Source organism: the organism of the source record quoted next, unplaced genomic scaffold (assembly GCF_019419815.1).
Source record: "Pyrus x bretschneideri cultivar Hongxiangsu unplaced genomic scaffold, Pyrus_bretschneideri_v1 Contig24, whole genome shotgun sequence".
In the NCBI taxonomy this organism is placed as follows: Eukaryota; Viridiplantae; Streptophyta; class Magnoliopsida; order Rosales; family Rosaceae; genus Pyrus; species Pyrus x bretschneideri.
The window spans coordinates 3135067-3196014 of NW_025999546.1; the positions used below are offsets into that span (position 1 = coordinate 3135067).

At 37.3% G+C, this 60948-nt stretch overlaps 4 protein-coding genes across 21 annotated transcripts; 2 read left to right on the top strand and 2 right to left on the bottom strand.

Moving 5' to 3' along the window:
• Positions 1 to 3156: 3156 nt before the first annotated feature.
• Positions 3157 to 13069, bottom strand: LOC103946172 (SUPPRESSOR OF ABI3-5). Of its 3 annotated transcripts, none has more exons than XM_048585965.1 (16): positions 12919 to 13069; positions 12112 to 12231; positions 11861 to 11901; positions 10850 to 11621; positions 10688 to 10759; positions 10503 to 10595; positions 10341 to 10420; positions 9212 to 9365; positions 8695 to 8782; positions 8523 to 8614; positions 8340 to 8408; positions 7724 to 7888; positions 5997 to 6183; positions 4426 to 5385; positions 3886 to 4070; positions 3157 to 3553 (listed from the first exon to the last, which is right to left on the bottom strand). In XM_048585965.1, the coding sequence occupies exons 2-16, from the start codon at positions 12157 to 12159 to the stop codon at positions 3374 to 3376; spliced, it is 3186 nt and encodes a 1061-aa protein (XP_048441922.1). In that variant the 5' UTR covers positions 12160 to 12231; positions 12919 to 13069; the 3' UTR covers positions 3157 to 3373. The 3 variants fall into 3 exon arrangements, with proteins under 3 accessions (XP_048441922.1, XP_048441921.1, XP_048441920.1); XM_048585964.1 differs by having other exon boundaries at positions 9212 to 9362; positions 10850 to 11627; XM_048585963.1 differs by having other exon boundaries at positions 10850 to 11627.
• A 7310-nt stretch (positions 13070 to 20379) lies between these two features.
• Positions 20380 to 22119, top strand: LOC103946180 (protein ELC-like). Its single transcript, XM_009356835.3, has one exon. It carries the CDS (start codon positions 20650 to 20652, stop codon positions 21907 to 21909), a length of 1260 nt encoding a protein of 419 aa, XP_009355110.2. The 5' UTR covers positions 20380 to 20649; the 3' UTR covers positions 21910 to 22119.
• A 7665-nt stretch (positions 22120 to 29784) lies between these two features.
• On the top strand, positions 29785 to 51510 carry LOC125478215 (putative disease resistance RPP13-like protein 1). Of its 15 annotated transcripts, none has more exons than XM_048586095.1 (20): positions 33212 to 34078; positions 34676 to 34792; positions 35420 to 35556; positions 35694 to 36279; positions 36364 to 36680; positions 36776 to 36883; positions 37122 to 37199; positions 40589 to 44300; positions 44914 to 45030; positions 45138 to 45277; positions 45659 to 45795; positions 45933 to 46488; positions 46580 to 46725; positions 46878 to 47396; positions 47976 to 48053; positions 48289 to 48972; positions 49100 to 49290; positions 49631 to 49757; positions 50047 to 50170; positions 50528 to 51510. In XM_048586095.1, the coding sequence occupies exon 8, from the start codon at positions 40636 to 40638 to the stop codon at positions 44278 to 44280; it is 3645 nt and encodes a 1214-aa protein (XP_048442052.1). In that variant the 5' UTR covers positions 33212 to 34078; positions 34676 to 34792; positions 35420 to 35556; positions 35694 to 36279; positions 36364 to 36680; positions 36776 to 36883; positions 37122 to 37199; positions 40589 to 40635; the 3' UTR covers positions 44281 to 44300; positions 44914 to 45030; positions 45138 to 45277; positions 45659 to 45795; positions 45933 to 46488; positions 46580 to 46725; positions 46878 to 47396; positions 47976 to 48053; positions 48289 to 48972; positions 49100 to 49290; positions 49631 to 49757; positions 50047 to 50170; positions 50528 to 51510. The 15 variants fall into 15 exon arrangements, 14 of the variants coding, with proteins under 14 accessions (XP_048442044.1, XP_048442052.1, XP_048442054.1 ...); XM_048586097.1 differs by having other exon boundaries at positions 35694 to 36264; XM_048586098.1 differs by lacking the exon at positions 35694 to 36279.
• An 887-nt stretch (positions 51511 to 52397) lies between these two features.
• LOC125478189 (phosphatidylinositol 4-phosphate 5-kinase 6-like) lies at positions 52398 to 57595 on the bottom strand. 2 transcript variants are annotated; one of them, XM_048586006.1, is made up of 9 exons: positions 57121 to 57595; positions 55829 to 57088; positions 54991 to 55158; positions 54588 to 54753; positions 54244 to 54360; positions 53972 to 54165; positions 53346 to 53488; positions 53178 to 53253; positions 52398 to 53081 (listed from the first exon to the last, which is right to left on the bottom strand). In XM_048586006.1, the coding sequence occupies exons 2-9, from the start codon at positions 56974 to 56976 to the stop codon at positions 52793 to 52795; spliced, it is 2301 nt and encodes a 766-aa protein (XP_048441963.1). In that variant the 5' UTR covers positions 56977 to 57088; positions 57121 to 57595; the 3' UTR covers positions 52398 to 52792. The 2 variants fall into 2 exon arrangements, with proteins under 2 accessions (XP_048441963.1, XP_048441961.1); XM_048586004.1 differs by having other exon boundaries at positions 55829 to 57595.
• Between the last annotated feature and the right edge of the window lie 3353 nt (positions 57596 to 60948).

Genomic DNA, 60948 nt, shown 5'->3' on the forward strand with positions numbered 1-60948 from the left:
GAGTTCCCAAAAACAAAACCGTGAGGGAATGGTAAGCCCAAAGCGGACAATATCGTGCTACGGTGGTGGATCGGGCCCGGGAAGTCGTCCCACCCGGGCCGGGATGTGACAATTTGGTATCAGAGCCTATCCCTGGCCGGAAATGTGCCGACGAGGACGTCGGGCCCCTAAGGGGGGTGGATTGTGACATCCCACATCGCCCAGGGGATTGATCCTTAAATGTATATTCCCATCCCTACCTAGCACGAGGCCTTTTGAGAGCTCACTGGCTTCGGGTTCCGTAGGAACTCCGAAGTTAAGCGAGTAGCGCGCGAGAGCACTCCCAGGATGGGTGACCCATCGGGAAGTTCTCGTGTGAGTTTCCAGAAACAAAACCGTGAGGGAATGGTAAGCCCAAAGCGGACAATATCGTGCTACGGTGGTGGAGCGGGCCCGGGAAGTGGTCCCACCCGGGCCGGGATGTGACATGTTCTTTAAGCTGTCTTTGGTGATGAATCATCATGCCTACAAGGTTTTCCCATAAGACGAACTAAACATAACGTTATAACTTTATTTAATGGAGTAACCCAATTTAATTGTAAATCACGTTTTGTGATTGCACGACCAACTTTACGGATTTGCAGTCTAAAAAGTCATTCCCTATATAATGGAAATGTTTTTTTTAGTAGGTCTTTGCAATATTTTGATGATCGACATTGAAATTCTTAAATGAGCTCTTAAGCTAAAATTTGAAGAGAAAATTTGAAGAGAAGTAAAAAAAACTACTATAATCATGCGTCTTATCCTTTACAGTAGACCAAGAGTGCCACAATAAAGTCACGTCAGTGCAACAGATTAGTCTTTACGCAACTGGACTCTTGTCGATTCTTAATATTAAATATTATTGTTTTAACATTGCCTAAAAAGATTTCATTCTAATGGACAGGTGGGGGTTTCTGGATGTAGTGGTCCTCACCCCTTTTAGGGCACTTATGCATGTGATCATTGGTGAATAACTAATCTCGCCTAATCTTTCTTAAAAAAAAAAAAAATATATATATATATATATGGCACATAAAGTGACGGATCTAGGATTTGAACTTTTGGAGGTCCAATGTTAAATACAATTTTTTTAAATAGGAATAGAATGCAAAGCAAGCAAAAAAAAAAAAAAAAAAAAAAAAACCTTGAAGCAATCTGATGAGTGATATACAGAGAACTTGTCAAGTGTTGTTGACGCAGCATGTCAAGATATGTCTAGCATACATCATATCAAACATGTAGTCGCACAAAAGAAACTCATACCAAACATTTGAATAATCCTCAAAAAACATTCATATGTATATTTTTCAAACTCAAGTGATCCTAGGACCACCTTGGTCCCTATTCTCATCCGTCCCTGGGCTGGGCAAATAGTGAGGCTTTTCTAACTAGAAAGTACGATTGGAGTAGAGAATAACTTTTGTAATTTTTTTTAGTTAAATTTAACTTAAAATTCATCGTTCATCTAAAAATCATATAATTATTTATGTACACGTGTCACATTCTAATATTACCAAATATTATATCTCGTCCACTATGACCAAATGCTTGTTAATTCTCATTAGTCCATTCATGGGAAGGCGATCGAGTAGATGGAGACAGAGAGATTAGTCTTAATCTTGTCCTGGTTCAATTGGGAAATGTATAGTGATGGGATTTTGTATCAAATTACTGTCGCTAATGGCGTAAAAGTTCCACATTTTTCAGTCGATGAAGTCAATGGGAAATTTAATGTTGATTGGTTGACGAACTTTTATGTATCAAATTGAATTAAGCCAGTGTAATGGATCTTATGAATGAGTCCATAATCCCGCCGGTGGGGGAATATAGCTCAGTTGGTAGAGCTCCGATCTTGCAATTGGGTAATTGCAATTACAGGTTGGATGTCTAATTGTCCAGGCGGTAATGATAGTATCTTGTACTTGAACCGATGGCTCACTTTTTCTAAGTAATGGAGAAGAGGACCGAAAAATGCCACTGAAAGACTTTACAAAGACAAAGATGGGCTATCAAGAACATAGAGGAGGTAGGATGGGCAAAGTTGTAGAACAATGCATATTAAGAATGAGTCCATAAAACACATTATAAAGATTATCTCTACAAAAAAAATTGCTTAGTCAATCAACTGTAACAAATATATAAACGGTTCTTAATACTATTAACATTCCGACCATCTGTTTTTATACATTTCTATGACTAAATAATCTCATATGTTATTAATTGTTTACAAAAATGATCTTTAGAGAATAAATTGTAATATGAATGGTTTTGATCATTTCAAGGGATAGATAAGGATTTTTCATTTTTCAATTGGGAGCTTTGGTTTTGGGTCAATCAAAAGTTACAACAATAGGAATAAATCAATTATATTTATCCTAATTAACAGGAGATCAATGTAAATTTCAACCAAGACCAGAAACTACATTGCATTTCTGTTTACACTTCCGCATATTTATACTTTGACTTGGCGTTTATGCTTCTTTTTATTTTTTGAGATGTAGTATGATATTCATCAACGAAAAATTAAAAACGTACAAAGGTAAGAATATGGTGCTAACATAGACCTCGATAAAAACCTTGTCATTTATGTTTTATTACAGTCAAATGAATCAAATCCAATATTCCAATTTAGCATAGTTATTGGTTTTAGAATCCTTGTTACTTTTTTTTTTCTTCTCATTTTCGAGTTGAAAATAATTTGCATCAAGTTAGAAAGCGCAATGAGCCGTTCCATTTGCACTTGCTTTGCTTCTTCTTACGTGCTTTTCAATTCATGTATTAACTAAAATCATCGGCCGAACTTACCCAAAATACACAAAGTATCCGTCCACTGTTAGAAAATGTATTACACGAGAACACCTCGACCTCCTTAGCTCGTTAACTCCTCTAAACCCATGAAACCCCCACCATGGACGCGAATGATGATGGAGATCGCACCAGCGTATTACAGATCCCTCTTACATGCCTTTGTAAAGCGTTGCAGTTGCAGCGTATCCATGGGGGGCAAAGCTGTCTCCGTATTTGGAGACGATTGGATTCTAGATCAGTTGCAACTAAGCCAAAACTAGAAGCTAGCTTTTCTTCTATAAAACGAACCGGAATGGGTGAATATTGTATGTATGTCGCAAATCTCGGTAGTCCACTTTAAAACTGAACATTTTAACGAGTGCTAGAAAGCAAGTTTTTACAAAGAGCGAAGCACGCACAATAACACATCATTACGACAATCGACCACTTGCTCTACGACCGCTTCCATCACCTTGTTCGAATCATCTTCCTTAAGGAGACAAATATCGACTATATCTACTTCCTAAACCCTAAAAAGACAATCAAAATAAAGATTAACAGTGGCTTAAGACATCTCCCGGAACCTGGCCAGTGCCTTCTTGTGAATGAGAGTTTTGTAACTATCTCCAGCCTGCACCTCGAGGGTTGGATCTAACTTCTTCTGCTGACTCCCAAGTCCTGCTCTCCGTTCCACAGACTGAGCCTGGACTGGTTCTACCATTCCGCTTCCATCTCTTCCTAACCCCTGTGATCCGATCAACAGCAAAAGAAGAACAAACAATACCCAAAATATTTAGTTAGAAACCTTGCACACATGCACCGTCTAGCCAGGGCCATACGACAGGTAAAGTATGGGCGTCAGATTATTGGCGTCAGATTATTGGCATGATAAGCTGCTGTATTTATAAGAATAGCACTACCAAATTCACTTTTGACCTATACAAAAAATAGAGCTCTGCCTGAATCATGTAATTCGAGTTCAATAAGGGGTATTTTTTGGGGGTGCTATCTGGTTCAACCGAGTAACTAATAAAAAGTTTAGAACAAATTATGAAGTGCAAAAGAAGGATATGCTACCAAGCCTTCGTGCCAGCCCATGTTGCGAAGCATCTTGTTGCCCACATTGCTCTCATCAATTGCTTTTTCAGCTGTAATCACCTCATAACTGTCAATGTTGGCATCTCCAACCCCACGTCCTCCACCAACACCAGGGGGAAAAGGCATTGAATCATAAGAACCCTTTCTTGATGCAGAATCTCGATCTTGACAGTAACAATAGTAATCACACAAGATTTTTATAAGTCAATTCACAATTGTGAAGTACAAAAATGACTCATCCAACTTGGATAATCCTATTGGGGCATCGAATATCAAAATTGAACTGACATCTTCATATCAATTATGCAGACCAGTATGAAAGGTTGCAAAAGTGATGGTTCTAATAAATGAAATTTGAAACTAATACTAGATTTGATTGAGCTTGCACGACAGAAAGAAGGGCCGTTCCAATCGAAAACCATATTCGAGAAAACTGACTGATGTGCATTTATGTATTGACCATGTAGTAAAGAAATAGAGGGGCAAGTCAATCAAAAACAAATTCTTATGAAAGCTTACTTGACTCCGCAAAACCAAGGTCAGATGCATCGTCACCAAAAGACGCCGACGAACCATACAAGTTCCTTCTCTCAGCCGCACGATCCCTGTATGCAGTGTGAGGTTCTTTAGGAGCAGAAGCAGGAGTTAGTGGCATTTCAGAAAATCTTCTCTTTCCACTCCCAGCAGCAACAGGTGGCGTATAAGAACCCAATGCAGATGCATCTGTTCTAAAGGGTGTCAATGCTGTGGGGGTGACTGCATTTGTTGATGCAGATGAACCTGCCTTGCCTGGAGCAGAAGTTGAAGGTGTGGAAAGTCCAACACTTGATCCTGAAAACGAGGCATCTGATTTCAGCACACCTCTTCCAGATCCCCTTATGACTCCCATCACTGTCCCTCCTATACTGTTACTCACAGGCCTTGGCATAACTGGACACTCCAAACCAACAGTCTCTGCAGCAGAAACAGTTGCAGTAACCCCTGAATTGGATGTAGTAGTCTCCTTTGTCACATCAGTTTTAAACTTGCTCTTTGCAGACTGCACAGAGGAAACTGGTCTATCATCAACCGAACCACTTGGCTGGTTGTCATCCAGAGCTACACGGGTTGCTTGCCCTTCATGATTCCTTTGCTTCCACATTGTCAACACATTACTCATTTTTTTCTTGTTTGCCAAAATACTGCTCTTTGAAGCCAGTTTGATCTCTTTTGCCTTTTCCTTTTCCTTTTTCTCTGCAGCTATTGCTGCTGCTGCAGCAGCCTGGACTGCATCTGGTAACGACGCAGCCTTCTCAGATGTTGATGTTGTAGCTGGTGCAGAAATTACTGCTTTTCTATTACTTGAACCATCCGATGCCTTGGAAAGCTCAGATTGATCAGCAGATGTTTTGTTATCATTTTGATCAGTACAAGGGATGTACTGCTGAGTTTGTTGGTCATATGTATACCAAACGCCACTGTTACCATCGTAGTAAAGGCCTGCGTTGAAAAACGTACATAAGATACAATAAACCACGAATTAAGACAGGCGCAATCTTCATCTGTGTGTGTGAAAGAGGGGTAAGGGGAAGGGGACAACTTAGGCAGAAAAACTAGTCCAGACAATTGATAATCACTAACTTACTGTCTTAGTCAACAGAACCTAATGATCTAAAACAAAATGATCCACTACCTCAAAGAACCAGCCAACTACTCCAGATCAAAAACAGGGAAATACAACAAACATATTTAAGTCAGGACTCTTTGACAGAAACCACCTATGGAATCCTAACAATCATTCATATTTATTTTAGACAGAAAACCTATGGAATCCTAACAATCATTCATAATTATTTTAGACAGAAAAATGTACTCAATTGAGAAAAAGAGTCCTTAGTTTTACAACTTCAAACTGCATTTCCAAGATGTGAAATAAATTAGTCAGAGCCATTTGCTTTCAAAAGCAAACAAATAATAAAATAAACAGTTTTGTTCAATAACTCAAATGCACAACAAAAAAAAAAAAAAAAAACAAGTACAGAACTATTAGTTTGCAACGAGTTTGACAACATGAACTAAACGAGGCAAAATGAAAAATAAATAAAAATAACCTGTATTTTGGTCATAGTAGAACCCAGAAGCAGCATCATAGTAATAACCAGATGCCTCATCCCACACAAAACCAGATTGTGGAACCAAACCATCTTGTTGTACTGCCATCTCCCCACCATTTTGCTCGTTAGTGGATTGTTTATCATCTGCATTATATTCCTTTGGAGCCCATCCAACAGCGTCATACTAAAACAAAAACAAAAACCAAAAAATTGCATAAGGTTTAATAAAATATACAGTAACAGTAACACATACATAAGAAAGCAAACAGCATACCATCAGCACCATGCACCATAGACATATTCAATGACTAAGGGTGATTATCAGCAATTTGAGTTACTTTCTCTTTGCACACTTACATTGGAGCCCTCTCGTGCTCACTTTACTTGCTTAAGGATCCTTTCTTATCTTAGGTTTTCCTTTTTTAAGATTTTGTAAAACAACCCTTCAGGTTTTGCATGCTCCCAGCTTAAAACTATGGACTATCTTTAAACAAATGAGAGAAATTTAAGGTTAATCATAAGTTCATAACCCAAAAAGTTCCAAATACACCAAAATTCAGAAAAATAAAATATACTCCCAGTAGGTGATAGAGGTGTAGTGTTCGTTGGTGGCTCAAAGATCAAAACTAAAACAATGAAATTCAGGCTGCAACTGGCAAGTATGATACAGTACCAAAATCTCAATGGTGATTTAGACTATGGTCGTTGTTTTACCGAATCAAGTTATCAAATGGGTTGGGTGTTAACACTGTTACCTATGGTCGTCGAGTTGTGATTTGGCTCGCCAAAATACCAAGGCCCAACAGGTTTAGGTTTCCAATTGGTGTTGGGAAAGGAGAAAAGGAATGTGCACAGGTTATTTCCCATAAGAATTGGGAAATGGGTTTTTCTTTGTAATCCCAATCAGTTTAGGATTAGGAAATAGTTTTCCATTTTCTAAAAAGATTTAGGAATCCTATACTTGTAAGACATGTAACCATCGGCCTATGTACTATAAATAGGCTTGTTGGGGACTGTTTATTCTCACAAACAGCAGAGAAAATACAAGGGTAGAGAGCCAAGAGTGATAGAGAGATCTAAAGCAAGATTTTGGTGTTTAGCATAAGGTTTTTCAATAAGTTCTTGTAACCAAGTTTTATTCTCCATGATGGAGATGATTTCATCACACGAGGAGTAGGCAAAATTCGCCGAACGTCGCTAAATTCTGTGTTTGTGTGTGGCGTGTTTACTGTTCATATATTCGCATAGCATCATCTTATAAGTTTGTATAACGCTGGAGCCTATCGAATATCGATAAACATGATGGAGGTGATTTCTCAAGAGAGATCACAGGACGCTTTTGAAATTTCAAGATAGTGAACAAAGGATTAACCTAATGGGTAAAGGTGACACAACCAAACTTGATAGGCAGCATTCTTGAGAGGTGCTTAAGCTCAGAAGTGCTTTTATTAGCTTTCCTTAGAAGAGGCGCTTTTACATATTCACTTAAAAGAGCTACACAAAAAGCAACTAAAAGGTCCTTCTCCGGCAAATAATTTTGTCTATAGAAAACCAAACTATAAAACTTGCATTTAGTTTATGAACCGCTTTTGGCACTATCTAAAGCAGTCCTAAACTGACCCATAGTAGTAAGAGTCAAAGAATGCAGTAGCTCATGTTGCCTATAAGGAAGTTTAATCACAAACAATACTAGTGCAAGCTTGATACTTTAAATCTCAAATCACCTGTTGAGCAAATGTGGCTGCCTCAATTGCAGCAGCTGCTAGGCTGCTTGACTGTGAAGATCCTGGACCAAGAACGCTCTTTGCATATGCTACTCTCAAAATTTGCCCATTCCTCTCAAGGGTAGTTCCGTTTGTTGCTTCAAGAGCTTTTGTAGCATCTCCTATCTGAAAATCATACGTCGTAGTTTAAACCAAAATAATTTTGACTAGAACTATGTTAATATCTATGTATAATAAAAGTTATAAAACATCATATTATGGAGCTTATTTACTAGTAGTAATACAATAAACCTACAACTATAAAAGTTTAGCATATAATGACTATATAAAAGTTCTGAAGAATTAAATTCGTAAGTTCTGACATGTACATTTGGAAAGTAAATTTTGTACAAGTTCTGTAAATATAAGTTGGTAGCATTTTTTGTTATATTTCTAAGTTCTGTACTTTTAATTGCTGGCATCAATTTCCCATCCCCACATAAGTTAACTTCAGTGTCTCTGAATTCTAGTACCATAACGTTAAACCATGATTGATAAATAGATACCAAAAGATGGAGGAAGACAATCCAATTCCAATAATTAACCAACTCAATCGCCGAAGACAAAAGGGACATACCGAATGGAAATGTACAAAAGCAAATCCTCTTGAAACATGAGTAAATTTGTCTCTCACAAGACGAAGATCCTGCAAATATTACATCAATAAACCTTCCAACATAGAAAATAGATTCTGTCTTTTAAATTTAAGATGAAAGTAAACGAGTATCTACAGATCCACTGATTTGTTCAGCATTTGCACCTTAATTGCAGCATGTTTGGAAAACTCATAGCGCAACATTTCCTCATCAGCATTTTCATCCAGTCCACGAACAACCAAGACATGAGTAGGACCTAATTACATATATACTCAGTGAAGTTCATAACAAATAATACTCAGCTACTGCCAACTAAAAGCAACAAAGTAGACCAACCAGCTTCAGAACCCTTCTTAGCTGAAGTCGTTTGATTGGAAAAAGAAATATCTGCTGCGGGAGCATCCTCAGTTCGTGCCTTATTGCACTGCAACAGAGGGCAAAAATGACATATACTAACATGAACTTCTTTTCGAGAAAAAACTTACATGAACTATTATTAAATTAACATAAGAAAAGTCATACGCTACACATTTCTGCATGTTAAAAAATTTTTTTGCTGAAATAATAAACAGAAAAAAAAAAAAAGTTTCCACTATACTGTAATTTTATATTTTCTTGGACACAATAAGATTTCATTCTCAAAGCACAGTACCCAAGCCTAGAATAACTGAAAATCTAACTCCAACACCAGGTAAATTGCTTGATGGCACGCATTTAGCATTACCACAATCATTGTCAGAATGCCATTATAAATTATTTATAACACGATGAAGAGTTTGAAAGGTTTAAGAATTCAATCAAAACATATCATAACCATGGGAATGCATGTGTTCTAATAATAAAAAAGGCATACCTGAAAACAGGAAGTGCGCCGTGCAAAATTAACATATTCACAACTTATGCACATCCAATCAGACGGCACCGTGATGTTTTTATGGCTATTATGGCCTAATTTAACGGCATTCTCCTGACCAAAAGATCCACCTGCACCCCCAGTTGGCTTACTACTGCAACAACACAATTGAAAGTCCAAATAAGTATACTTGAGGAAAAATAAATGGGTTCCTAGGATACAAATAAATTCAGCCTTTAGATGTTCTTCTATCATCTGACAGCTGAGGATACATCTGACACAAGAATAAACCCTTCATTTTTTTAGACATTAAGCATCTGCACATCGTATGAGATGTCTGTTTTCCTCTACATTAATTAAGCAATCCTCTTCACCTTTACTATATTTCCCTCTTACTACTATCAATACCTCCTCTCACTGCTTTTTCCTCGCTATGATCAAAGTTTGTGTAAAACGGTTTAACTTTGAAGAACTAGTAAGAACCCAACTACTGCCCTGGTGATCCCTACCCTATTTATTGAAGATCTTTTGGATTCAAATTCTATTTTCTTATTGTCTCTATCCTGTCCTCTGTTAAATTATATTTTCATTTTCATCCGAAATGAACTGCAGAGGAACACCCAAACAGCCAAAAAAGAACAAGAACAAAAGAAGACACCCTAAATTACAGTATGTGTCACGTAAAGAATAAGACATGTAGCATTTCATAAACTGCTATAACTGCAACATGAATTTCAAGTAGCCGGTTGGTGAGTATATCAAGAGATGAGGCTGTTTAAAATTGTTACGCATTTTCTGGTGGATTCCTACTTCTGACCAAAAAGAGGAAGAAAGAGAACTTAAGGAACAGGGAGAAGATATTAAAAACAAAGCATACATGAGGATATACTATATACATAACATTGGCAGGAGGTAGAGATATTAACACAGCACAGGCTAAAATGTGGGTTTTATTTGTTGAAGGTTATATTAAAATTTATCCACATCTGACCATTTTTCTGCTCCATGTTACTTCCTCAATGTTCAGAAGGTAAAGATATTAACACAGCACTGTCCACCATTACTATAATACTTATTACAAAAAAGTATATCAACAAGATATGAATCAGGAGCATGGGAGAAAAAACACCTATACTCGAAAAAAAGCTTCCTGTCATCAACCACAAGCCCTTCATCCCCAATCTTGTCCATCATAGTGCGAGCTGCTCCCTATTTAACAAACATAAACTCCATTGTGAATAATTCTTTTAAATCAAACGTAACATATTTAAAGATAAAGAATGATACATACCACAGAAGGAAAATCAATAAATGCAAAACCACGAGAAGTGCCAGAATTACGTTCTTTGATCACACGGACATGTCGAAGAGGTCCCCATTCAGACTGGTAGATATCGAATTGCTCATCAAAAAAAAGGAGATAAAAGTAAAAGAATAGCATTCACAAAAAACAAAAAACAACAAAATGAATATTACAAGTATCTGGTATAAATCTTCCTCATTCGTCTTCTGGGAAAGACCCTTCACAACAATAGTTGCAGATGGGGCCTACAAAAGAATATCATACTTATGAAATTATCAGGCATGTAAACCCAAAGGAAATCAGATTGAACACAAAAGATGGATGTAAAAATATACCACAGAATAATATTCTCTATGGCGTTTCTCATCACGGTCCCTTCGCTTATCAGTTCTCTCATACCGTTCATCATCATAGCTGTCCTCTCGATGACTTCGCCCATGGCTTCGACCTCTAGGGGACCTTGATCTAGGGCGATCATCATGCCCACGAGAAATGGACCGAGAACGGGAACGCTCATGCCTTCTATGAGGACTCTGTTCTCTCTCCCTACTCAAACATTTCTTATCACGGTCACGGTCACGGGATTCACGAGATCCCCGACGCCTCCAATTGCCATCTCTCCTACTACTTCTGTCGTAATCAGAATCATAACTGTATCGACCATAGTCATAATCCCTTCCACGACTATCCTCCCTGTTCTGATGGGTTGCACGAGGCCTAGGGTCAAAATCATCATATGCATAATCATCACGATCACGTCCACCAAAACGAGCAATCCTGTCAAACCCAGGATCACGATAGTTGTCAACACTACGATAGCTATCCCGAAATTTATCAAAATCCTGAAATGAATCAATCTCATGATCAAGAAAGTTATCCATCTCGTGATACGAATCCATGTATTGTTTCTCATGTCGCCTAGGTTCCCTCTCGATTGGAACATCTTCCTCATAACTTCTTCTTGAGTGTGGCCAGACACCAACAGCATGAGGAGGTGGTGGTGGATAGTTATCCCTATCCAGAATATCACGGTGAAAAGCGTTTCTTGGATAGACATTGTCCCTTGAGTATCTTTCATCTATAAACCTCCTCTCATCATATGAACCACTGACCCTGCCAAAAAAAGCAAATATAATGGGACGAAAGGAAAAGAAAAAATGTAATACAATACAAAAGATATATGACAAAATTAAAGAATATATTCCAACAGTGCCAATGATAGATATAGTTCCACAATCATCCAGGAAGTTTAAAGTAAAACACTAAATTAAGCCTCAATCTGCAACAGACACAAACTTAAGTAGCCACCAAAGTGATGATGAAAAGCAACATTTAGTAGCACTCACCGAAAGTTTGGCTCGTGGACTGCACCATACCCCTCCAGAGCCTGTGGATTCAAGAGAATAAGGTAATGTCAGCAAGAGATCAATGATGACATGAGGTAAGGCAAATCCAGTCAGTCCATATCCACATTGCCCCACGACTCTCTCATTTTTCTCCCAAAAAAATGGACATTCAGATTGGGCCCTAATAAATTCTTGTATTTATCATCATTCATCCCATATAGGTGATTTATTAAGGAGGAAACCACAATTACGCTGTTATTATCCCATCCTTGCTGATGACCATAGCGACCGGGATCCATTTCTTTCTTGCATGCAAGTGAAACCCGAGAAAGCTCTTGATGAAGATATCGTGCAGAATTTGAATATCTTTCCTGTATATAATGCACAAACAGACACACAGTTATACCTATGATGAACCAATAACCTACAATTCCCATGACTTTGACCTTGTTGGCCTCCCTTTCACAAGTCACAACCGGAATAACCAAAATCCTTTCCAGAAAGTCCCAACTTCTCTTAACACACAACACCCTCGACAGAAAACACCATCAGCTTATGTACATACAAAATACCATTCAACCAAATCTTGAGCAATCAAAACGTTAGAGACCGAAGCACGACTTACCCTTTTAAACAGGCTTCATAAAAATCATAATTGAAAATACAAATTACTTAAACCTAATCCAAATTCTAATTGAACCCACTAAACCCTCAAAAAGCACTTCAAAATAACACAATGCGGACCTGAACAAAATCAAACCCGAAAATTTTAATACCGAATTAACGAAAATAGTCACATAATCCTAAATTTCCCATAGTCAATCACACATACGGAGAAATAATAAGCATCAGGGCATAAACTCAATGGATTGGATTTCAATTCCATGGAAACTGGATTGAAAGTTGAGAAAAAGGGTAGCATAAGTTCGAATTTTCGTTTTAAATTTTATATAAAAAGGAGTTTCACAAAATTGGGAATTCCAGCATTTAGGAATTCCCATCAGGCACCATAAAAATCCAAAAGGAAGAAGAAGAAGAAGAAGAAGAAAAAGGCTTACCCCTGCAGATCCTAAGCTTCAGATCACAGGCCACCTTCCGCTCTCTCTCTCTCTCTCTCTCTCTCTCTCTCTCTCTCTCTCTCTCTCTCCAGTCTCCTCTCCTGCCTTCCGGTTGTTGCTCGTTTCGACCAAAAGAATTTACTCGTGCATTATTAAACGTTTCGCTACTACGACTCTTGTGCTACTCGCGCACATGGATTGGGCTATTTGAATCAAAAACACCCTTTAGGCCCAAATCCAAATATTGGATTTCCTTCAACCATTTCTATTTCGATTAGGCCCAAATCTAGAAATCGGAGGCCCAACAGACCATGTGTATTCTTCCACGCATTCTAAGGCTACGCACACAGTTATTAATCACAATACCAAAAATAAAAACATTATTATGTTTTACCACGTGGAAAATCTCTATTAATTAATAAAATTTTATTTGCCAATTAAAATAATGTGAAAAGACTATTTAGTCTTCTATCACACAAAAAAAATAATGGGCAATAATGTAAGTTCACAGGTTCAAATTTTACTGTTTTTTATTGAAACTTCACTTACATGTAATGTGATGTTAAAATATTTCCAATATTTAAAATTTAAAAAAAAAAAAAACCAAAAACAAAAACCTCACACTCCCCCCTCTCCACGTTCTCTCTCTCCTCTCTCTCCGTCTCTCCTTCTCAGTTTTCTAAAAAAATGTGTTCATACACATAAAGTGTGTAAGCAAAAACTAGTATAATATTAAAAAATGTAAAGTAGAATCAAATGTCTTATTTTAGATTTTTTTTTTTATATTAAACATTTGTTACTTTCTTAATTTCGATTAAACTGCTTTCACTTTTGATTAAACCCTATATTACAGGTATACTATTAATTTAACTGTTTTTCAAATTCATTTTTATGTCAAAAATGCATTGGATAATATTAATTAATGTATTGTTGATTTTATGGATTCTCATCCCTTCCTCAATTTAAGGATTCAATTATATATTCAAAGTATTTAAGAAATTTCAATATATCTAAATTATTTGTGACTTTGTTTTATACAAAAAATTGTTTGCACCATCGTTCTTTAAAAATAAATATTGACATGCACCAAAACAATTTATTCTCAAATTGAAACATACTTATGCTAAATTAAAATGTATTCATACTGAATTAAAGTGTATACTTACTAAATTGAAATGTACACATGCCGATTTGTAATGTACCCTTATGGCTTGCAACATACCAATAGGTTTTACGGTACACATAACTTACCGTTAGCATTTTACATACTAAAATTATGATAATATAAACATACCAGTAGCTTGGTAGTTTGGTAGCCTTTGAAGCTACAACGGTATAAAATCGAGTGATTGGCGGCGAAGTGCACCGCCGCGGCTTGGTATTTCTCAGGTCCAACTGTGTGTTTCAAATATCATGTCTTAAGCCAAGAAACTGTCCCTGTTAACCCCTGTGTTTTAAGTGAAAAAAAAAAAAAAAAAGTATTATTTTGTAGGTGATTAGACATATATTAGAAAAATACTTATATGTGACTATACATGTTGCAAGTTAAGAAATATCGCATGTCAATTTTTGTTTATATTAACTCACGTGTCTAATGGGTGGAGAATGACATGTGTTTTTATCAACTTTCATCTTACAAAAACAATTCATTATCTTCAAAAACAGAAGACTCGTATTGTTTTTCTCCACAAGTTTTCAAAATTCATAAGTTGATTGTCTAATTTGTAACAAAATTACAAGATCAATTTTCCATGTGTTAATCAAAATCATAATAACACCATAAGTACCAAACTCTTCTTTTGAAATTTTCGCCCAAGCTGATATCCAATAGAAAAAGTTGTTCAAATGAACTAGACTTCATGCTTTGTATAGTGTATAGGATGTATAGGAAATGTCACATTGCTTAAATTTCACATGACATGTTAAAAAATAAAAATTAAAAGATCATTATTTTTGCAAATCAAAGAGACCACAATTCAACCATTAAACTCAAGAAACACCATTTAAAGTAGGGGTGGGTTCAAAAAACCAAAAACCGAAAAAAAAAGGGAAAACCAAACCAAACCAAAACCGAAAAACCGAACTGAACAAAAAAACAAAACCAAATTAAAAAAACCAAATCGAACCGAATCTGGTTGGTTCAGTTCGGTTTCTCAGGTTCGAAAACTCAACCAAACCGAAGTTTTGTTAAAGCAACATCGTTTATATTTATTACTAGAAACGACATATAATTCAGTCTGAATGTTTATATTCGCATTGGTCGACGTCGTTCAGTCTGAAACCCTCAACATCCCAAAAAGTCTCTCCCATTTTCCCAGTTCGTGCAACGGCCTAGCCTCTGAGCCTTCTCTCTCTCTCTCTCTCGGTCTTCAATCACACTTTCAAACTCTCTGTCTCTCATTCCCAGAGGCGACCTTAGTTCTCACTCTCAATCTCTCACACCTCTTCGTCAGTCTATCATCCAGTTCAACTGTAATTGTTATTTGTTACTGCAAAATCCAGTTCAGTTCGATTAACCATCGCTCTCTGCTGCACCATTACCCCGATCGGCTGTGGCAGCAGTTTCAGCACCTAGAGTCGCTGAACATGAAAAGGAAGCTGAGGGTGGTGATGTTCAATCTAAAGACTTGGGAAGGTCTGTGGCCATGGGTGAGGATATTGCCGACCGCTTCCACTGCTTGACGTGTCTGCACTTTTGTCATATGATTCTTAGGGATTTGAACTAGGAGCTGCTAGCCAAAACGCACGGGTGTGTGCTTCAGGTGCTTAAGCTCGACAAGTGCTCAGGGTTTTCCACCGATGGGCTTTTCCACATTGGCCACTCCTACAAGTAGTAAAGTTCACAACTTTATGTGAAATTGTTTTACTTGCGGTGAATTTTGTTATGGGTTCAATCAGAAACGTTTGATGCATTCATTGTTTTGGTAAAAATTGAAGCACAAAGTTATATTGTTTCACTACATAGTTTCATTACTTTTTTAAGTTTTCTTTCGAGTATCGGTTAAATAATTCTATGTTTGGTGGAGAGGCTTTTATAGCCTTGACTGCATAAAAAATTTAGTTGCAGGGATTTTTTTGCTATTGAAGAAAAAGAAGAATGGAAAAAAAAAAAAACCGAATTGAAAAAAAACCGAAAAAAATGAACCGAACTGAAATTTCAGTTCGATTTCGGTTTTGACAAAAAAACCAAACCGTTTCAAACCGAACCCAGCCGTAACTTAAAAGTATCATATGATTTCTGATGAAGTAGTATATCCAATTCAATGTGTGCATTTAGGGGTTGACAATGGGCCAGGTTGGGCTAGCCCGACCCATTTTTTGTGCTTGGACCAAGCAAGGCAAAAGAATAGGCAAGCTTGGAATGGGCTTTCATGAAGAAATTATAAACATGGACTGGGCTTACCCTTGTTGTGCTTCATTAATAAAACTAATTAATGTAACTGATGTGGTGTAATTCACTACAGGTAGGTTAATAAAGGGAAAGGGACATCTTTGATGCACTTAAATATTTGATGTAGTTTAAGTTCTAACTAGTACTAATAGTTAGTGATATGAAAAGTTTGTATTTGAATTATTCATTATTTATTAGTTGTAACAAAAAAAACATATATTTATTATAAAGATAGTTAGGCATACACACATAACGTGTCTTGGTAGCCCTTGAACCTACAACGGTAAAAAAACCGAGTGGTTGGCACCAAAGCGCATCGTAGTGGCTTGGTGTTTCTCAGGTTCAGCTGTGTTTTAAAATATCATGCCATGGACCTTAACCCTTATGTTTTAAGTTAACGAAAAAGTATTTATTTTGTAAGTGATTAGAAATATATTAGGAAAACAAAACTTGTATGAGACTATACAATTTTACATGTTGTAAGTTAAGAGGGTTCACACATCAATTTTTGTTTACATTAACTCACATCTCTAATGGGTGCAGAGCAGAGGGACATGTGTTTTAATCAATTTGCACCTTACAAAAACAATTCATTATTCTAAAAAACAGTGAACTCTTAATATTTTTCTCCATAAATTTTTAAAATTTATAATTTGATTGTCTAATTTGTAACAAAATTATATAATCTGTTTTCCATGTGTTAATCAAAATTTAGGTTGCACTCTTGGCGACGGCTATGAGGGATTAGGGGTGGGTTCGGTTCCTTTCAGTTCGATTTTTGGCCGAAATTGAAAATCAAACCGAAGTTATTGTTCGGTTCAGTTTGGTTCGAATTTTCTGCGGTTTTTTCGGTTCGATTTTGGTCCCGTTCGATTTTTTCCATGAATTTTTTTTTTTAAATCTAGATATTGGTACCTGCATAGCCAGTTCATCAGCAAAAGACATCAAATTCCGACTCACGGGTTGGTTCTTACGATCTCAACCTCTTCAGACTGGTTTAGAGGACATCTTTTGTGATTGTCACCACTACGATCTCCATGATCCTGCCATTTTTCAATGATGTTGTTGGACTTCTAAGGGCTTTGGGATTTTAGCCGCTCACAATTTACTTCCCTGTGGAGATGTATATTGCTCAAAAGAGGATACCAAAGCGGAGCACAAGATGGCTGTGCCTCCAAACCTTGAGTGGTGCTTGCCTTATAATCACCATAGCTGCTGCTGCTGGATCAATTGCTGGTGTGACTAGCGATCTCAAGATCTACAAGCCTTTCAAGACCAATTACTGATGAGTTTAGCAAATATGTCGTAACACTATATATATATTTTCATCGTCACTTAAGAGTCAAATTTTCAAAAAGTAAAAGAGAATTGGCACTTCGATTTCAAATCTTGTTCATGTTCACAACTATTAATTTAATTAATTAAATAAATAATACCCAAAAAACCGAACCAAAAGAATTCAGTTCGGTTCGATTTTTTTGGTTTTGGTTCGGTGTTCGGTTTGATTTTTATCGATTTTCGGTTTTTTAAACCCACACCTATGAGGGATCGCTAGACCAGCAACCAGACCAATAATGAATGTTTAATGATGGTAATTCCACCCCAGGCTAAATAATTGATTAAAAAGGAGTCCATGACCCGCGTACAAGGAGAAGACGAATTTCAAACTTATCTCTCGAGTATACCCATTACCAAAAATGGACGTCATTTTGTGACACATGTATATTAGCTGCCTCTTTAATAACACTATAAGTATCAAATTCTTCTTTTGAAAATTTCGCCCATGTATTATCCAACAGAAAGAGTTGTTCAAATAAATTTGACTACTTAAATTTTGTTTGCTTTGTATAGTGCATAGGAAATGTCCCCTTGCTTAAATTTCACATGACATGTTAAAAAAAAAAATTTCAGTTTTGCAAACCAAAGATACGACAATTCAACCATTAAAATTAAAAGCCACTAATTAAAGTATCACATGACTTATGATGAAGAAGCAAGTACAATTAAGGGTCGACAATGAGTCAGGCTGGGTTAGGAAATACAGTTGTACTACATTTGTCTCAGATATAACCTCAACTTCAAGCCTTATATCACTGTCAATCAACAAAACATATGATCAATAGATGTATGATAATTTGGTATAAAAGTTCCAAGCAAGGAAGATCTAACCTTTTAAAAGTCCTCCTGTGCGGAAATCAGGCGATGATGCAAACAATAACGTGTATTCGGCTACATTCCTTGCTTCGCTTACAATATTATTGTTGATGTCCTTGTTAAGTTGCTTATATTTTCTTTTCATTGTATTTTTAGCAATAATTTTTCCTCAGCCTAATGTGTCATATTTATGTACCTCCAACTGCATGTGGGTAATATACAAACCAAACGTCTTAGTAGGTCTTGGAAGAGTGCGCATATATGTGAATGCCAAATTTGCTACATAAGAATTATGTTCGGGACCTTCCAATTTTTCAGTTGATGATACTTCATGGATTTGCAAGCTTCTTTACATTTTACCATATTCTTCATCATCATTCCAATTGATGGGTGAAGACTGAAGTTTCAATCAATTTTTAGGAAATTGTTATCAGCACTTCAAAAATTTCATTCTACACTCTAAACTTTCTATATTAGTAAAGAAAAATACACTTGTGAGGAGTATAGAATCAGATTTTTGAAGTGCGAATAACACTTCCCATTTTTTATATTTGGTCTTTGCTTCTGAAACTGAAATAAAAAGATTATTATTGAATAAATAAGAAGAATTGACATAAATCTAACAACAACATTGAATATATTAATAAAATAAGGAAATCAAAACAGAATGCAACTGTAGATTACGGACAATGTATTTTAGAGGAACATGATTTTTTTACCATTTAGCAACCTTCTAGAATTTGGTGAAGAATCTTGTACAACATTCAAAAAGGAATTATAGGATTTTGGTGAAGAATCTTGTACAACGTTCAAAGACTTTATCGTTTCCATTTAATTTAAGTTCTTCTAAAACACAAAATCGATATTTTATAAGCTCTGAATAGTATAAAAACATTCATCATGATGCATTAACCTCATTCTTGCTTTATATTTTATTATGTTATTTAATATTGCCATGATGAATTGTGTGAGTACAAAGAAAAACAAAAAAATAGAAGCAAAACTAGGTTTTTATTTTTTATTTTTTAAAACCCTAATCGCAAACCACAACTGAACTTCATTCTTACTTTATATTTTATTATGGGGTAAATTACATTTTGCACCCTTAGGTTTGAGTACAATTGCAATTTCATACAACATCTTCATAACATTTCACTCTTATACATTTACTATTCTTTTATTTCAAAGGGCATTTTTGTAAAAACACACATTTAAAATTATAAAAACATTAAAATTAGGAATGGGCTGTTACAATAAACTTTGAAAATATTACATCAACCATAACTAACAACATTTTTCTTCAATTACATTTCAAATAACCTAAAATTTAGTTGAAGTAGCAAGCTATGATAGATGGATAATTATGTATAATCGCGTATCTTGTATCTGATACTTGATCGAATATGATACTTGAATATTTCTAACATTGGTTGGCCACGTATCATGGTCAATGAATATAACTTTGACTTGATGGATACACACATCCCACATTTTGAATACACCTATCCAACTTTTGAGATACATTTACGCTTTCGAATTTATGCTTTTGAAAACGTTAGGTAGTTATTTGGAATGTTTTAAAATGTTAGGACCAATACGTAATCACCCCTAAAAGTTGGGTAAATGTCCTGACTTAACTCTAAATATTATTTATGCAAAAGATCAATCAAAACTAGGATTGTTTTGTCAGTCAACTATAATAAATATATAGACAGTTCGTAATACATTTTACCGTTAGTAACAATTTATTTTTATACTATTCAATGACTATATGACTTTATTTTTATTTTACTTAAAAATAATTATATAATAATTTATAATATGAATAATTTCGATCAGTTTCTTGACGTTTTTCCTTAAGTTTTTTAGCCCATATGAAATTCAATTTTCTTTTACGATAATGGCTATGTACAGACATGGCCGTTGGCAAGATTTTTCCTTGATGTTGTTGAAAACGAGTGAAGACACAGAAGTCACCCCACGACACAGTCGCCTGTCCCAAACACGCTCACGGTCCATCGTTTCTCCCGTAAGCAAACATAACAAACAAACAAAATCCCCCAATTTCCATCCAAAATCTTGATCGATCAAAAACTCGCTCCGATTAAAATCCTCCCTCGCCCCTCTCTTCTTCTCGGAATCTCAAATCTCAACCTTCCGAACCCGATCCGATCCAAATTGCTGCGATGGTTCCACCGGCCGGTCCGAGCCCACCGAACCCCGAACTGATCCAGCAGTTCCTGAGCTCCGTCCTCTCCCAACGTGGCCCCTCCGCCCTCCCTTACTCCGAGGACACCAAGTGGCTCATCCGCACCCACCTCGTCTCTCTCACCTCCGCCTACCCTTCCCTCGAGCCCAAAACCGCGACGTTCACCCACAACGACGGTCGCTCCGTCAACCTCCTTCAGGCTTACGGCACCATCCCCATGACGTTTCAGGGCGTCACCTACAACATCCCTGTCATCATCTGGCTCATGGAGTCCTACCCTCGCCACCCGCCTTGCGTCTACGTCAACCCCACGCGCGACATGGTTATCAAGCGCCCTCACGCCCACGTCAACCCTTCTGGTTCCGTCTCCATCCCCTACTTGCAGAACTGGGTCTACCCTAGCTCCAACCTCGTCGAGCTCGTTAAGAATCTCAGCGCCGTTTTCGGTCTGGACCCGCCGCTCTTCTCCCAGCGCAGGCCCAATCCCAATCCAAACCCTAACCCTAATCCTAACCTTGGTCATTCCTCGTCCGCTGTGTCGAATTCAGGATATTCGAGCTACCCGGCATATTCGGGCTCATCGGGATCGGCTAGTCCTGCCCGTCCTGCAATTCCTCCGAGGACGTACCCGCCGTCACCCTATGGAAGTAGTGGATCATTTTCTCGTGTTCAGACTGATGATCCGAATGAGGTTTTCAAGAGGAATGCGATCAATAAGCTTGTGGAGATGGTGCACGGCGACATGGCAGGGTTGAGGAAGACGAGGGAGGCGGAAATTGAAGGCTTGTTCAATGCACAGGCGGTGCTGCGGCAGCGATCGGAGCAGCTCAACAAAGGGTTGAAAGAGATGGTGGATGAGAAGGAGGGTTTGGAGCAGCAGTTGCAGATGGTGCTGATGAATTTGGATGTTTTGGAGGCCTGGTTGAGAGAGAATGAGGGGAAGACCAGAGGGAGGCTGGACGGTGATGTGGACGATGCTTTCGAATGCATTGACCCGCTTTCGAAGCAGATGTTGGATTGTACAGCCTCTGATTTGGCGATTGAAGATGTTGTGTATTCTTTGGATAAGGCATTGCAGGATGGGTCAATAGCCTTTGATGAGTACTTGAAGAATGTGAGGTCATTGTCCCGCAAGCAGTTCTATCATCGTGCTACAGCTGCTAAAGTCAGGGCAGTACAAATGCAATCGCAGGTTGCGAATATGGCTTCCCGACTTTCACATTATGTTTCATCTTAGTAGAAATGGTATAGTCTCATGTTGTATTCTTGTGGAAATATGTCAATGCTTTCTTGTTCTTCTTCTTTCTTTTCCAAATTTTTTTTTTCCCAATGTTTCTTTAGGGCTGGTTTCTGTGGGAAATATGTTGTTGTTCAATAACTAATATATTGAAACTCAGTTTTGGTCTAGATTTGTATATGAATATCAGATATAATCATTTCTCTTGAATTCTTACTTTTTAATGATATGCCTTTTGGTTTAATTTGTGAAAGTTTTATTTTTCTTGTGCTGTAAGTCCTATGATGTGGATTTCAGTCACCAAAATTTATAGCGGAAAGATGGTTGTTGCATGGGAACGCCTGAAAACAGTCAAGTGCAACTATGTTTATTTGAAGTACCTATTAGCCTTTATTTATTTTTTTAAAAAGGGTAGCCTTTGGTGAGTATTTGAAGAATGTGAGGTCGTTCTCCTGCAAGCAGTTCTACCATTGTGTTACTGCTGCTAAAGTCAGGATAGTCCAATTGCAATCACAGAATTTGGATTATGTTTCCGCTTGAAGCATTAATTTGTTCCCACATTCCATTAAGCAGAGAAGTTGTTGTTTGACGTAGACGATTAATTATTGCTTACTGGTATACAATGATGCGTGGCATACTCAGAAAATCTGACTTGAATGGTGCTTTGGAGAAAATTAAATGCTTTTGTTAATGTGCTTTGCATCTGGTCTGTGGATTTGATCAGTAACCATATGACTCGTTCCGACCAAGCAATGGGAATTGGTGTTGGTTTTGAAGTATTCATGCTCATAGTTTCCTTTGGAACATTGTAGCTTGTCCTGTTAGGCTGTCTTAATTAGGTTACCATGGTCATAGATAGTGGAACCAATAAGCAGTTGCAGAAGGCACATTGGTACATGCAGTGGGGTTCTAAGGCCGACAAGAGGAAGCATGACACTTCCCCAAAATGGAAAGAAGCAAAACCCTAAAGCATTTTCTTTTAGCTCAATTGTGAAAGCCAAGTGTCTTCAGTCTCACTCAATCGAGCAAGAGCGGCGCAGGGTTCATGTCCCAACCTTTGATCGTTCCTATGGCGAACAAGCTCCATTGTCGTGGTGCATAGACCTCCCAAGGTATGCATAACATTGTCTATTCCTTGCCTGCATTGTATAATTGTCAATCAATCTGCTGTGAAATTATTCAAATAAATAAATATATATACATATGTTTAATCCTTATTGTTTATTCTAGGTTCGCAAGCCTTTGTTAATTATGGCTTGTAAAGCATATACCAATCATAATTTATCAGAGGTTCGAGGTCCGGCTACCATTATTTCAGGTGCCATGTTTCGCCATTTTCTTCTGATGTTGCGATAACTTTATTTGATGTGATATTAGATTGAACATTGTTCATTAAATGCTTGATTTATTACTTCTGTTACGGAAACAATGCTATGATTGACGCTGCAAAGGAAATCCTCACTCCATTTAATCTTATTATTTTTCTTCTACTGTCTCTACATGGATGGTTTAAACTTGAAAGGAAATCCTCACGCCACCAAAAATTGTACCCTATTTTTTTAGGACGTTTGTGAGTGCAACTCTTGTCATGCATATCAAACACACACAGTCGTCTGCACACACGTGAACACACACACATTTATAGATGTCAGTATTATGCATTGGGAGACCACTCTGCTTGAATATTTATTCAGTGGATGTTGTGGGTATCTTGATACGTTATTTGTTACATAAACACTACCTTTTTTGAGGATTTATTCAGCTGACCACATTGTCCATTAATATGATAGACATTTTCTTCACAGGAAACATTCAAATTCCAAATGCAGGGTTGGAACCAGGTCATTTATGTTTATATTGAGGCCTATTAATTCTTTTTTAAAAGAATTTTGTCAGAAATATCTTTCAGATCTTCATTTGGAATTATCATTTGTCTAATTATGACTATTGAATTGTTTAAAGCCGTTTAAAATTTCGGTGTTTCATAAGTATAGGAACATTGCTATTTTTTGGCATTCCATTTTTTTCATTCATCATAATATTTATATTGCTCAAAATTAATAGAGATTGGAGTCATCATCTTGCGGGGAAGGCATAAACTCTGAAAATATGATTCATAGAATCTTGCTGTTTATTTTTAACAATATATTTGTTGTCTGATGTACATTCGGCATCAGGTTCATATTGCAGGTGTTGGGGATTACAGTTTGGATTTGATCTGGTTATAAGAACGTATTTCGTAGAAGTATCGATTTTGTGGAATGCTGTCTACCAGCCCCCCAACGGCTCAAATAGAAAATAAATAAAGAAGAAAAACGAAAATCTAGTCCATCATATGGAGCATGTTATTTATCTTCTTTTGATTCCTTTTCATTTAAATTTTTCGAATTTTAAGTTTATACCCTTTGTTCCAAAGCTAGTTTATTTGTTTTGGCAGGCACAGTTTAGGATCACAGCAACTGCTGTTGTGATTGAGTTCAACCACATGCATCACGAGTAGTGAAGAACTGAAACTAGGTCACCCATGCAAGATCTTCAAGAACACTGCACATGTGAAAGATGTGTTTACCCCAGACCTTGAAATAGCTCGATTTGATCCCGGAGCAGGTGAAAAAGGTATGCTTGTTTGATGTTGAGGCATATCACTGATAACATCCCAAAATAGCTTGATTTAATCCCAGAGCAGGTGAAAACGTTATGCTTGTTTAATGTCGAAGCATATTACTGATAACACCCTTCATTGCAATCATCGTTCTGAGCGTGGACAGGCATGTGTCTTCGTAGGACGCATTAAACTAATTTAATTCACTTTTATTCATTATAATCTCGACAGGCTGCAAAAGAAGAAATTGGTAACCAACCAAAAAGATGGGTGGATAACCAGAAGAAGGGATTGCTAGGTGCACTTCGAGGACAAAATTTTGATGACAGACATTATTTTCTTGCCTGCCTGGACTCGAGTTGAAGTTCCTCTATTTTACAACCCATTGACGACATCCCTAGAACCCTGTGATATGACCTGGGCAAGGGATGAAAACTACCACTGAATTAAGCAGAGATCATGATATTCCCATTCCTGTTAAACAGAGGTTCACTTTACAGGGTAATCTATAACGCTGAGCTGTTTATTGCAGCTGCATGTGGTTTCGCACTCTCAATTCTGCCCTGGAAGTACTGCATGTTTTTCAAGGTACTTGAACATTTTTTTGTTTCATTTGCTTGTGTTGACAGCCAATTGAAAGGAAGCCGAAGAAGTCTACAGGCCGGTGGTTCCAAAATCATTGCAAGAAGTTCTGCCATTTGAATCAAAATCGAAGGATACAACCCGTACAAGAAAAAATCAAACAGCTGTTGGATGAATCGTCGTGAACTGGAAGATAATGCTTTCATCCAAGATCTTTGATTAATTACAAACGACAAGGTATGCTCTTAACACCTTGATGAACTTCTTATGAATCTATTTGGCAATCAGTTACTGGCTTCGAAGTTTTTGTCTGAACACGAAACTTACATTCGGAGAGGATGACTTTTGAGTTTTGACATGTGAAGTGTGACACCAATTTAAGATATCCCTTTGTCTGAACTTGCTTTAGCGCTTTAGTATGACTTCTAACAAGGAGCTGTTATTTGCGCTCCCAAAAATAATAAAGTAGGAGTGCATGATGATGACTTTTGAGTTCCATATGTTCTCCCTTGAGCTTAGTCATTAGAGCAACTCCACCGTTGCTTGTTGCCTTGGGGATAGGCAACCCAATCCACTCCCCCCTCCCAAAACACTCCAGCCCACTCGGGCAATTGGGCTTTAAGGCGAGCCTAATGGAGAAATTAGGCAATAATCGTCTGGCCCAACGCCCTGCCTATATGACGCAAGGCGTTAGTTACAATTTAAATTATTAAACAATTTAAAAAAATTAATTAAAAAATTATAAATATCTAAAATAATCTTTTTTTTTCTATAAGTATGTAACCATGTTCTTCCACACATTTCAATATTTTCAAATAGTTTCAACCAGTCTTTTATTAGTATCCGAAATTAATAATGAAGATTATAAATAAAATATTAATAATGTAATATGAATTACTTGGACTATTCAATTTAGGGATGGAGATGCACTTAGGCAGTTAGTGTTCACTGCAGGCAGTTATTGTTCATTTAAAAGGATTGAGTTGCCTATTGCCTGGGGGGCTTACTATACTGGAGGTGCACTAGTGCGGCCCTCTTTATACTCCAAAATTTCCAAGATTAAAACTTGCACAAATAATTACATTTTGGTTAAGCTCCTCTTGATACCCCTTAAATTTCCATATGCAAGTAATTAAACCTACTCATATCATATATTAAGGCGTATCGATTATATAATCAAAACATAATCAACATAAGATTCCAATCTTAATCGTAACGTGTTGTATCTGCCCTTCTAAGAGCAAAATCCCAACGCGACTTCTAGTATCAACAAATAGCAGTGATGTTTTAGTTAATTACCATCCAAAGGCACATAAACTAATACATAAACTAAATGACATGGAAGTTGATGATTGAATTATTATTTATTTATTTGATCAAAGTGCTTATTTTTTATTGGTGACACATCATTTAGTTAGCAAATTAACCTACAAATTTAGTCTACTTAACATTATTCATTCAGACTTTGGTGATGTTCTCTTTCTTCTCGCACATTTGGCCAACAATAATTGTTTCATTTGGCGACTTACAATGGTCTCTCTCTTTGTTCCGAATCTTTTACTCATATCATATATAAAGGCCTGTTCATTATATAACCCAATCTACGCTTAAATGTCAAAATGGTTCCTCTATTATAGCCATATGGCTAATTTAATCTCCGTGTTTTCAATTTGGTTAATTTAGTCATTGTACTTGTCTCTATTAGCCAATTAAAGATATTTCATTCAACATCTTTTAAAAAAATTCATAAGAAAAAATCATATAGGAAATAATTACCCTTTCTACTTATAGAAAAAATTGCAAGTCAGTGAGAACACATATAAGAAACAAAACTTTTAATCTAAAAAATGATTAAGGTTGTGACATAGAAAAGAAAGGGAGTAATGCTAGGAAGGAGGTCGAAGAGTCGAGAGGAGAATAATTTTTCTTTTAATTTTTATTGTTATTTCATTTTAAATATTTTAAATCAAATAAATTATAATTTTATAAATAAGTTTATTAAAATTTATAATTTTTTTTAACTAAAATTAGATGGAAATGTCCTTAATTGGTTACTGGAGATAAACACAAGGACTAAATCGGTCAAATTGAAAACACAGAAAACTAAATTGACCCAATGATTAAAACACAGTGACTATTTTAACATTTAAGCCATCTATTAATTAATACGCATGATGACATGATAAATAAAAAAACAAAAGATTCCAATCTTAATCTTAATTAATTAGGTGATCAATTTAACTAATCATGTGTTGTATCTGCCCGTCTAAGAGCAAACTCCCAAGGCGACATTTATTATCAACAAGACAATAGTGAAGTTCTGGTTTATTACCATCCAAAGGCATACAAATTAACCATAAATTTTAAGCTCGATCGAGCAATTATTTAGAGGAATAATGAATCGAGTATACGATTAGGAACTGAGTTGTTAGTTTAAGTTTACCATGACACCGGACATGATTAACTGTTTCATGCATACACTCTTAATTATTGACCACCAAGTACGAAGAAATTGTCCGTTAAATTACAGGCAATAAAACTAAGAAATTGTCAGTTAACTTACAGGGAATAAGACTCTATGCTTAACCTGTGGGGTTTACTAAATTATTGACTAACAGGGCACTGTTATTTACGCTCTAAAAAATAATAAAGTAGAAGCGCATAATAACAACTTTTGAGTTGCATATGTTCTCCCTTGAGCTTGGGGGGATGGAAGTATACAAAGAATGTACAACTCACTGCCAACTCAGCAAGCCAGCTCACAGTCCAACTCATCGGAAAAGCATGAAAAAGAACAAAAATTAAACCTACTCATATCTTATGTAATGGCTTATTGGTTATATAATCAAAACATAATCAACAAAAGATTCCAATCTTAATCGTAACGTGCCGTATCTGCCCTTCTAAGAGCAAAATCCCAACGCAACTTCTAGTACCAACAGACAACAGTGATGTTTTGGTTAATTACCATTCAAAGGCACATAAATTGACAATAAAATTTTGAGCTCGATCGAGTGGTTATAAGGCATGATGAGTCTTCTTATTTATATAATTAGGTCAATCATACAACTTTTTCTTCGTTATCATGGAGCATTGTTTTTATTTGGAGTTTAATAAATTCGAACTAGGAATCTTTTCAGAGTATTGGAAGAGAATAATGCTAAACCAAAATCACTCTTTTAATAATGGGAAGATGGTCCATTTTTTGATGGATTACATCAAATTTCAAATACCCAAATCACTCTTTTACTAGTGAGAAAATTGTAGCAATGGTCCTCCAACTAAATATCCATTACCATTGGTTCCTTAACTCATCAAAATGTGCAATTATGGTCCATTTTGTTAACTCTGTCAGAATTATGTCAAAATGAGTTATGTTGGAAGGATCATTGCTGCAATTGGGTTAAAGTTGAGGAACCATTTCTCCAATTATGTTAAAGCTGAGGGATCATTGCTCTAATTGGGTTGAAGTTGATGGATCATTTCTCCAGTTGAGTTAAAGTTAAAGGACTATTGCTAAAAAATTTCTCATTTGGTTTTCTATATTTGCTCCTTGATTCAGCCTCATATGCACATGCCTCATTTTTATGAAAGTTCTAATGAAGTTGAAGAAAATGACCACAACTGCATGTTTTGAGGAGTTAAGGAACCAATGATCATGAATTTTTGAGGGACCATTACTCTAATTGAGTTAGGGGGACCATTGCTACAATTTACTCTTTAACAGAAGACCCTACTTTAATCCACCAATTGATGGGAGGTCCTTGTTATGTTGTGGATTTTATTTTAGAAAACTTTATGCCGTCTCTCCAACATTATTTTTTTTCTTCCATTGTTTAATTCTTTTGATTAAGTGGGAAAGGAGAGACTCTAGGTTGGCTGTGGACTTGGTCAATAATAGGCGATTTCCACACAGGCTATTTTATTAACGATATTATAATCTTTAAGGTAATGCTAGATAAATTAAATTTGTACATATAATTTTGTAAATTAAATAACATGAAGGTTGATGATTAGATTATTACTTACATGTTTAGTTGATCAACGTGTTTATTTTTTATTGGTGACACATCATTTAATTTACAAATTTAATCTACCTAGTATTACTTATTCGAACTCTGGTGATGGTCTCTTTCCTCTGCACTTATAGTTATGGCCAACAATAATTGTTGCATTGGTGACTTAAAAATGGTCTCTTTCTCTCTGTTCCGAATCTTTTACTCATATCATATGTAATTTGCAAAGGCTTATTCATTATATTACTCCAATCTATTAATTAAAATGCATGACATGATAACATAAAAAGCAAAAGATTCCAATCTTAATCTTAATTAATTAGGTGATAAATTTGACTAATCATGTGTTGTATCTGCCCGTCTAAGAGCGAATTCCCAACGTGAATTTTTATTATCAAAAAGACAATAGTGATGTTTTGGTTAATTACCATCCAAAGGCACACAAATTAACTATAAATTTTAGAGAGTTTTAATGAAAAACTCGCAGTACTGTTCATTTTACCAAAAAACCACATTTTTACATTAAAAAGTCAAACCTGGTACTACTTACTTTACCCTTTATTTCATCTTTATCGTTAAAACTCAAAGTTTTTAAGTTTTTTTCATTAGTTTTCCTTAAATTTTAAGCTTAATCGAACTGTTAATTAGAGGAACAATGAATCGAATATATGATTAGGAACTGAGTTGTTTGTTTAAGTTCACCAAGACACCAGACATGATTAACTGTTTCATGCATACATCAATCACAAAGAAGAAGATGATTCAAAGTTTCATATACTATTGTCCGGGAAGGAAGCCTACAACCTGTCACTCTCACACGAACCAACTACTAGGAAATTGTCACTTAAATTATAGGGAATAAACACTCTATGATTAAATCGTGTGGTCCGCTCGATTATTAACCACCAACTACTAGGAAATTGTCAGTTAAATTATCTGGAATTAATTCTCTATGATTAACGTGTGAGGTCCACTGAACTATTGACTAAAAATTATATCAAGTCGTCTCTTTCCGAAACGAAATTAATCACTCTTCCTCACCTCAACACTTCTTTGAAGACCAAAAAAAAAGAAAAGAAAAAACAGAGAGAGAGAGAGAGAGAGAGTGAAATGGCAGGAGCTTTGATCGGAGAGGCTTTTCTCTCTGCTTCCATCCGGACGCTGTGCGACAAGGTTTCTTCTGGCGAGCTCGTGGACTTCTTCCGGCGGAAAAAACTTGACCATTCACTATTGGAAAAACTGAAGCTGACGTTGTTGACCCTTCATGCAGTGCTCAATGATGCAGAGGAGAAGCAGATTGTCAACCCTGCTGTGGGGATGTGGCTCAACGAGCTCAAACACGCTGTTTTTGAGGCGGAGGATCTACTGGACGAGATCGATGCTGAAGTTTTGCGCTCCAAGGTGGAAGCTGAATACCAAACTAAGAAAACCCAGGTGTGGAACTTCCTATCTACCTCTCTTAATCCTTTTTATCAAGGCATGAATGGTAGGGTAGAAGTGATATTTGAGAGACTAGAACACCTTGCTAAACAAAAAGATCTCCTTGGTCTTATAGGAGGTGTCAAGGGAACAGTTTCTCAAAGAACTCCCACAACATCCTTTGTTGAGCATGAATTTAGTGCTTGTGGTAGGGAGAGAGATGAAAAGAAGTTAAAAAGGATGTTGCTATCGGATAATGCAAGTAGTAGCCACATATCGGTAATCCCCATAGTGGGAATGGGCGGGGTTGGTAAGACAACCCTTGCTCGGGTCCTTTACAATGATAAAAAAATAAAAGAGTATTTTGATGTTACAGCTTGGGCCTGTGTTTCCGAAGATTTTGATGATATTAGGGTAACTAAAACCCTTATTGAATCAATTATCTCAAAACCTTGCAGTCTTCAATATATGAGCTTGCTTCAAGTTGAACTTAGGGAACAAGTGAGGGGGAAAAAATTCCTGTTTGTGTTGGATGACCTTTGGAATGACAACTACAGTGATTGGGATCTTGTACGGGCTCCTTTTACTTATGGGGCGAGGGGAAGTAAGGTCATAGTGACAACAAGGAACGAAAGTGTTGCATCCCTTGTGCACACTGGTCCTATTCACTACTTGAGACATTTGTCAGATGAAGATTGTTGGTTATTACTCTCAAAACATGCATTTAGAAATGAAAATCCTAGTGCACATCCAGAGTTGGAAGAAATTGGTAAGCAAATTGCACGCAAGTGCGACGGTCTTCCTTTGGCTGCAAAAGCACTTGGGGGTCTCTTAGGTTGTAATGTAGGTTACAAGGAATGGAGTCACATTTTGAACAACAATCTTTGGGAGACATTGCATGATAAAAGTGTTCTTCCATCTTTAAGATTGAGTTACCATTATCTCCCTACTTATTTAAAACAATGCTTTGCTTATTTCTCAATTTTCCCAAAGGACTATGAATTTGAAAAGGAAAATATAATTCAACTTTGGATGGCACTCGGTTTAATTCCACAAGCTGAGAGTGGTAAAGGATTGGAAGAGCTCGGTGGGAGATACTTTGATGAACTATTGTCACGATCACTACTTCAAAGATCATTAATTAGGAAATCAAGTTTCACAATGCATGATCTCATTAACGACTTGGCTATGTCAGTGTTTGGAGAATTTTGTTTTAGATTGGGTGAGGGACAACCACATGAAGTTCCTAAACAAGTTCGGCATTTGTCATATATGAGAGAAAGATTTGATACCGTAGCAAAATTTAAGCCATTGGATGAAATTAAGTGTTTGCGCACCTTGTTTCCCATGTCTTTAAGACCATACCAAAAGATGGAAAAGAGCCTATATGTAAGCATAAAGGTTCTAGAGGATTTGTTACCAGCACAAAAATGTTTACGGGTGTTGTCATTGGCAAGATATAAAAATATAACTCAATTACCTGATAACATTGGTAAACACTTAAGCTTGCGCTACATCGACCTCTCTTACACTGCAGTTAAAACGTTACCAAATACGATGTGTGAGCTCTACAATTTGCAAACTCTATTATTGTTAGGTTGTTCCTGTCTTGTTGAATTGCCTGCAGACATGAGGAAATTGATTAATTTGCGTCTTCTTGATATTAGAGAAACTAGTATAAAAGAGATGCCGGTGCAAATGGGTAGACTGAAAAGTTTGAGAACATTAACTGCTTTTGTGTTGGGGAAATCTACTGGGTCGAGTGGCATTGGAGAACTAGGGCAATTGTCGAACCTTCGAGGAAAACTATCTATCTTGAATCTGCAAAATGTAGTCAATCCTATGGATGCCTTGGGGGCCAATTTGAAGGATAAGAAAGATCTTCACGAAGTAGAGTTGGCATGGGGTCATGAGGATGCAAATGATTCCGTTAAAGAGAGGCATGTACTTGAAAGCCTACAACCTTCCGTAAATTTGGTGAAGCTGACCATCATATTTTATGGTGGAACCAGGTTTCCGGATTGGTTGGGAGACACTTCCTTCTCCAACATACAAGTCATGCGTCTCAGCAAATGTAGTACCTGCTTCTCATTGCCACCAGTTGGGCGGTTACCCGCTCTCAAAGAGCTCTATATAGAAATGATGAAATTTGTTGCGAGTATTGGTGTTGAGTTCTACGTGGGTAATGGAGCTTCTCTAAGTCAACCATTTCAATCTCTCGAGAAGCTAGAGTTCGAAGAGATGCCGGAGTGGGAGGAATGGCTGTCAAGTCCCGGTAGTGGTCAATCTTGCTTTCCTCGTCTCAAGGTGCTTACTTTACGCAATTGTCCGAAGTTGAGGGGAAACTTGCCTGATCGTCTTCCTTGCTTGAGAAACCTTACTGTGTCCAACTGCGGGGTTCTGCATGAAAGGGCTACCAGAACAAGATGGATACCCTGGTCTCTCATCGTTAACACTGAGTCCTTGCGACGATCTCTTCGAACCCTGACGATAAATGGATGCCCTGGTCTCTCGTCGTTACTAGAGACGGAGTCGCTGTCCTCGCTTCGGAGGCTTGAGGTTCAAATTTTTAGTAGCACAAATTGCTTGCAGCCGCACTTCAGCAATTGCCTTCGAAGTTTGAGTCTCGTTAACTGCGCGTCACTCTTGTCGTTCCCGAGAAATGGTCTACCCACTTCGTTGACAGTTCTTAGAATAGAAAATTGCAGGAGATTAGAATTCCTATCTCATTAGAATTCCTATCTCATGAGATGATGGCCAAATAATGCTGTCATTCGCTGAGGTCCTTCCCGCTGGGCGTTTTCCCCGAACTTTCAAATCTTAGTATCAGGGGCAGTAAAAATCTAGAATCCCTTGCCATTGGAGAAGGAGCTGATGATGAAAATCTCACTCATCTCGATTCTCTCTCTATCATTTCTTGTCCAAATCTGGTCTCTTTTCCCCACGGGGGATTGCCCACTCCCAAACTGGCTCGTTTTACAGTCTGGGGATGCGAGAATTTGAAGTTATTGCCCGACCGAATACACTCCCTCACCGCCCTTCAAGAGTTGCGGATATACGGTCTTCCAAATGTTGAGTCATTTGCAGAAGGGGGTTTGCCTCCCAACCTACAATCATTTGCAATCGGTGGTTGTGAGAAACTGAGGCCTTTAGTGGAGTACTGGGGTTTGCAACGACTTGTCTCCCTTCGAACATTTCGGATCCGGAGCAGCGAGCATCTGTTGGAGACGGTGCTCAAGGAACAGCTGCTGCCTACCACTCTTCACACTCTCCAAATCTATGAAATGAGAAGTCTGAAATCTTTGGAGGGAAAGGGACTTCAACACCTCACTTGCCTTCAAGAGCTCGAAATTAGCTGGTGTGATAGTCTCGAATTCCTGCCAAACGAGGGTTTGCCGGCATCGCTCTCTTTTCTGAGCATAAAAAAATGTCCTTCTCTGAGTAAGAGGTGTCAGGAGAAGACGGGAGAAGAGTGGAGCAAGATAGCTCACATTCCTTGCATCGAGATAGATGATCAAGTCATCATTTGAGATCTCAAAGTCAAAGTCAGGTACGCACAGAGCACCATTTTCATTCCATAGGCAAGATTCAGATTCTGTACAAGTTTCTCTTCAATTGTTTGCTGTCATTTATACTGTTTTAATCAATCAATCAACCAGTTTTTAATTGTTTAATTCAACTACGCTACCCTTCCATCTCCCTTCCGTGTTTGTTCTCCCCTGTAAACCATGTATCGATAAATTTCAAGACCATATCATCCGAGGGCAACTTGTGTTAGCTTACATTAATTACTAGTCGTCGAATCGTGCTCTGGCTTATCTGTCATGAATATGATTCTCCCACATGGGCGATGAGGTAACCCTCGATGATGTTTTTTTTTTCTTTCCCATACTTATGTGATTTGATTGTGGTGGAATGCATATTCATCTCAAGATAAGGAAAAGATCCTGATTGTCAAACTTGAACGTTCAAGTAATAAACTGGATTGATCCATCTGCTTTCAGAGTTTGATTGCGATGATAAAGTAGGGGAAAATGTGAAGGCATCATTTAAGCTTATGTATTAGTCAAATGTTAACAGTGAAATTCAACTGTGCTTTCAGGGAAAAATTATGTCACTAACGTGTTTGTCGGCTTTACTGATGCAGATAGCAAACTGTGCTGTAAAGATTGAATTACCTAAGTCCATTGCGTCCATCAATTAGTTGTCTATGAATGGTTCTCCTGCAGTGTGACATGAATATGATTCTCCTTCAATTGGATAGGTAACCCCTGGAATGATGTTTTTCTCATATGCTGCTTCATTTTCAATACAAGCAAAAATGCCTTTTCATCTTCCCTTCATGCTGCTGCCATCTTCGTGTGGTTGCGGATCTGTTTTGGTACATACACCGCTGTTGAAGTGAGAACGGGTGACGATGACCACAAAACAAAAATGAGAGCAAGTTTCTTTGGAGCACTGCCCTCATGCTTGCGCTTGTTGGAAGTTTGTACATTATGTTACAAGAGCAGGTGGGTGGTTGCTGCACTACACATTTCACGGGAACGATATTTCTTATGTTGAACAATGCAGATAACAAAAATTGAATTCCATTTCACTTTGTTTCTGAAAAGTTCATAAATAAACAACTTTTTTCCCCTTTTTAATTGAATTTAAGAGAGACAGAGATAGTTATAGAGACATTGATTATATTCATTAATATAAAGAAAAGCCACTTGTTAACCGTGCGCATAATAAGGTGAATAGCTCATGTATAAGTTGATGCTAATTCAATCTATTTATGAGTTGGAATTATTTAAGAAGCTGCACCATTTAGGTTTCATTTTAAGATCCATTTGCTTGTTTTCTAAGATCAATCAATTGTTTATAATTTCATCGTATTTGAATTTAGGAGTATTCATATATGTTGAGCTGGGGTATGGAAAAGGAAAGCACTTGTTTTGGCATCCTATCGAAACGGATATGAGAAGAAACATGATTTTCACAATTTGATGTGGAAATGAAGTGGGAGAACCCATCGATCTGCAGGTAAAGCTCTATCTTCTTTAACTACATTAACTGTGTACAAACCTTCCATGAATTTTTGTTGGAATGTCCACATACTCTCCTTAAAGTAAAAGATCCTGCACTTCTATTTTCATCTGAAATTGTGCCTATTGTCACAGCCTATGAGCATCTTATTCTCTGGAAGTGTTCCAAGGGAACTGAGAGATTACAGCATTTTGCTCTACCATTGGGGATGTTATGAGCTATCCCAGGACAAAGGGGCATGTTTTCTATATGTAAGGTGGCATTCGATTACAATTGGAATCTAATTAAATATGAGCAATCCCTCTCACCATGTACAAGCAGAAGAAACAAGGGGAGATGGATGTCGAAAGCAAGGATGGTTTGTGAAAAACGTATGGCTTTGAACAAGGTTTTAGTGACGTTTAAGCAGGTTTATGCCCTCGAGTTTTGATAGGAAACCAGTGTTGTCACCAAGAAAACGAGGGAAGGAGAAGTCTCTTAATGGAAGCAAAGATATGAACTTGGATGCATCTCCGAAATCTGATGAGCAGGAAACTAAGAAAATGAATTAGGAAGTGTTGATGGAAATTTGTAATGGCAGCAGAGATGGTGCTGCTGCTATGAGCAATAAGGATGTCAGTGCCAAGGCAGTCAGAAAGCATCGTAAAGTCAAGGAATGGCCTGGGAATATTGAGACTCAAGCGGTTGATTTTGGCAGCAGAGATGGTGCTGTTGATTATGGTTTTTTTCTTTGAACGCATATTGATATTGTTGTTGGTTGGTTTTAGTTCGGTTTAAGAGGACTTATGGTCTTGAGTTTTGCAGGCAATGTGTGTTGATTCACCTGGAAAACGAGGGAAGGAGAATGCGCTTGATCAGAGCGAAGATGTGAAGTGCTCTGATGCAGCAAACAGGACGAGTTGATGGAAATTTGTAATGAAGCAGAGATGGTGGTGCTGCTGTGAATGAGAATGATTCCAAGGGCAAGGGCAAGGCTGCAAGAGGGTTTCGCAGGGTCCAGGAACGTCCCATTGAGAGCAGAGAGGCTGATCTTGAGCTTCCCCTACCTCAAGGCACCATTAGTTGATGAGGATGTGGGAAATTGTCTCCAATTTTTTAAGTTCTGTGAAACTTTTAGAGAGGTAGTTCTTACTTTTGTTCTATTATATATTATGTTGATCTAAACTTCATTTTGTGTTTGTTCTCCCCTGTAAAACCATGTATCTTTTAATTCCAGGACAATATCATCCATGGGCAACAGGTGTTACCTTACATTAATTACTAGTCGTCCAGTTGTGCTTTGGCTATCTGTCATCATGAATATGATTCTCCTGAATGAGACGAGGTAACTCCTGGATGATGTTTTTCTTTTCTTTTCGTAGTGATGTGATTTCAATGTGGTGGAATGCATATTCATCTTAAGGAAAAGATCCAGATCCAGATTGTCAAACTTGCACACATAATAAACTGGAATTAATTTGAAAAAACTGTACCAATTAGGCTGGACCTATTCAAATCAGCATGCATATGCTTGTTTTCTAAGATCACTCGTTAATTTATAGTATCTTCATCTTTGAATTTAGGGCATACTTCTGAGACGAGGTATGAGAAGAAACAAGAATTTTCTTAATTTGATGATGAACGAGCAAAACCATGTGAAGGTAAAACTTGCCTCTAATTCTTGTGAACTTTAATACCTTGCATTTGGTAATTAAAATTACCAATTAAGGACATCATATAGGAAATAATTTCCCTTTCTACTTATAGAAAAAATTGCAAATCAGTGAGAACACATATAAGAAACAAAACTTCTAATCTGAAAAATGATTAAGGTTGTGACATAGAAAAGAAAGGGAGTAATGCTAGGAAGGAGGTCGAAGAGTTGAGATGAGAATAATTTTTCTTTTAATTTTTAATGTTATTTCATTTTAAATATTTTAAATTAAATAGATTATAATTTTATAAATAAGTTTATTAAATTTATAATTTTTTTTTCATTGAAATTAGATGGAAATGTACTTAATTGGTTAATGGAGATAAACACAAGGACTAAATTGGTCAAATTGAAAACACAGAAACTAAATTAACCCAATGATTAAAACACAGTGACTATTTTAACATTTAAGCCATCTATTAATTAATACGTATGATGACATGATAAATAAAAAAACAAAAGATTCCAATCTAAATCTTAATTAATTAGGTGATCAATTTAACTAATCATGTGTTGTATCTGCCCGTCTAAGAGCAAACTCCCAAGGCGACATTTATTATCAACAAGACAATAGTGAAGTTCTGGTTAATTACCATCGAAAGGCATACAAATTAACCATAAATTTTAAGCTCGATCGAGCAATTATTTGGAGGAATAATGAATCGAGTATATGATTAGGAACTGAGTTGTTTGTTTAAGTTTACCATGACACCAGACATGATTAACTGTTTCATGCATACACTCTTAATTATTGACCACCAGTACGAAGAAATTGTCCGTTAAATTACAGGGAATAAAACTAAGAAATTGTCAGTTAACTTACAGGGAATAAGACTCTATGCTTAACCTGTGGGGTTTACTAAATTATTGACTAACAGGGAACTGTTATTTGCGCTCTAAAAAATAATAAAATAGAAGCGGATAATAACGACTTTTGAGTTGCATATGTTCTCCCTTGAGCTTGGGGGGATGGAAATATACAAAGAATATACAACTCACTGCCAACTCAGCAAGCCAGCTCACAGTCCAGCTCATCGGAAAAGCATGAAAAAGAACAAAAATTAAACCTACTCATATCTTATGTAATGGCTTATTGATTATATAATCAAAACATAATCAACAAAAGATTCCAATCTTAATCGTAACGTGCTGTATCTGCCCTTATAAGAGCAAAATCCCAACGCAACTTCTAGTACCAACAGACAACAGTGATGTTTTGGTTAATTACCATTCAAAGGCGCATAAATTGACAATAAAATTTTGAGCTCGATCGAGTGGTTATAAGGCATGATGAGTCTTCTTATTTATATAATTAGGTCAATCATACAACTTTTTCTTCGTTATCATGGAGCATTGTTTTTATTTGGAGTTTAATAAATTCGAACTTGGAATCTTTTCAAAGTATGGGAAGAGAATAACGCTAAACCAAAATCACTCTTTTAATGGTGGGAAGATGGTCCATTTTTTGATGGATTACATCAAATTTCAAATACCCAAATCACTCTTTTACTAGTGAGAAAATTGTAGCAATGGTCCTCCAACTAAATATCCATTACCATTGGTTTCTTAACTCATCAAAATGTGCAATTATGGTTCATTTTGTTAACTCTGTCAGAATTATGTCAAAATGAGTTATGTTGGAAAGATCATTGATGCAATTGGGTTAAAGTTGAGGAACCATTTCTTCAATTATGTTAAAGCTGAGGGATCATTGCTCTAATTGGGTTGAAGTTGAGGGACCATTGCTACAATTTACTCTTTAACAGAAGACCCAGCTTTAATCCACCAATTGATGGGAGGTCCTTGTTATGTTGTGGATTTTATTTTAGAAAACTTTATGCCGTCTCTCCAACATTATTTTTTTTTTCTTCCATTGTTTAATTCTTTTGATTAAGTGGGAAAGGAGAGACTCTAGGTTGGCTGTGGACTTGGTCAATAATAGGCGATTTCCACACAGGCTATTTTATTAATGATATTATAATCTTTAAGGTAATGCTAGATAAATTAAATTTGTACATATAATTTTGTAAATTAAATAACATGAAAGTTGATGATTAGATTATTACTTACATATTCAGTTGATCAACGTGTTTATTTTTTATTGGTAACACATCATTTAATTTATAAATTTAATCTACAAATTTAATCTACCTAGTATTGCTTATTCGAACTCTGGTGATGGTCTCTTTCCTCTGCACTTATAGTTATGGCCAACAATAATTGTTGCATTGGTGACTTAAAAATGGTCTCTTTCTCTCTGTTCCGAATCTTTTACCCATATCATATGTAATTTGTAAAGGCTTATTCATTATATTACTCCAATCTATTAATTAAAATGCATGACATGATAACATAAAAAGCAAAAGATTCCAATCTTAATCTTAATTAATTAGGTGATAAAATTGACTAATCATGTGTTGTATCTGCCCGTCTAAGAGCAAACTCCCAACGTGATTTTTATTATCAAAAGGACAATAGTGATGTTCTGGTTAATTACCATCCAAAGGCACACAAACTAACTATAAATTTTAGGGAGTTTTAACGAAAAACTCGCGGTACTGTTCATTTTAACGAAAAACCATATTTTTACATTAAAAAGTCAAACCTGGTATTACTTACTTTACCCTTTATTTTGTCCTTATTGTTAAAACTCAAAGTTTTCAAGCCTCTTTTTATTAATTTTCCTTAAATTTTAAGCTGGATCGAACTGTTAATTAGAGGAACAATGAATCGAATATATGATTAGGAACTGAGTTGTTTGTTTAAGTTCACCAAGACAACAGACATGATTAACTGTTTCATGCATACATCAATCACAAAGAAGAAGATGATTCAAAGTTTCATATACTATTGTCCTGGAAGGAAGCCTACAACCTGTCAATCTCACACGAACCAACTACTAGGAAATTGTCACTTAAATTATAGGGAATAAACACTCAATGATTAACTCGTGTGGTCCACTCGATTATTAACCACCAACTACTAGGAAATTGTCAGTTAAATTATCTGGAATTAATTCTCTATGATTAACGTGTGAGGTCCACTGAACCATTGACTAAAAATTATATCAAGTCGTCTCTTTCCGAAACGAAATTAATCACTCTTCCTCACCTCAACACTTCTTTGAAGACCAAAAAAAAAGAAAAGAAAAAACAGAGAGAGAGAGAGAGAGTGAAATGGCAGGAGCTTTGATCGGAGAGGCTTTTCTCTCTGCTTCCATCCGGACGCTGTGCGACAAGGTTTCTTCTGGCGAGCTCGTGGACTTCTTCCGGCGGAAAAAACTTGACCATTCACTATTGGAAAAACTGAAGCTGACGTTGTTGACCCTTCATGCAGTGCTCAATGATGCAGAGGAGAAGCAGATTGTCAACCCTGCTGTGGGGATGTGGCTCAATGAGCTCAAACACGCTGTCTTTGAGGCGGAGGATCTACTGGACGAGATCGATGCTGAAGTTTTGCGCTCCAAGGTGGAAGCTGAATACCAAACTAAGAAAACCCAGGTGTGGAACTTCCTATCTACCTCTCTTAATCCTTTTTATCAAGGCATGAATGGTAGGGTAGAAGTGATATTTGAGAGACTAGAACACCTTGCTAAACAAAAAGATCTCCTTGGTCTTATAGGAGGTGTCAAGGGAACAGTTTCTCAAAGAACTCCCACAACATCCTTTGTTGAGCATGAATTTAGTGCTTGTGGTAGGGAGAGAGATGAAAAGAAGTTGAAAAGGATGTTGCTATCGGATAATGCAAGTAGTAGCCACATATCGGTAATCCCCATAGTGGGAATGGGCAGGGTTGGTAAGACAACCCTTGCTCGGGTCCTTTACAATGATAAAAAAATAAAAGAGTATTTTGATGTTACAGCTTGGGCCTGTGTTTCCGAAGATTTTGATGATATTAGGGTAACTAAAACCCTTATTGAATCAATAATCTCAAAACCTTGCAGTCTTCAATATATGAGCTTGCTTCAAGTTGAACTTAGGGAACAAGTGAGGGGGAAAAAGTTCCTATTTGTGTTGGATGACCTTTGGAATGACAACTATAGTGATTGGGATCTTGTACGGGCTCCTTTTACTTATGGGGCGAGGGGAAGTAAGGTCATAGTGACAACAAGGAACGAAAGTGTTGCATCCCTTGTGCACACTGGTCCTATTCACTACTTGAGACATTTGTCAGATGAAGATTGTTGGTTATTACTCTCAAAACATGCATTTAGAAATGAAAATCCTAGTGCACATCCAGAGTTGGAAGAAATTGGTAAGCAAATTGCACGCAAGTGCGACGGTCTTCCTTTGGCTGCAAAAGCACTTGGGGGTCTCTTAGGTTGTAATGTAGGTTACAAGGAATGGAGTCACATTTTGAACAACAATCTTTGGGAGACATTGCATGATAAAAGTGTTCTTCCATCTTTAAGATTGAGTTACCATTATCTCCCTACTTATTTAAAACAATGCTTTGCTTATTTCTCAATTTTTCCAAAGGACTATGAATTTGAAAAGGAAAATATAATTCAACTTTGGATGGCACTCGGTTTAATTCCACAAGCTGAGAGTGGTAAAGGATTGGAAGAGCTCGGTGGGAGATACTTTGATGAACTATTGTCACGATCACTACTTCAAAGATCATTAATTAGGAAATCAAGTTTCACAATGCATGATCTCATTAACGACTTGGCTATGTCAGTGTTTGGAGAATTTTGTTTTAGATTGGGTGAGGGACAGCCACATGAAGTTCCTAAACGAGTTCGGCATTTGTCATATATGAGAGGAAGATTTGATACCGTAGCAAAATTTAAGCCATTGGATGAAATTAAGTGTTTGCGCACCTTGTTTCCCATGTCTTTAAGACCATACCAAAAGATGGAAAAGAGCCTATATGTAAGCATAAAGGTTCTAGAGGATTTGTTACCAGCACAAAAATGTTTACGGGTGTTGTCATTGGCAAGATATAAAAATATAACTCAATTACCTGATAACATTGGTAAACACTTAAGCTTGCGCTACATCGACCTCTCTTACACTGCAGTTAAAACGTTACCAAATACGATGTGTGAGCTCTACAATTTGCAAACTCTATTATTGTTAGGTTGTTCCTCTCTTGTTGAATTGCCTGCAGACATGAGGAAATTGATTAATTTGCGTCTTCTTGATATTAGAGAAACTAGTATAAAAGAGATGCCGGTGCAAATGGGTAGACTGAAAAGTTTGAGAACATTAACTGCTTTTGTGTTGGGGAAATCTACTGGGTCGAGTGGCATTGGAGAACTAGGGCAATTGTCGAACCTTCGAGGAAAACTATCTATCTTGAATCTGCAAAATGTAGTCAATCCTATGGATGCCTTGGGGGCCAATTTGAAGGATAAGAAAGATCTTCACGAAGTAGAGTTGGCATGGGGTCATGAGGATGCAAATGATTCCGTTAAAGAGAGGCATGTACTAGAAAGCTTACAACCTTCCGTAAATTTGGTGAAGCTGACCATCAGATCTTATGGTGGAACCAGGTTTCCGGATTGGTTGGGAGACACTTCCTTCTCCAACATACAAGTCATGCGTCTCAGCAAATGTAGTACTTGCTTCTCATTGCCACCAGTTGGGCGGTTACCCGCTCTCAAAGAGCTCTATATAGAAATGATGAAATTTGTTGCGAGTATTGGTGTTGAGTTCTACGTGGGTAATGGAGCTTCTCTAAGTCAACCATTTCAATCTCTCGTGAAGCTAGAGTTCAACGAGATGCCGGAGTGGGAGGAATGGCTGTCGAGTCCCGGTAGTGGTCAATCTTGCTTTCCTCGTCTCGAGGTGCTTACTTTATGCAATTGTCCGAAGTTGAGGGGAAACTTGCCTGATCGTCTTCCTTGCTTGAGAAACCTTACTGTGTCCAACTGCGGGGTTCTGCATGAAAGGGCTACCAGAACTAGATGGATACCCTGGTCTCTCATCGTTAACACTGAGTCCTTGCGACGATCTCTTCGAAGCCTGACGATAAATGGATGCCCTGGTCTCTCGTCGTTACTAGAGACGGAGTCGCTGTCCTCGCTTTGGAGGCTTAAGGTTCAAATTTTTAGTAGCACAAATTACTTGCAGCCGCACTTCAGCAATTGTCTTGGAGAGTTGATTCTCGTTAACTGCGCGTCACTCTTGTCGTTCCCGAGAAATGGTCTACCCACTTCGTTGACATTTCTTAGAATACAAAATTGCAGGAGATTAGAATTCCTATCTCATGAGATGATGGCCAAATTGAAATCCCTTCGATATTTGGAGTTGTTCAAGAGCTGTGATTCACTGAGGTCCTTCCCGCTGGGTGTTTTCCCCGAACTTTCAAATCTTAGTATCAGGGGCAGTAAAAATCTAGAATCCCTTGCCATTGTAGAAGGAGCTGATGACGAAAATCTCACTCATCTCGACCGTCTCGTTATTGGTAATTGTCCAAATCTGGTATCTTTTCCCCACGGGGGATTGCCCACTCCTAAACTGGCTCATTTTATAGTCCGGGGATGCGAGAATTTGAAGTTATTGCCCGACCGAATACACTCCCTCACCGCCCTTCAAGAGTTGCGGATATACGGTCTTCCAAATGTTGAGTCATTTGCAGAAGGGGGTTTGCCTCCCAACCTACAATCATTTGCAATCGGTGGTTGTGAGAAACTGAGGCCTTCAGTGGAGTACTGGGGTTTGCAACGACTTGTCTCCCTTCGAACATTTCGGATCCGGAGCAGCGAGCATCTGTTGGAGACGGTGCTCAAGGAACAGCTGCTGCCTACCACTCTTCACACTCTCCAAATCTATGTAATGAAAAGTCTGAAATCTTTGGAGGGAAAGGGACTTCAACACCTCACTTGTCTTCAAGAGCTCGAAATTAGCTGGTGTGATAGTCTCGAATTCCTGCCAAACGAGGGTTTGCCGGCATCGCTCTCTTTTCTGAGAATAAAAAAATGTCCTTCTCTGAGTAAGAGGTGTCAGGAGAAGACGGGAGAAGAGTGGAGCAAGATAGCTCACATTCCTTGCATCGAGATAGATGATCGAGTCATCATTTGAGATCTCAAAGTCAAAGTCAGGTACGTACAGAGCACCATTTTCATTCCATAGGCAAGATTCAGATTCTGTACAAGTTTCTCTTCAATTGTTTGCTGTCATTTATACTGTTTTAATCAATCAATCAATCAACCAATTTTTAATTGTTTAATTCAACTACGCTACCCTTCCATCTCCCTTCCGTGTTTGTTCTCCCCTGTAAACCATGTATCGTTAAATTTCAAGACAATATCATCCGAGGGCAACTTGTGTTAGCTTACATTAATTACTAGTCGTCGAATCGTGCTCTGGCTTATCTGTCATGAATATGATTCTCCCACATGGGCGATGAGGTAACCCTCGATGATGTTTTTTTTTTCTTTCCCATACTTATGTGATTTGATTGTGGTGGAATGCATATTCATCTCAAGATAAGGAAAAGATCCTGATTGTCAAACTTGAACGTTCACGTAATAAACTGGATTGATCCATTTGCTTTCAGAGTTTGATTGCATCATTTAAGCTGATGATAAAGTAGGGGAAAATGTGAAGGCATCATTTAAGCTTATGTATTAGTCAAATGTTAACAGTGAAATTCAACTATGCTTTCAGGGAAAAATTATGTCACTAACGTGTTTCTCGGCTTTGCTGATGCAGATAGCAAACTCTGCTGTAAAGATTGAATTACCTAAGTCCATTGCGTCCATCAATTAATTGTCTATGAATGGTTCTCCTGCAGTGTGACATGAATATGATTCTCCTTCAATTGGATAGGTAACCCCTGGAATGATGTTTTTCTCATATGCTGCTTTATTTTCAATACAAGCAAAAATGCCTTTTCATCTTCCCTTCATGCTGCTGCCATCTTCGTGTGGTTGCAGATCTGTTTTGGTACATACACCGCTGTTGAAGTGAGAACGGGTGACGATGACCACAAAACAAAAATGAGAGCAAGTTTCTTTGGAGCACTGCCCTCATGCTTGCGCTTGTTGGAAGTTAGTACATTATGTTACAAGAGCAGGTGGGTGGTTGCTGCACTACACATTTCACGGGAACGATATTTATTATGTTGAACACTGCAGATAACAAAAATTGAATTCCATTTCACTTTGTTTCTGAAAAGTTCATGAATAAACAACTTTTTTCCCCTTTTTAATTGAGTTTAAGAGAGACAAAGATAGTTATAAAGACATTGATTATATTCATTAATATAAAGAAAAAGCCACTTGTTAACCGTGCGCGTAATAAAGTGAATAGCTCATGTATAAGTTGATGCTAATTCAATCTATTTATTAGTTGGAATTATTTAAGAAGCTGCACCATTTAGGTTTCATTTTAAGATCCATTTGCTTGTTTTCTAAGATCAATCAATTGTTTATAATTTCATCGTATTTGAATTTAGGAGTATTCATTTATGTTGAGCTGGGGTACGGAAAAGGAAAGCACTTGTTTTGGCATCCTATCGAAACGGATATGAGAAGAAACATGATTTTCACAATTTGATGTGGAAATGAAGTGGGAGAACGCATCGATCTGCAGGTAAAGCTCTATCTTCTTTCACTACATTAACTGTGTACAAACCTTCCATGAATCTTTGTTGGAATGTCCACATACTCTCCTTAAAGTAAAAGATCCTGCACTTTTATTTTCATCTGAAATTGTGCCTATTGTCACAGCCTGTGAGCATCTTATTCTCTGGAAGTGTTCCAAGGGAACTGAGAGACCATTGGGGATGTTATGAGCTATCCCAGGACAAAGGGGCATGTTTTCTATATGTGCGGTGGCATTCGATTACAATTGGAATCTAATTAAATATGAGCAATCCCTTTGACTATGTACATGCAGAAGAAACAAGGGGAGATGGATGTTGAAAGCAAGGATGGTTTGTGAAAAACGTATGGCTTTGAACAAGGTTTTAGTGACGTTTAAGTGGGTTTATGCCCTCGAGTTTTGATGGGAAACCAGTGTTGTCACCAAGAAAACGAGGGAAGGAGAAGTCTCTTAATGGAAGCAAAGATATGAACTTGGATGCATCTCCGAAATCTGATGAGCAGGAAACTAAGAAAATGAATTAGGAAGAGTTGATGGAAATGTGTAATGGCAGCAGAGATGGTGCTGCTGCTATGAGCAATAAGGATGTCAGTGCCAAGGCAGTCAGAAAGCATCGTAAAGTCAAGGAATGGCCAGGGAATATTGAGACTCAAGCGGTTGATTTTGGCAGCAGAGATGGTGGTGCTGTTTTTTTTCTTTTAACGCATATTGATATTGTTGTTGGTTGGTTTTAGTTCGGTTTAAGAGGACTTATGGTCTCGAGTTTTTGCAGGCAATGTGTGTTGATTCACCTCCAGGAACGTCCCATTGAGAGCAGAGAGGCTGATCTTGAGCTTCCCCTACCTCAAGGCACCATTAGTTGCTGAGGATGTGGGAAATTGTCTCCAATTTTTTAAGTTCTGTGAAACTTTTAGAGAGGTAGTTCTTACTTTTGTTCTATTATATATTATGTTGATCTAAACTTGTCTTAATTGATTTTATGTGCCCTTTTTTTTTGGATGCTAAGGCATTCCTGAACTTCCAATTCACTTGAAATCTCTTTTTTTTTTTCTTGTTTCTTTTGACTCTAGTTTTTTAAAATTGAAAAGTCCCAAGCTGAATCTGTTCTTCAAGAACAATCGCGTTGGGGAAGTGGACAAAGTGGATGGCCTGGACAGTACTCCAGTGTTCATACAGGAGACTGAGGGCAGGCCATTAGTGGAGTGGGGTTTGCAACGACTTGTCTTCCTTCAAACATTTGGGATCGGTGGTTACAAGGATCTGTTGGAGATGTTGCTCAAGGAACAGCTACTCCCTTCCACTCTTACACTCTCAAATCTATGGAACAAAAGTTCTGAAATCTTTGGAGTGAAAGGGACTTCAACACCTCACTTGTCTTCAAAAGCTCAAAAGTAGAAGCTGTGATAGTCTTGAATTCCTGCCAAAAGATGGTTTGCCGGCATTACTTTCTTTTTTGAGAATCAAGTGCAATCCTTCTCTGAGGATGAGGTGTCAGGAGAAGACGGGAGAAGAGTGGAGCCAGATAGCTCACATACCTTGCATACAAATAGATGACGAAGTCATCATTTGAGATCTCAAGTCAAATTTAGGTACTTACGTAGCACAATTTTTCATACAATAACCTGTTTCATTCCATAGCCAAGATTTCAGATACTGTAAAAGTTTCTCTTCAATTGTTTACTGTCATTTTATACCATGTTTAATTAATTAATTAATTAATTAATCAATCAATCGGTTTTTAATTGTTTAATTCAACTACGCTACCCTTCCACCTTCATTTCGTGTTTGTTCTCCCCTGTAAAACCATGTATCTTTAAATTCCAAGACAATTTCATCCATGGGCAACAGGTGTTACCTTACATTAATTACTAGTCGTCCAGTTGTGCTTTGGCTATCTGTCATCATGAATATGATTCTCCTGAATGAGACGAGGTAACTCCTGGATGATGTTTTTTTTTCTTTTCGTAGTGATGTGATTTGAATGTGGTGGAATGCATATTCATCTTAAGGAAAAGATCCAGATCCAGATTGTCAAACTTGCACACATAATAAACTGGAATTAATTTGAAAAAACTGTACCAATTAGGCTGGACCTATTCAAATCAGCATGCATATGCTTGTTTCTAAGATCACTCGTTAATTTACAGTATCTTCATCTTTGAATTTAGGGCATCCTTCTGAGACGAGGTATGAGAAGAAACAAGCATTTTCTTAATTTGATGATGAACCAGCAAAACCATGTGAAGGTAAAACTTGCCTCTAATTCTTGTGAACTTTAATACCTTGCATTTGGCAATTAAAATTACGGTTCTAATTTAATACTTTGCACATTACCAGTTGAATGAATAAGATTTGAACCTTATTATTCTTATCTTCTTTTCACATAATTCCAAAAGTTATAACATCCACCTCTGGAAGACTAACCAAAATTACCATGGTTATTTAAGATTCAACTGATTTTCTTGTTTTATGGTCGTGCAGTTGCATACTCAAGGATTTTGAATTCAATGAATGGTGAAAGAAAAGCACATGGATCTCCTTTTGTTTCTGAGTTCCTTGCATGAATATGCTGCACATTTTGGATGAAATGGTTTTCGTAATGAAAAGATGATCAACTCATGTGTACAGGTGGCCGTATCCATGTCAATATGAATTTCACTACAGGAGTTGTTTACTCAATATTTAGGAATAAGCAATTCAGGAAAACTGGTTCCAACATTTTCTTATTTTTTATTTTTTTTGCATCTTGGTACACCTCAAGTGATTGCTCTTTCTAAAACTTTCACTTTGCTATATTTCCCTGTCAAGTCATGTTTAAATTCTGTTCCAACTTTCAGAGTTCGACGGCCATGATAAAATCGAAAATTAAGGGAAAAATGTAAGGAATTATTATTGAGGCTTTTATAAATATGTTACATCTATCTGTAGAATTTAGCTTAATCATTTCAGCTTATTTATTAGTGAAATGTGGACCGCGAAGTTCAACTATGCTCTGAGTCAGGTCAAGATTATGTCACTAATGTGTTTGTTGGCTTTACTGATGCAGAGAGCAAACTGTGGAATTGTAAAGATAGGATTATCTAAGGCCAACAATTTTAACATCCATCATCCAGGAATGGTTCTCCTGCCGTTTGGAGTGAATATGATGCTCCTTCAATTGGATAGGTATCCCTGGAATGATGTTTTATTTGTATACTGCCTTATTTTCAAGACAAGCAACATGGCTTTTCATTTTCTCTTCATGTCGCTGCCATCTTCGAGTGGGTTAAGATATGTTTTTGTACACACACAGCTGTGGAAGTGAGATTAGGTGACAATGACCACAAAACAAATGAGGTTCGGGTTTCCTTGGAGCACTGCCTTTATGCTTCCGCTTCTTGGAAGTCAGCAAATTATGTTACTAGAACAGGTGGGTGGTTGCTGCACTACACATTTAACAGGAACTATTCCTTATGTTGAACACCGCAGATGAGTTGTAAGCCTGTAAGTGAGTTTCATTTCACTTTAGTTTCTTCAGAATTGTTTCTGAAACGCTCATAAAAACTTTTTTTTTTCTTTTTTTCTCTCTTTAATTGAGATAAAGAGAGACGGAGATAGTGAGAGTCTCATGGACATTGATCATATTCATTAATAGAAAAAAAAAGTCGAGATTGTTAAACATACACATAATAAAGTGAATAGCTCATGTATAAGTTAATGCTAATGCAATCTATTTGTTAATGAGAACTATTTAAGTAGTTGCACCAATTATATTTCATTTCATGATCCTTTTTCTTGTTTTCTAAGATCAATCGATCAACTATAATTTCTTCTATGAGTTTAGGAATATCATATAGAGCTGGGGTATGGAAAAGGAAAGCACTTGTGTTGGCATATTGAAATGGATATGGGAAGAAACAGGATTTCACGATTTGATGTGGAGGCGAAGAGGGAGAAGAATCGATCTGGAGGTAAAGCTGTGATTTCTTTCCCTACATTTACATCAAAACTGTCACACAAACCTTCCCTGAACCTTTGTTGGAATTTCCACACCCTCCTTAAAGAGAAAGATCATGTCCACACCACATATTATCTGAACATTGGCATGTTGTCACAGCTTGTGAACGTCTTATTCGCCAGAGAGTGATCCATTGGAACTGTGAGATCACATGCTCTACCTAGGCATGTTTTCTAGTTGTATGTGTGGTGACATGTGAGTACAATTGCAGTCGAGTAAACATCTTTATTTGGATACTGCAGGGTCGTCCATTACGGAGGCAACCATCTGATTCATTAACCTTTCTAGAGGAAGATGCTGCGGACTGTAACCTAATTTAGGTGGAGGATGGTCGGAGCAGGCTGTCAAATGTTAGAATTTTTCTTGGTAACAACTCTGAACCATGGTAGTTCTTCATGTACATTATTGCAAATAGCAGTACAAACCCTAATCAGTAAGAGGTGACAAGAGTACCAATTATATCTTTTATTATTGTACAAAAGTCAACATGTAATTGTATAGATGGGGAATACAGTATGGAGCTCCTTCTGTTGAAAACTGCTCATTTTATGGCGCTGAAATAGCCAATCGACATATACCTCTCCTCTCTGAGTCTAAAGTGTGCACATATAATATTTTTACATTTTTAAGCAGGTTAATATCGTACTGATATCGCACGATTTTCTCTTCACCCCCTTTCAATAAACTGGTTGTTGATGCATTAATTGATTGCTTGGCTTGCAGGCAAGAACGGGCCACGAGCCAGAGGCCTTCCAAAACTTGGTTTTCAAACAACAAAGAAAACTTGCCGGTTCCCATCCTCCTGAAAGCAATGAAGAAAACGCGCAGGTTTCCTAGAACTTCTGAAAGCATCGAAGAAAATGCGCAGGCTTCCCAGAACTTCTGAAAGCATCGACGAAAACATGTAGCTCAGTCCTAAGGCTAATTAAGTTTTTAGGCATCAGACCTGATTCTCTCAAAAGCTCAATATTTTGCACCAGATACTTGAATTGACTTTCCACGAAAAGCCGCGAGTTGTGCTTGAAAAGAGCTACAACATTTTCCTCAGAAAGGATACTCCTAAGGAAATCATAAGTGGGCATAATCCTGTTTGTCAAGCTTATCCCAAAAGATGTGGATTATAAGCCAGAGTTTTTGCATGGTCCACCCTCGAAACACCGAGAAAGCTGAAAAACTCAAGCTTTGGCAAAAGAGTTTCCTCGGGATTGGCAGAAATTATCGGCGGACATGACCTAACAAGCTTTGATATCTGGGTTTGGGATAGTCCATGGTTTCTCAGAAGGGCCAAAACAGATTCTGCTTTTTTTGGAGATTCCAGCCTCACCCTTTTGGATACTGAAATTGCATCTTCTGGGGACAACCCATATGTGTTTATGAGGTAATTGACTTTGAAACCATGCTGGGTTTCCGAGATTTCTGAGGTGATGGGTCTGCAAAGCAACTGATTTGGAAGACAAAAGTTGAGGGTTTTGGACCAACAAGAACAAAACTTTTAGGTTCTGATGCAGATGTACAAGAAAATATTGAATTAACCATTCGGAGGGCCTTCATATTGTAGAGTTGAATCATGTTAAAGGCCGAGGATGAACAATTTCAATTGGAGAAATTAAAACCCTAGAATTTCGAAAGAATATGAACTATCAAATTAATCCATGGATAAGTTTTCTAACTGTTTTTTCAGCAGATGGAAAACCTCCATTTCGGTACTGCTATCTATCCATGGCGATTAGAGAAGAAATGAATTTCAGGCTTCAAAGACGTCGAGGGTTTAGCTTCTTTGGGGAGAAGGGCGAAGACCGTTGGACCCAAAAGCAATTTCGAAATCATTTAAAAAAAAAAAAAAAAAAAAAAAAAAAAAAATGCAAGGAAACTTTGGCCGTTGGATTAATTAGTGAAACTTTAACCACAAGATCTACACCCGTGGAAAGATAAGTAAATATTTTATTTATTATTTTGCAAACCTCAGGCATCTTTTTGTAATATTCATGTAGTGCGTGTAATTTCTCGTACCTAATTATTTTACAATGCCTTTCTATTTGGTGGATAAATATACATATTGCATATAGTAATTCCACGTAATAAAGTATTCTGAGTTAGCACATTTCCAAAAAATGGACTACCTTGGGCCCAATTGGGGCGGATGCCAACTCAGCTTTTTGGTGGACAAATGTACATAATGCATATAGTAATTCGACGTAATAAAGCATTCTAGGTTAGCAAACTTCTGAAAATCGATTGAGAAATTGGATAAGAGATCAAGGATGAACGTTAATATGGTTATTCTGTAAAGAGGAACATTTGATGTTATTGGTAATGAAGTTGCTACTCAAAGCTTTCAAAACATGAAAATGCATCGAAAGATATTATAATATGTTGTATGAAAAACCTTGAGAATTTATATACGTGTTTTGTTTAGTAAATCCTTAAGCGTTTTAGTTTGTGATTTTGTTATTTGAGAATACCCCATCCATTTGGATCTCTGGCTTCATCCCGCTCACAAAAGTGTATACCCAAGGGAAGTAGCAGAATTAAGTAAAGGTGGAATAACAGCATACGAGAATAGTTCATCCAATTGTAAAGGCATGATCAACTATCCGTTCATCTCCTGTACATTTCTCATTCAATGTTGGAATCCCATATACAAAACGAACGCGTCACGTCCACTGTAATTCCACACCCCTTTTGGTTTACTTTTTCATTTACAATTCCAAAAGGCTTCGAGTAACTCTGGTTTACAACTTTAATCCCTAACCAGAACATATCATATATCTGTGACTATAAATTAAAAGAGATTATGACACCGGGGAATAATGCAGTAACAAATACGCCGAAGCGTGCTCCCCATGGCAGCCACTTTTCAAGCTCCATTGACCATGTAACCGATGCTTCTGCTAGTTTTAAAAGCATTGTCATTTCCGCTACAGACCGATGACTATACAGGGATGACTGCCAAGCCTCGAGTTAAAATCTGGGGTTCAAACTATACCGTCATGTGTCTTCTACAAAAACTCTGAAGATGAAAGCACGAAAGCGTTTGGAGTACAGCTTCGGATCAACAGCAGAGATTGAGGTCGGATCATATTGGAATGACTTGTATGCATGCTCGAGCTTTTTGCTGATATCATAGTCCTGTAGTATGTCAATTATACCGAAAAACAGAATGACATCGTACAGTTCTCCCGTTGGGTCTCCAACCAACTGAGGCTCACAATCATTTCTTCTCACTGTCCTTTCAGCCCATGCTGGCATATTAATACCTAAACTAATAGAAGACCGCCTGCAACAAGGCATTCGAAATCAAATAAACTGATTATTACCAGGGATCTCTTGGAAAGATGAAAATTTGGCTCAATTTTAATGGATTCATTTCTACCAGTTCGGGTCAGAAAGAAGCCGATCCATGTCAACTTTAGAAAGGCGTGGGGTTCCATTGTCAGGGTCGCCATTTCCTGCAAGGTCGGTACACAATTCATGCGTTCAGAAAGGCTTTGCTTTGCATTTATGAGATGTATGAATAACTGAAGAAAGGTCTAGAAATAACCAGTTGGAGTACGAGCTCCAGATGTTCGGTCTGGAGTTTTGGGGTTTTCCGTGCATGAAGCTTCTTGGAAATGAAGACCAACCAAGAGACTGTAGTCCATTATTCTTTCATGTTCAAGAAAGTCGCAATCTCTGTCCACTTGCCTGCATCGAGGTAGACTTCAACTCAGAAAGAGAAATTAGACTAATACACAACTGCTAAAATTTCCATATCTAACTTCCAATGTACCCAAACATTCTCACATATGCACATAGCACTCAAGTGTAATCCATTTCTTTTTCCGAAGATCATACGCTCCACCAACTCAATCAACCATATCTTATTTCTAAAATCAGGCATTAGTTATTTTTGAGTTTTGATAATAATTGAAAGAGGCAAGTATAATCCACATTTGTAACGATTTGACTGAGGAACTATTTTTCTCTCACCAAGTTCCTCCCAATAAGCATAGCCACCATGAGAAAATTGACATTGGAGTTAATGTACATCAGTCTAATGACTTATGATGGCGACTCTCCCTAGCTATTCTTTCACAATATAACACTAGAGTATGAATGAAAGGGAGTGTTCTCATAATCTTTGATATCCTAAACGAAAAAGTGATAGACAGACAGATAAAAATATACCTGCAGAACTCTTGAAACCAAACCTTCTGCAACCTAAATATATAATTAAGATCGAGATCTTTAAGAGTTGTTGTAGCATCAATTTCCGACTCAGGTTTATCGGTTGTACGGCCAAGGGAAGAGCCTTTTAAATCAAACCGCCTGTGAATTGCAAATTCGGAGCAAAATAGATTCCCCATAATGACAAATCTCACCTGGAAAATGGGAATTATAAAGTTCAATATTTCAGAAGTTCAGAAAGCAATAAAGGGTTCACTAGCCAGCAGCATTACCTTCTTTTGGGCAGTCCCCGTTAACTTTACACAATGAAGGCCGTAAAATTTGGTGACCAGAGTATTCTCAAAGGATCTAACATGATTGTAGTAAGCTGGAAGCATTCTTAGAAGCACCTGTGATGGCCAAGTTGAGATCAGCACATTATTTAGTGTAGAAAATAACGGATCAAATCAGAATTCAGTGAAGTATTAATTTGGAAGGATGTCATGATTAATAAAAATAGTAGCAGTAGCAACATAATGGACTCAATATAATCTGAAGAGAGCTGTGAAGCTACATATCTATATCCAAACGGAGCAGGAAGCAGGAGGAAAGGGTATGATAAATTTTTGAAACTTACTTTCACTTCTGCTTTCTTCATTGTCTTTATCATGTACCGGTCATCGTTTGTCAAATAAAAGAAGCTTCCACTCTTTCCAGGGGATGAGAGCTCTCTAAGGGCGTCATTTCCACATATTGATATCATGTAATCTGCTGGATCGACCTTGAACAATTTCCTGAGAGTCCTGAAAGACAAATAGGGCGAACCAGTTATCCATGTATGCTCCAAACAAAACTAATCGGGAGTTATAAATGTGGGACGAGGAAATGTTTTATCATACAAGAAGAGCGATACATATTCAGCGACTGATTCTGACAAGGTCGTATTTACAGGAGACTGAGTTAATTATCTAACTCTTCCAAAGATGGTAGTTCCTTATGGTATAAAATAAAATCCGAAAGAAACTTTTGAAAGGTCTTACCGGAAGACCACAGGACAATAATCCTTCCACCTGAAGTCGCATGACTGGTGTGGTGGAGTATACTTGGATCCTTCTGGGGGGAATTTTGTCCATACTTTCTCCTTGGGATCAAATGCTGAAGTCTTCAGGTCAAGAGATGTAGTTGGAGCAGGCCTTCCAACAGAATGCCTGTGCTATAAGAAACCAGTTAATATGCAAGGAAGATTTCTACAAACTTTTAAAGTTCAAGAGTAAAACTATAACGCAATCTAATGTTTCTCTCGTCTCTCTTTTCTCACAATCTGGTAAATGGGCTAAACGATTTAAGCAATTAGTGAAAGAAAATATGTAGCTTGTAATTTGACTAATTTCCCCATGTTCGGAGAAATTTCACAGGCCTTTCTAAGATTTCTCTTTGACAAAGAGAGCTCCAACAGCCTTCTAAAACATTGAAGCAAAGCACTTATCACAAAACATGAACCTGAATGGGGAAGGTCATCATAAGCTAAGATGGAACATGTTAAAAGAGAGAGATAGGAATTACGGATGTGTGAATGGGTACCAAGCAACTAAAAAGCTTCTAATGAATCGTTTCTTCGAATATGATCGACTCGAAACCACCAAATCATTCAAAAACACATGCGACACATCTATTTCTGAACCATATAGAGAAATATTCTGTGATTCATGCACGGCTTCTCCGTCAACTCATTTTATCTCATTACTTGCAGGACAAAAGATTAAGAATCAAAAGCACAGGAAGAACAGAAAGTGTACCAAGACAGGCAAAAACCAAAAACAACAATAAAACAAAACCAGGTGCGAAGAAGGGCAGAAAACAACAAGGAATCGCATATACCTGATTCCCAACTGCAGATTAAGCATAAGCTCATAGTTCTTATGCCCTTTAGCTATTGTCACCCCCTGTCTCTTCATTGGCTGAACTTTCAAATGCTGATGTCTAATCCCTTTCGCAACCGAACCTTCCAACTCAAATCCAGCATTTCCATCTCTTGAGCTCCTATCAGCTCCATCAAACATGCTATCTCCATTAGATGACCTACTATAATTACTTGCCCTCCCATCGGAAGATTTCCTAGGCCTCACATTGCCTTCGTTCCCATTCTTATAAATATGCTGCTTGTTCAAGAACTCCCCTTCAATTCCAGGCCAACTCAGAGTCTTCTGCGAAGGGTATATCGAAATAGTTTCCTGCGGACACACCTTGCAATCATTCAAGTCCACTGCAAACATCTCCTGAGGATCCCAATCCACATGACCACCCGACGATCCTGCTGGGTAGTAAGTCCCATTCTGCTCTTTCGACTCCTTACTCCAAACTCCCACATAGAAACTCCCATCAGCCCACCGAAACGTGCCATTTCCTTTTGGCAAACCTTCTTCCCAAGACCCATCATACCGATTCCCATTGCTCCAAATCATGGTCCCATTCCCATGAATCTTTCCATGCCTCCATTGGCCAATGTAATGGTTCCCATTTTTCCACTGATACCGCCCCTGCCCGTCCTGCAAACCGCGGCGCCATTCACCCTCGTAGTAATCCCCATTGACAAAGCTCTTAGTCCCCTGACCATATTTCAAATTCATAACCCATGAACCTCTATAGGTATCCCCACAAGAACCTATGTAAGTTCCCTTACCATCCATATATCCATTCTTAAACTCACCTTCATAAGTGGCACCACAAGGCCAACTAAATTTTCCTTTACCCGCCGTCTTACCCTTCTGCCATTCGCCCACGTACATACACCCATCGGTCCACAGGTACTTACCTTGGCCGTGGGCGTAGTCATCGACCCATTGGCCGGTGTAGAAGTCGCCATTGGCGAGGACCTTCTCGTCGTGATAGGTTTCACCAGGCTCATGATCTGCTGGGGCTACGGACATTGTTGAGAATAAAGGGTTGGCCCTTTTCTTTCCACCAGTGTGTGTTTTGCGCACAGTTGCTTCCCAGGCCTTTACAATGAATCTGAACTCTTTGCTCATTATCTCTCTGAAGCCTCCCTCTGCTTAGCCACCTCTCTCTCTTCACCTTCCTCACATTCCTCTTGGCTCAGGTTCATCAAATTCGCAGATCAAAAAATCCCTCTCTCTCTCTCTCTTCTCTCTCTCTCTCTCTCTCTCTCCCCCTCTCTCCACAGATACAGACAATGTATATGCTTCAGAAGCAGGGGAAAGCAACCATTTCTGGAACAAACCCAGAAGAGTAAACAATGGAGGCAATCAAAAAACAAAAAAACCAAATCTGGGTTTTGTTTTTTGTGAAGTGGGTTGAAAAAATAAAAATTCAAAACCCAGAAAAAAAAAAAATCGAACTGTTTGATTGATGGGAAAAGCAAAAAGGTTTGGTTGGTTCCAATGACTGGCCTTTTCTCTGTTTCCGGTGTGTGTGTGTGTTTTTTTTTTCTTTTCCTATTTTCTCCCCGTTTTCTTTTCTTGCTTCGTTGAATTCGAACAACGGATTCAACACATCGGTCTTCGATTCCGGATTTGGCTCCGAGAAGCGCTAGCGGACCAGACAGTTGGAGGAAGGAAGAAAGGACTGTTGGTGGAAATATGTTTGCCATTTTTAGTGTCTCAATCGGACAACCCCCAAATACCCACTACTACCTTAGTTTTCGTTTTCATTTTTTTTTTTTTTTTAATTTACCCTGGTTATTTTATTTTTTTGCTTTTACCATTGTGGAGTACAGTTTCTTTTGCAATGGGTCCTTTCCTTTTCATGTAATTATGATTTCTTACCCTACACATCATGCCTTATGCCAAAGGTCAATTATGAATTCCAACCATAAATTGACCTTGCGTTTTACTACAAATAATTTCTTTAAAATTTCAAATACTCATAAAAGGATATAGTAAAAGATTGTTATATTTACCTAAGCGTGTATCTATTGGATGAGAAATTTTTCACTGTATCAGACACAAGACTCGGTACACTAATTACATAATACAAGTGGTTGAAATTTGTTTTCAAGTATTCAGCCACTTGTATAATGATTGGTGTACTGAGTCGAGTTTCTAGGATACTGAACAATTTCTCCTATCAGATGTCATTTGATTCAATCTAATGCCTGCTAGGAGATGGACAATTATTAATGCCTACTTTTAGACGTTCGAATGATCCCATTTGTTGCTAAGTGATTTATAATCACATTTGTTAGTTAATTAGAAAGAACACAAGTTATTGAATTGTAAGTAAATCACATTTGAAAGAAAGGAAAAAAAGAGAAGAAAAAGTATCTATACTCAATTTAGCTATTGGAGTTAATGGCATGAAGATGAATATTGTCTTGATCAAGCAAATAAGTAAATAAGTACTCTTGATTAAAGGGGGTTGCAACCTCTTTTTCCCTCAATTAAATACAAATGGACTAAGATTATAGAATGGGCTAAGGACAATAATAAATAAAGAAGGAAATTGTTAGTGACAGTTCAAAAACATCATTTGACACTTTTTCTTTATAATTTCGCAAATTTAAATCGTGAAGAAGTGAAAAAAAATATTCATTGAGTGTACTTGCCATATTGTATGATGAAGATTGAAGAATACACTTAAAAGTGTATACACTTGTTCCATGGGATTGAAAATTTAGAGAGAATTGTTATTATCACTAAAAAAGTCATCATGTGTTTTGCTTTTATGCAAAAGTAAATTCTTACAAAGTGTCAAATATCAACGTCATAGGTGAAAAACAAAATAAACAATCTCAAACATAACGCAACATATTTAAGTGGTTCAGCGTAAAACCCTACATCCACATGTGAAGCACTGTGAAGAAATTCACTAAAAAATGAAAATTACAAAAGAGAGTTTAACTCTCACAACCCAAACTCCACAAATCACAAACCCTAAAACCAAATGAGTAAAGAACCCAAAACAAACATAGGACATTCTCTCAAATTGTTCTCTAACTCTCAAACTCACAAATTGACTCTCATAAGTTTGCCACTCAAATAAGCCACACACTCATAAATCCAAATAGTGACCTCTACCCAAAACTCAATTAGATAAAACTTTCTACACTTATGGTGAGGCATACACAATAAACTAAACCGAAGGTTCTTATTTACAATGAATAAGACTTAGGTTATAATGGGAATCCCAATCCTAATTGGAAGTAAGTCCAAATCCTAATAAAATAGGTAATTAACAAAATCTCAGCACTAAGCAAGGAATCCAATCAAAAAGTCAAATCTAAACTCAAATAGAACACCAAAATGAAACAAGAAAAACGAGCCATGAATACTTTAACTTTTTGCTCGTACCGATAGATAGGCTGCGATCACCGATGTTCGCCACTTCCAAAAACTTCCGATGTTGCTTCTCTGCTTCTCTTGATCGTTGATTTCAAAATTCTTTTTCAACACTCTAATTTTGAGCCGCAATATCACAATATCATAAACTTCTTTTTTTTTAGTTATTATATAATTTGTTTAAGACATTATAAATGGTATATTCCTACCATGTATTTCCTTAATGGGAGAAAAAATTACTTGAAACTAATTCACCGTTGCAATGAGGTCTCATTCTATTGAAACAATGATATGTAAAAATTTATCCGCATGATGTTATATTGAATCGAGTTGCCGGGCGGTAGTGGATAAGATTCAGGTTGTTAACTCTTTCGCAATCGGCTTTGAATTAATAAACTGTACAACGCGTCTCCCGGTCCCAAATTCCAATCGTGCGCCTGCTTTCTCATTCAAAGACTTGAGACTCTTCTCTCTCTCTCTCTCTCTCTCTCTCTCTCTCTCTCTCTCTCTCTCTCGCGAGCGCGCGAGTGGAGGGTCAAAACCTTCACCCATAAATCCATGGACCCTAATGAAAAGTTTATGCCTGGTGGATTTGAAGGCGACACTTGTCCCTTTTAGACAGGTCAGCTTGATTAGTACATGATGATCGATGTTGATGGATTACACAAAGGCAAAGCAAATCTCTTAATCTCACTTTAATGAAAATGTTTTTGTTTATTCTTTTATATTTGAAAATTTTAACGAAAATCTACGGTACTTTTTATTTTAACAAAAAATCATATTTTTACACTAAAAAGTCAATCTTGATGCTATTCACTTTACCTTTTATTTTGTCATTACCATTAAAACTCAAAGTTTTCAAGCCCTTTTCATTAGTTTTCTTTTTATATTTTGAGTACAATGATATATTTTAAAGAAAACTAATGAAAATGGTTAAAAAACTTTAAGTTTTAACGATAAGGACAAAATAAAGGTTAAAGTGAATAATTTCATGATTGACTTTTTAGCGTAAAACTGTGGTTTTTCGTTAAAATGAACAGTACCGGGAGTTTTTCGCTAAAGTTCCCTATATTTTATACTAAAGAAAGAGATAGTTCGTCTAAGCCGTACGATAACTAATTTGGTATGGAATTTGTCGTCCACAAGATTCGGACCTAACATCTCTCACTTATAAGTGAAGATGAATATCACCAGACCGTAGTACTAAATGACCATTTTAGTGAAAATGTTGGATATTTGATTAGCGATACCAATTTTATGCTAGGTGTTTCATTCCAGAGCCCTTCTAAGGTTCCGAGTCTTTGGAACAAATTATCCACTTCAAATCCAAATTTGGAGACGGATTTGATTCTATTTTTTAACACATAAACTTATTTTATTTTTTATATGTATAGTGATTTTTACGCACAATTTTTTTGTTTTTCATACACATCTCTTTATTTTTAACAATTAAATTGTATAGATCAAACAAAATCATGACGAAAACTAAACATAGATGTCTAAGAGACTAAAAAAATATGAATTTATCATTTTCCAATTTTTATTCCTTAAAATCCGCCTAGGTGCTAAGCCCCAGCTCACTGCTCAACTAGCATCTAACGTCTTTTAGAACATTAACTAAAACTATTCAATAGTACTACAAAAAATCATTTATTTAAGGGACCATCAATAAATTTGGAACATGGGCTAATTCTAGATCGAATG

What these genes read in the sequence shown, in the direction of transcription:
- LOC125478215 (XM_048586087.1), top strand. Translation starts at nt 30,220, where the DNA reads ATGGCAGGAGCTTTGATCGGAGAGGCTTTTCTCTCTGCTTCCATCCGG. An exon ending in GTTCCCGAGAAATGGTCTAC is followed by an intron (nt 33,200 to 43,408) that starts CCACTTCGTTGA and finishes GAAATGGTCTAC; the next exon opens with CCACTTCGTTGACATTTCTT.
- LOC103946180 (XM_009356835.3), top strand. Translation starts at nt 20,650, where the DNA reads ATGGTTCCACCGGCCGGTCCGAGCCCACCGAACCCCGAACTGATCCAG.
- LOC103946172 (XM_048585963.1), bottom strand. Translation starts at nt 12,159, where the DNA reads ATGGATCCCGGTCGCTATGGTCATCAGCAAGGATGGGATAATAACAGC. An exon ending in CTACTATGACCAAAATACAG is followed by an intron (nt 5,386 to 5,996) that starts GTTATTTTTATT and finishes TTTTCAACGCAG; the next exon opens with GCCTTTACTACGATGGTAAC. An exon ending in CCTTGGTTTTGCGGAGTCAA is followed by an intron (nt 4,071 to 4,425) that starts GTAAGCTTTCAT and finishes GTTACTGTCAAG; the next exon opens with ATCGAGATTCTGCATCAAGA.
- LOC125478189 (XM_048586006.1), bottom strand. Translation starts at nt 56,976, where the DNA reads ATGAGCAAAGAGTTCAGATTCATTGTAAAGGCCTGGGAAGCAACTGTG. An exon ending in TATTGTCCTGTGGTCTTCCG is followed by an intron (nt 54,754 to 54,990) that starts GTAAGACCTTTC and finishes TTTGTCTTTCAG; the next exon opens with GACTCTCAGGAAATTGTTCA. An exon ending in CGGGGACTGCCCAAAAGAAG is followed by an intron (nt 54,166 to 54,243) that starts GTAATGCTGCTG and finishes CCCATTTTCCAG; the next exon opens with GTGAGATTTGTCATTATGGG.